Here is a 72,089-nt window from a genome sequence, read left to right as displayed (position 1 = left end):
TCATCTCACCATGGTATAATTCCGATAATATTGCTGCAAGAGGGGAGAGAGCACAGTTGAAACAAAAGGTAAGAGAGTTTCCAGAGCTGGGCGAGTGAAACTACAGACCATCTGTGTTTGCTAATTGGCTTTACACAAAAGAAAAGTAAACTTTCTCTTATCTTCCTGACAGTAGGAAAGGCACCCTCTGGAGTTAAGCTCCTGTTCTCCCACAGATACTGGGATATAGGGGCCATTTCTTCTTGATGATTACTTTCCAAAGGATAGCTCCCAGTACTTGAGGAAGGGTCCTGGGCTGTGAAACTGACAAGAGACTTTTTAACAGGTTTACATCTCAAAGGTGCAAAGAAATATTTTACAATACAGAGTTTTCTGAAGCAATTATTCTAAGAGGATGGAGGACAGGACTTAGAGTCAAGAAGAAGCCTGTGTAAAGTTGAGCCAAGCTGAGGAGAAAATTAAGGCACAATTTATTTTCTTCTTTTCTACCAAATGTTTTTTAAACTATATTTCTCTAACACTGTTTTAGCTGCAAATCATAAGTTTCAATGAATTTTTTTTTTAGTTCAAAATGTTCCTAATTTCCATTGTGATTCCTCCTCTGACCCATGGATTGTTTAAAACCAATAATCAAACTAATAATTTTTGATTGGGGTGTTCCAAATATGTCAAGCCAAATTCAAATTGTTCAAATCCTCTACATTCTACCAACTACCTTCTGCTTGCTCTATCTGTACTAATCACCCTTTTAATTTAGGAGTTGGCAAATGCTTAGAGGGGAGACTGTAGGCAGATTTTGAGGCTTATTTCCCTGTAGTTTCCTTCTTTCTGAGATTTTGTTTCTCAAAGTTTTGGCTGCTTGAGCAATGTGAATTTCACCCTCTGTTTAAGTCTAAGCCCCATGTGATAACCACTTTCTACTTGGATTTCATTTCTCTCTTCTATTAGTTACATCCATGATCACCATACTGGGACACAATAGGTGGCCAATACATGTTTTCTTTCCTTTTCAATAATTGTCATTAGCTTGACCTTTCTGAGACTGGAAAGTAGACTCCTGCCATTTAGAAAGACTTTCAAATGACAGTTTAATGTCTAAGTCTACTTTGCGGCTCAGTAGCCCCACTTGGAGAGGAAGCAAACATTTACAGGCCACCAAACATGTACCAAAGTGGGAAAATGATGGCTTGATGGGGCACCAGTGAGAGGACACAGAGAGCTACCGATGAATACCTATACTAGAAAATAGTAAGTTCCCTGAATTATCTGTTATGTACCCGAGTTGTGTTCCATAGGACTTTTTGTGGCAAGTAAGAGAAATACATTTTAATAAGCCAGGGGGAGCTTAACAGAGGAGTATTCATCCAGAAACTGGAAAATCTTCTTGGCCCAGTGTGGTCCCTGTCTCTTCCTGCTATCTTCTCACTCTATCCATAGTCATTTCTTTCTCCCTCTTAAATAGTTCAGCTTTCTTGCTCTCTGCAGACTGCCTTTTCTGCATTTTTATACATAAGACCAAATACAGTCATGTTCAAAAGCCTGCCAACATGACTCCCTGGAAAATTCTAGTCCAATTACACACTGTCAAGAGTCCAGAAATACAAGCTTGACTGCTGGAGCCCAGGGTCCAGGCTGGGTGTGGAAGAAGAGTGTGGGACTGGGCGGGAAATGAGCTGCAAGTGCTGTTGCAGATTCACAGTTGGTTTAAGCACTTTAAATAATCAGAACAAAGTTAGTCTCCAGTTCCCCTCAGGGAAGCATTCCAATGATGTCAGCTAAATTCCATTTTGAACAAATAATTTACAGACTATGTGTCTCCATACACTCTATCGGCACATTATCTGTCTTCATCCAACACTTCTCTAAAGGGCAACAGGGATGAGACAATTAACTGTTGTGATGACCTTGTAGAGCTCTACTCCTCAGCCTCAACTTTGTTATTAATCCTATGTCATATAGACCCCAGTCCTATTAAGAGACCCACCCTAACCTTGGTCACAGACTAAACCTGTAATGCCCACCCCAAGCAAGTTCCCTAAAGCTAACCACATACACTGAGGGAGGGATGGAAATTGTCAACTTACCACAAATCTATAAATTTGGAAAAGAGAACTTTATTTCTTATGAAGGGCTACAACTTGCAGGCTGAGAAGCACAGGCTCTGGTAGAGACTGAAAGTAGAAACTTTGAGGTAGGGAGGGTGTCACAGGAGTTTTATATTTGGTGGATAAGTTAGATATACATATTTACCAGGTTACAGGAGGGGCTAGGAATGTTCATGAGGGGAAGTCACAAGCATGTGTGGTAAGCAAACAGGTATGTTATATAGTCCCATGTTCATTTTGAGGCACAGATTTAACATCAAAATGCAATAACATTAGGCTGTACATGTGAAAATGTGAAATGGAGGACACAGAGATGCCTCACACAACCTCCACGAATCCACCAGAACCATTCCGTGCTTGATGGTCACTTACCAGGAAGCAATGTTGATCAGTTTTTGTGTCAAAACCACCAAAGGGGAGGGAATCCGGCAAAGGTGCCAAGCTATTGGTTGAAGTCGGTGGAGGAGTGAGTTATTCCTTCTTTTTTCATCCAGGGCTGGTTTCTGTTTAACTCCTAGAAAAAAAAGTCTAATGGCGGTTACGGAAGGAGGAGGTGTAATGAGGCGTGACTGATCACTCCCTCCCAGCCCCAATCGAGGCTAGAAAACTTTGTTGTTAAGGTTTCTCTGGGGTCTCCTTGGCCAAAAGGTGTTTGTTCACTTGGTCAGGGGAATTAAGATTTCACTGTCTTTTCACAAAATGCTTTGTGCCGCGTATTGTACTCTTCAACTTAGGCTCAGCTTCGGTGTTCAACACAAAGCAGCCCTGGAACATGACCTTCTTAACCCTGGATGTTCCTCACTTAAATAAATGAGACTCTCATTTGAAGGCAATGAAACCACATCAGACCATGATTGTCTGGGTAGACATCAACTAACATGGGAAAGTCAAATAATTTTTCACTCACGGTTAAAATTCTGAAGTGCGTAACCAAGTGTTGCCTGTATTTCCAGATGGCATTGTTCTGAGTTTAAGCTGGATATTTTTGAGCTAGCAAAATTTAAGACATGTGAATTATCTAATTAAAAATGTAAAAGCTGATGTACATAAATGAAGGACAGAATTTTTCTCTATCTGAAACAAATAATATTTTTAAATTAGTTAATGAATGACAGATGCTGTGCTTTTTCTTTGTTCTGTGGGCCCCAGAGGCTTCTTTCCCATCCTCCTTGCCCCTTGAATAAAGTAGGTGATAAGAACTGTAGATTTTCTGTTACATTGTAATTATTTTTAATTTTCAAAAGAGTATTTAAAATATAATATATTAAAAAATGAAGAATGATAACTTGAAAAGAGTCATGGTACAATTACAGAACTAGAACTTTAGCAGTACATTTGAATTTTGTTTACTCCTATCCAATCACATTCATTTCCTCCTCCCTTCAAGATACTGTCCTCCTGAATTTAGCATTTATTATTGCCATGCATTTCTTTATACTTTTACTATGTTACATGTATCCCTAGCAACATTTAGTACTGCTTTGTATAAGTTTACACCATATGTAAATATTATATGTTCTTCTGTAACTTGATATTTTTCTTTTAGCATAATTTTGTGAGATTTATCAACATGTATGACATTTTAATTTTTTACTGTAATGTATTTATTCTACTTGTGTGGAAATTTCAGTGTTTTTTTCCCGTTTCTTGCTAGATCATGCTCTTTATACAGTCGTGTGCCTCATAATGTTTTGGTCAACAACAGACCACACATGTGACTGTGGTCCCATGAGATTATAATACTGTATTTTTACTGTACCTTTTCTATGTTTAGCTATATTCTGATACACAAATTTATTTATCATTGTATAATAGTTACCTACAGCATTCAGTACAATAACATACTATACAGGTATATACCCTAGGAACAGTAGGCTATATCACATAGCCAACATATGTAGTAGCCTATGCCATTTAGGTTTGTGTAACTACACTCTATGATGCTCAAACAGTGATGAAATCACCTAACCACACTTTTCTTAGAATGTATCCTTAATATTAAGTCGTGTATGACTCAAATTGCTCTTTACCTTCCATTTTTGGCCTCCCATTTCAAATAGTAGCCTTTGAGGGAAGTAATTAGACAAATGTAGCTTCAAGAAAAAAAGAGATTTCATTCTAGAAGCAATGTGACTGTATATTAAAGCATGAGATATGGTCTATAGGTAAAAATCTTTGTCTCCATTAAAAGACATTTTATTTATTGATGGAAATTATATTCTATACCTCAGTTTCCTCATTTGCCACAAGGGATAATAATGGTACCTACTTGGTAGTTTTGAGGATTAAATGGGTTAATACATGTGAATTGCTTAGGACAATGCTTTGCACATAGTGCATGCTGTTGCCATTTTTATCATTATGATAACTTTATGGGAAATATTTGCTACTTTTACATGTACTATAGGTAACTTTATGGGTATTGTTTTATATATCAGGTATCCTGTTCTTCCTGCTGGATTTAGATGTTACATGTTCAGAGGCATGAATGTAAATTGTTTGTGAAAATTTCCATCCTTTACAAGCTTAATTTCAAAAGATAGCTTGTCATCTCTAGTGTTTATTCAGCTGATATTTCTAAGCACAGCTGTAAAAATGCTGAGAGGGTCTTCAAGTTGCTGTGAATAAAACTATTGGTGGAGGGCAAGCTAGAGTTGTTAAAAGAGGTGACATATGAGTATACAGCAGGGTCTTTCAAGAAACTGCAAGAAGGTGCCTCTAGGTCAAGGCCTTCATCTCTTAAGGAGTCAGTTGACTGGAAAAGACTTGGGAATGTCATCTTATATCATTCCATTTCAGACTACCTTAGATTAATACGGGTTTTGCTGGTTCCTGAGGACCCAGATCCAAAGGGCCTAACCCAGGCTATTGGTCTTTCTCTGGCTAGACACACCCAATTCCCTAAATGGAGTGGAGGTCAGCAAATACGTTTCAGGACACTTTATTATAAATCTTTAGTTCCCAGAGCAAACTTGTAGCCACAGTAATATGATGTTAGTGGCTTCTCTGTATTTCATTGCTAACCTCCAGGGCAGATGCCCAAACTTTCAGGTCAGTCAGTCTCAAGATGTGGCAAAGGTAAAACTCTTTGCCCTGTATATGTGAGCCCCATCTCCTTCAGCTGTCACTGGATCCTGGGCTGCTCTACTTTCCAACTTCAGAGAAATTTGAGTGGTTCACAAAAATGTCTAATATACTTATAAAAGCACAATTATTTCAGAGACACCAGAGGATTATGTTTGGCAGTGTAATCTGAAATGTTGCTTTTTTCCTTTCACTGTTTCTCAGAGAAAATGGTTCTTTTCCTGCAACTTAATAACCTCAAGCAATACTTTGTGAAAGCTCTCTTTGTTCTTTTGAATTTTTCAAGCCCTGCCTGGGGAATAAGGCTCTCATTGCCATTTGGAATTGCCACCACTGAGAAGGAACTATGAATTGGCATGCATTGGGATTCAGGTGCTTTCTTTGAAACATTCACAGTGTACTTCTGAGAAGTTTTTAGTGGCAAAATGACCCCATCTCTGAGTGACTATTGCTTTCTTACCAATATGCCTTTAGACCTTCTGTTCTTCCTATTTCAGGAGACAGCCAGTTGCTAAGGCTCTTTCGCGTAATGGTAGCAATGAATCCTTAGATTAATTGTTCCCACTACTACCTCAGAAATAGCACCAAATGCAGAAACGGGACCCTCTTTAGAATATTTCATCAGAAACTCAAACCTCCTAAGATACTTCCCTTCTTCCTTTTGGGTAGCAGCAACATATCATACCTGTGGGGTGTCCTTTCTCACTGCCCTGAACCATTAAATCTGATTTTGTCCAACCTAAAGCTTGTCACTGGTGGTCTTTAGCTGATTAGGCTTTAACAGCAAGAATACTTTTACAACCACACACTCCCACCAAATCATCCTGACCAGTCTCAGATTTGTCCCACTAACCAAAAGAATTATTAATTGCTACTAGCTTCAGACCAGGAAACCAACACTGTTACACTCACAGAATCAGAATAATGAAAATCAGACATTGTAATACTAGCAGGTCTCTGCAGTGCTTTCCCAGCCCAGGGACCTTAATACATGTATCCCTTCCATCCACTGCTTTTGACACACATACGTGAGTGAGACACAGAGGGATTGTCCTATCATCTGAAAAAGGAGAAAGTTTTGTCATCTCAGAATCCTCCTCACACAAAGCAAGACCCAGCATAGGGAGCTGAATCAATACATATCACTGAATGAAAGTCCTAGACCCTCAAATATAAAAGGTAAATAATAAACTATAAACTTGGGGACAAAAATGCAGAGGTAGGGTGGGAAGTAGGGGATGAACTCAGTTTTTCTGTTTGGCTTTTTTTTTTTAATTTTAATTATTATTATTATTATTATTATTATTATTATTATTATTGAGACAGTCTGACTCTGCTTCCCAGGCTGGAGTGCAGTGGTGCAATCTTGGCTCAATGCAACCTCTGCCTCCTAGGTTCGAACGATTCTCCTGCCTCAGCCTCCTAAGTAGCTGTGATTACAGGCACGAGCCCCCATGCCTGACTTTTTGTATTTTTAGTAGAGACGGGGTTTCACCATGTTGGCCAGGCTGGTCACGAACTCCTGACCTTGTGGTCCACCCGCCTCAGCCTCCCAAAGTGCTGGAATTACAAGCATAAGCCACTGCAGCCAGCCTGAACTCAGTTTTAAGTATCTAGAGTTTGAAATGCATTTCTCTTAGGCCTTTTTAATGGATATGTTAGAATTTGTGGTGCTCAAATATTCTCCTGCCAAGTAGTGATTTTTTACTTCCTCACTCACCCCCAACCTGAAATTGAAAAAAATCAATTTTGCTCCATTTGCAAGTCATGTTGAGGCCTCTTTTACCCATATAAATCAGTGTTGTTTTAACTTTTCCTTCGAACCACTTCTAACTTCTGCCTAGTTCCCTCCTATCATGTGAATCAAATAAAATCTGCATTATGTGTTCAATCAGCATGAGAGTCTGATTTTACCTTTTTCTTAAAATTATCTTTGAACAATATCTATTTTGAACAATTGCCCAGGAGTGCCTTATACTTAATAATTATTCTGCTTCAGTCCATGGGTAAAGCGTTGAATAGCATTAAGAGCTTTGTAGAGATTTCTCCAAAACATTTCAAAATGTTCTGCTTTATACGGCAATTTACTTCACTTCTGTGCAAAGCAAATTTGTTGCACTGTGGGGAGGCTGAAATTCTGCTATCTCAGGGAAGACCTGAAAAGTTTTCTTGTTGAGGTTGCTTAGGGTCAAAAATTTGTGTGATCAGCTGTTTTGTTTTGCAGGATTATTGTTTAGGGATGCATGCTTCTTTATCTCTTCTCAGCATCTCTCATGGTTCTGATTTATATTTGTAGAGCAACAGAATGAAATGGTGCCATCAGCATCCCTCTTTTTCAGATTCCTTCTCATATCCTTGCAAGACTTGCCTCCCTTTAACTGGATCTGTTTTTCTCATTCCCCTGTGATACGAGGCCTTAGGAAAAACTTTAGAGATCATTTCTTCAAAGCTTGAAACATGCTAAGTGCTGAAAATTACACTATTATCTTTTTTTCCAATGCTCTTGAATCCAGAGATCTGCACTTTGTTGAAATAAAGAGCACCCAAATTAGAATAAACAGAGACTATTTATTCAGAGCCTGCTATAGCAAGAAAGTCAGCCACCATCACTTAAATTTGGCAGAGACTCAAAGGCATGAAGGAAAAGCTTTAGAGTGTAACAAAAGTGGTAAAGGGAAGCTGCAGGGAGCTAACAAAAGGTGTAGCATCTTATGTGATTAGTTTGAAGAGTATTTGGCTTTCTCTGGTTGGACCTCAATTGGAAACTGGGGCAAAATATAGAAGCTGCCAGTCATTGAGCAAGTCCTAACTTCTCTGGGCCAATTGCTGCAGAGGTTGTCATTTGGTTTTCAGTGCTTGTTGCTGCTGAGGTTGTGGGTCAGAGTTCTACCATAATGTATGGTGTGTACATTGTCCATTTGTATATTCAATCTGCCTAGCATATTTTTATAATGCTAAATGACAACTATAAATCTAAAGAGATTCAAGAGAACAGGCTATTTGAAGTCCTTGAGAAATTTGAGTTTCATCCTGTTTTATGTTACTATTAATTTTTCTTGATCATCCATGCATCCATGATTACCTAGACTCTGTGCTGTAGGTTTTACTTACGTGATCCTTGTCAGATACCTTTTTTGTTGTGGTTGTTGTTGTTGTTGAGACGGAGTCTCGCTTTGTCGCCAGGCTGGAGTGCAGTGACGCAATCTCAGCTCACTGCAACCTCTGCCTCCTGGGTTCAGGCGATTCTCCTGCCTCAGCCTCCCCAGTAGCTGGGACTACAGGAGCATGCCACCACATCCAGCTAATTTTTGTATTTTTTATAGAGATGGGGCTTCACCATGTTGGCCAGGATTTTTATCTTCTTTTCATACACATGGAGACAGGGATTCAGATATGTTAACAAACCTGATGTAAACTACACAGCTAAGAAAATGAGGGTGCAAAAATGTTCATACAAATCTTAGATCCATTTTCTTTTTTTTCTTTTCTTTAAAGATTGTGTTTCAGGCTCTAATTTTAAATAAAGTTAAACCAGTAAGTACTTCATACTATCTGCTACCATCTCTCAGTTTAATTTGTCCACACGCACTTTCTAATCAGATTGCACTTTGCATATCTCTTATTATTTTTATTTTTTTATTGTTATACTTTAAGTTCTAGGGTACATGTGCATAACGTGCAGGTTTGTTACACATGTATACTTGTGCCATGTTGGTGTGCTGCACCCATCAACTCATCAGCACCCATCAACTCGTCATTTACATCAGGTATAACTCCAAATGCAATCCCTCCCCTCTCCCCACTCCCCATGATAGGCCCTGGTGTGTGATGTTCCCCTTCCCGAGTCCAAGTAGAAGGATACACACCAAATTTTTAACCGTGATAACCTAAATCTTACTAACTCGAGAAAGGTAAAAATACATTTTCCTTTGTGCATTTTTGAATATTTGGTGAAAATAAGCATGAATTGGTTTTATAATAAAAAGAAAATTAATCTAAATAAACAACAAAAATAACATGAAGTTGTATTTTCTCTAGACATTATATTAACTTCCCTCTGGGAATCTAATTCAAAAGCTATTTCATAAACTAAAATCACAAAGAAGATTTATCCAGGATAATAAACCCACATTAGTTATCTGAAGAGTGACTCTCTCTAAGGAAGTTTACACAGTGGCATATTAATTGCAGGTAACAAACCAAAAGGAGCAAAAGAATTGTATATTCTCAAGAGATATTCCCATCAAGTATAGGATTTTAATAAATAGTAATTCTACCACATAGCTCTTTTGCTTTTTGGTTAACTGATGCTACTCATTTATCAATTTATCAAATATTAGTTGAGCTACTAATGTTTTAGGCATAGTGTTGGTACCTGAGAATAAAAATTAACAAACAAGTAAACAAATCAACTATTCATTCTATAAATTTATAGTTTCCTGGCTGTTAAAATGGTATTTTAAGAAAAAAGTAAAATCATGGCTTACAGGACATAAAAAGATTAATGTGTTAAAGATTTTTGTTTAACTCATTCATGAAGAAACTGGTAAGATGTTACAATGAGTGCAAAGGTGAGTGTAAAGACCAGACACATTTTTGTGTCATTGACATTGCAATGAGTTTGCAAATGGAAGCAAACTGACTTTCTCAGAAATAAAATCTGCCAATATACAGAATTCACATGCCTGTCTATAGATGAGAATTATTCTGCATCATTACCCGTTATCTACAATTTACAAAGTTGTAAAATAACTCCAATAGAATCAGAATCAGATAACCAGGAAGGGAGTGCAAAGTTTTCCACTGAAGCAAAAATTTTTCCCTACAGGGCAACAATAGACTATAACATGCATGGCAGACATTGCTATCTGTGTGCTTTGTGTTCTTTCCTGCACCACCCATCTCTGCTAACATAACCTTTGCTTGTTTAAGTAAATGCAAAGTTCCCTATTTTTGTCCCCACAAATAAAACAATGATAACCCAACATTGATATAGTCAGTAATTAGCTCAGGATAAGCTTCAATTTTGCCCAAAAAAGAAAAGTTTTTCTTTTTGTTGTTGTTTTTGTTGTTGTTTTTAATGTGAGACTTCTAGGAAAGCATTTGCTTTCCTTATTAAAAAAACAGTAATTAACAACTGATATAGCCCTTTTTTGGTTCTTTTCTCCCTTTTTATCTGGAATATAGTGTAATTACTAGAATTCAGCAGTCATTTTGTGGCCTTGGACTGACCAGCATAAGGAATATATGAATAATAGTTGCGTTAGTCAGTTTATGCTTCTCTAACAAAATGCCATAGACTAGGTGACTTAAACAACAGGGATTTACTTCTCACAGTTCTGGAGTCTGGGTAGTCCAAGATCAAGGTGCCAGCTGATTCAGTTTTTGGTGAGGGTCCTGTTCCTGGCTTATAGAACTTGGATTCCTGAGTTTAAATGATCCTCCCATCTCAGTCTCCTGAGTAGCTGGGACTACAGGCAGTTGAACAGTTTTTAGTTGTTCTTAAAAGAAAGATTGTGTGACGTACCATATTGGAAATCTAACTCCCTTTTCCCTGTAACCTAAATTTCACCTACCTTGATATCAACACATCTTCAATGCTTCTGCCACCACTTTCTTTAATTCTGTGGGAGAATAGCTCAATTGAGACATAGAGAATGAGACAGAGAGAGAGAGAGAGAGAGAGAGAGAAAGAGATCCCACTCTCTAGTCTCCTCTCATGACAGCACTAATCCCATCATGAAGGTATCAGATTAAGAAAGTATCCTGCCTGTAATCCCAGCACTTTGGGAGGCCAAGGTGGGTGGATCATTTGAGGTCAGGAGTTTGAGACCAGCCTGGCCAATATGGTGAAACCGCACCTCTACTAAAAATACAAAAATCAGCAGGGCTTGGTGGCGGGCACCTGTAGTCTCAGCTACTCTGGAGGCTGAGGCAGGAGAATCACTTGAACCCAGGAGGAATAGGTTGCAGTGAGCCGAGATTGCATCACTGCACTGCAGCCTGGGCAACAGAGCGAGACTCCACCTCAAAAAAAAAAAAAAAAAAAAAAAGAAGAAGAAAAGAAAAGAAAGTATCCTTCGTTTGCTATTCTTTTGCTAGCTATTTTAGCCAAAAAATCAGATAACATAATACAAAAGCAAGCAACTTAAGATCTGAAACAAACTTGTCTATTTACACTTTTGGGGTTCCATAAGGGAAAACAGAGATTTCTCCACAAAAGGGAGTCTGGCACCTGATCCATTTTCTTTAAAGAATTGCAGGCTGTTATAAGTTATTTTAGGTGCCTTATGCAGCAGAGGGTGACAAGAGAAAGGAGAAAACAGCAGAAGTAAACAAAGGAAACAGAATTCATCTAATTGAGAAAAAAACAAAAACAAACAAACAAACAAAAACCCTCTTGTTCAAAAAGGCAAGGTCCCAGGAGAAAACAAACAAAAACAAAACATGAAGGCCTTTTAATACAAACACAGAGGCACATATACACGTACACATCTTGGATGTTACCTTTGCATTAAGCTAATCCATTGAGTTCCTTGAAAAAAAATCTTTTCACATCTCATTACCATATTTTAGCAAAGACAAATTGTCGATATTTTAGAGGTAGTAAGTATCAAACTGAAAGGGCTTGATTTAAAAACCAAACATAGGCTATTGTGGTAAAGAAGAAAAAAAAAAAGATGGCAGAAGCTTAGCTATGAAACTACAAATATGGAGCAAGAGCTATTGCTCTTTCAGTTTGGCTTGGCTAGCTGAAAGATGGCTTTGTTATGTAAATAAAACTTGTAAAGTAATCAAAATAAAACATTTCCCCCCCTTTTTGTGGAAATTTAGCCACTTCACAGGCTTTGTTCCCCTTGAATTGGAGCTTTCCTTCAGATTTCATTAAGTGGATAGAGTTGGTCAAATCCAATGGGAAAAAGACTGAGACAACAAAAACGGAAACAAACAAGCAACAACAAAAACAGTATTTATTAAGCAAAACAAATGATCACACAATTTATACAATTACTGAGCATCTAATGGTAAGGAGAAATTTAGACCAGCTGGTTGTTTAACTTTAGCCAAGACAAAACCCCAATTCAGCTACTTACCTAAAGATGGGTCTCACGCTGAAGACTGCTCTCTACTGTCCTAGAAGCAGGAAAAAACTCAAATTCACCTTCCCTGTTGGAAGTGAGCTCGAACTCCAGAAAGGAGTTACCTGCCTTCCATTGTCGTGGAAGCAGGAAAGCTTGCCTTCCTTGTTGGAAGGAAGTAAAACTCCTTCCAACAGGAGTTGGAAATAAAAATGATTTTTCCTAGCAAAACAATCCTTAATCTCGACCAAATTTTGGGAGATCAGGGATTCTCTGCAGGGTGAGCTTCCAGGCCTCAGCAAATTGTCCTACCGTTCTGAGCCATAAAGATAGCTCAAGCTGGTACCAAACCCCAATAGGAGATTTCTCAAAGGTGAGCAGCTCTTCCACTCAGAATCCCTTCGTGGTTACCAAAATGTGAACCCCAAATATCTGAGATGGGTCTCAGTCCATTTAGATTGTTTATTTTGCCAAGGTTAAGGATGTGCTCATAACATAGTCTCAGGAAGTCCTGAGACATGTACCAAAGGTGGTCAGGGGTACAGTTTGCTTTTATACATTTGAGGGAGACGTGAGACATCAATCAATACGTGTAAGATGTACACTAGTTCAGTCCAGTAAGGTGGGACAACTGGAAGTGGGTGCTTCCAGGTTAGAAGTAGATAAGAGACAAATGATTATATTCTTTTGAGTCCTTGATCAGCCTTCCATTGAATACACAATTTACTCCAGCTCAGTGGATCTGCATTTTTACATAAATGATAGAGCAGAAGAAGCAATGAGACATGCGTTTGTCTCAGGTGAGCCTCAGAGGGATGACTGAATAGAATGGGAAGCAGGTTTGCCCTAAACAGTTCCCAACTTGATTTTCTTCTTTAGCTTGGTGATTTTGGAGTGTCAAGATTTATTTTCCTTTCACAGTACTCTCAGACAGATTTCAAAAAAGATAATTTTCACACAATTTTTTTTTTTTTTTTTTTTTTTTGAGACAGGGTCTCACTCTATCACCCAGGCTAAAGTGAAGTGGTGCTCACAGCAGCCTTGGATTCTTGAGTTCAAGTGATCCTCCTACCTCAGTCTCCCAAGTAGCTGGAACTACAGGCAGTTGCACTTTTTAATTGTTCTTACAATTGTTCTTGTTCTTACAAGAAAGATTGTGTGAATGTACCATATCAGAAACTTAACTCCCTTTTCCCTGTAAGCTAAATTTCAGCTCCCTTGATATTAACACATCTTCAATGCTTCTGTCACCATTTTCTTTAATTGTATGTATGAGAGAATAGCTCAATATTACATCCCTTGTACTAAGTGAGGTTCTTTCAATGTTTCCACACATTTTGGAGGTGGAAAGGCTTATGGTTCCCGTTTCTTTGTTTGTTTGTTTGTTTGCTTTGTCTTTACTAGAGTCTGCATCTCTCTGTCACACGCCCAGCCACTGTTCTCATATGGCTCTAGCCATGAAAGATAATATCTCCATATTTCATCCCCAAAAGGGTCACAAATGCAAAGCTGTGGGTGCAGTTGCTTTTAACAAAGCTTTGAGGTGAAAGAAGAGGGTCCTGAAGCAGAGTAAACAGAGATCAATGTAGATTACCAGTAGATCTGAATGGATTTGAAGTTCTCTAATTCCTTTCTTCCATGTAGAATTTCTCAGTTGACATCTTGTCTTTCTTCTCTACCATCTTCCTCACTACTACTGTCTTCTCTTGCCTTCCCTGCCACCTCCCTCACCTCTCATTTCTTCCCCATCCCCACAGGTAGCCAAGTTGTTGGGACTCTCCTGTTGCTTCCCACAGCTCTGGGGTTGCATGTTTTCTCCTCTTTGAAAGTTGGCAGTCCTCAAATCTCCAAAATCCTGTTCATTTCTAATAAAGAACTGTTTAAATCTCCCTCCAATTTTTGTTTAAAACTAAGCTCAGATCCAAATTAATTAAAAAATAGTGTTCAGAAAATGGCAAAATCATGACTCATATAAATGGAACATGTTCAAGATTTTATTTAATTCATATCAGGGAGCTGGTTCAAAGTAAATGTCAAAAAGCACAAGCATATAGAGTCAAGAAATCGAAGTACAGATGGAGGGAAAAAGACTTTCTCCACAGTGGGGAGGGAAGCCAGTGGAAATGCTGCTGGACAAGACGGAGTTAGCGTATCCATCAGTTACCTGCAGTTGAAAAACAGGTGCAAAATAGCTCAAAGACAATGAACAGGCTCTGGAACCCACTGCCGAAAAGTGTGTATGATAGATAATGCATAGTTTTTAAATAAAACGCAAAAATGTTTTTTGCACATAACATATCCAAAAATTCTTAAGGGACAAGAACAAAAGGTTAACAAGTCTTGAGGTCCTCCTTTTCTTAGTCAAAGCACTAACCACTGCTCTTAAATTATACTTTTGCCTTCATTAACTAGGAGGCAGTATCTGAGCATCAAAGGATAGCAGTTGATGCTTTTAGACTACTTTTTTCCAATGAAGGCCCAAAGGTGTCATTTGTTCTTTCCTGTCTCATCTGAATTGTATAAAATATGCCAGCTGTCGCTTCCCATGCTCACCTGAGGTAGAAGCGGCTGTCACCTCTGCTGACATCCTTAACTGTTGGTGTCTTTCATCCTCTGTGACTCATCTCAACCCATTAAATGTAGGAACAGATGATATTAATAGCCAAGGGTTAAGACATTTAATTTCTTCCCTATTAAAGAAATGCTTCAGCACTTAATAATAATGGGATTGCAGAATATCAGAGCCATACGGTGCCTTTGAAATTATCTAGTTCAATATTGTATTTTACAAATGAGGACACAGAGGTCCCAGAGGGGAAGTGGCCTGTCAACCAAAGTCACGCTGAAGGCTAGTGGCACAACAGAAGCTGCAGCTCAGGAATGCCATGCTGACCTGCTATTTATTTTGCCTTTTGGCAGCTCTTTCTTAATCAGACGTCTATTTCTTTTGTTATGCTTTGGCAAGTCCTTCCTCTCCCCCTTTGCAGATATTTATTTTTTTCTACTCCTAATGTTCCCAATGCTTAATTTTTATGGATTTGTATGCCAATTTCTAGTTATATAAGGAACTGATTCCGAATGAAGCTCTTTTTACTACCAGCAATTATTCTATTTTGGATATAAGACTCTGTAAAATCCCATTAAAGAAATGAGTTTTGCATGATGAAATGAGTCTTTGTGGCAATTTGAAAACATGTCCATAATTATTTGACATTCCAGTTGGGTTAGTCTTCTTTGTGGTGCTATAAGAGAATGCCTGATTTATTTTTAAAAAATATAAATTTATGTCTCATAGTTCTGGAGGCTGGGATGTCCAAGATCAAGGCACCAGCAGGTTCAGTTATTTGGTGAGGGCTGTATCCTACTTCCAAGGTGGTACCTTGATTGTTGCATCCTCTGGAGAAAAGAAATGCTACGTTCTCACGTGGCAGAAGAGCAGAAGAGAGGAAACCCACCTCCACAGGCCCTTTTCATAATGAAATTAGTCGACTCTTGAGGGCAGAGCCCTCATTGCCTAAATATCTTGCATCAGGCACTGCCTGCCAACACCGTTGCACTGAGGATTAGGTGTCCAACACATCAATTTGGGAGTGGCAATAACATTCACACTAGAGCAATAGCCCTCAGAAAGTGGAGTTTAGTTTTTCTCTTTTGAATATGGCATTCAACAACTCAGTTCTTCTAAATAATAGGATGCAATGGAAGCAGCACTGCTGAATTATACGACGTTGGGTCATAGAAGGTTATATGGCTTCTTTGTGGCTCTCTTTCAGGACACACGCTGTGGCAGACTGGAGCTTCCATATAAAAAATAAGCTACCCTGAAGATACCATGCTGAAGAGACCACATGGAGAGATTCTTGAGGTATCCCAGCTGTTCCAGCCTCCAGATATTTGAATCTTCCCAGGACATGAGAGAAAAAGCTTCAAAATGACTCACACCTTCAGCAAGGGCTGTCTAACTAAGCATGGTCAACACCCAGAACGGTGAAAGATAACAATCACAAACAGCTACTGTTCTTTTATGCTCTGAAGTTTGCAGTGGTTTGTTACTCAGCAATAGATAGTTAGAACAGCCCCTTTGAGAGGCAATGAAATATTTGGGCTCTGAAAACCTCAGAGTATAGACATAAACAAGATTGTTAAGGAACAGAGGATTCTCTAGTTAACCAGTCTGCTGTTGCTATTTCTTCAGCTTGACTGCATGCATAAGAGCTCATTACAGTAATTCACTTTTCAACAGGAAAGTCTGAACTGATGATAAAACCCAGTTGTTCACAAAGCATAGGTCCTCATTTCCCCTGGGCAACCTTCATTGACAGTAAAACCATTTCTCCATTGCTTCGGGAAGCTTCTAGTGGGAAAGGGTCAATGAAATAGAGCATACATGCCTATAAAGATCTTTTTCCTGATACGATTCCCTGCAACCTGAAAAGTCAATGATCTAATTTTTGACATAAAGACACATCAATCATTTGAAGATGAAAACTGGTTCAGGGAGAGGAAGTAATTTGTCTGAGATCTCTCAATATATTCCCTGCCCAGGTTTTGAATGCCGAGCCCTTTCTTGTTTTTTTTTTTTTTTTTTCCCATTAGACTTCAAAGCTGTAGTTTTCTGCCTTCCTAACAAGCTGAAAAACCAGTTGAAAGTTTTAAATCCCCTTTTTAAAGCAGCCATTAAATTGCAAAAATAGCAATAGAGTGACGCGTCTGCTGTATACATGCTTTTTAGCTTGTTTGTTCATTCATTTAGCAGATGACTGTGAACTTTATAGACATTAATAAAATAAAGCACTTAAGAACTGGATTCCTCACCCAGAAAGTGCCTAGATCTGTGTTAGGACACAAAGAGTGTCCAGTTCTGAGTCTGAATTCAGCAATCATGGAAAAAAGTTTCTTTATATAATAATGTTTGAATAAGAAAAAAAAAAGAACCTGACCAGTACCTTTAAATATACAAAGAAGCAGAACTCTCTGATTTGGAGCTACAAGGTCAATATATTTAAATGTAATACCTTTTCCATAGTCATGTGAAGATAAATGGGCCTGGTCCTCAGCGACACGGGGAGGTCAATCTTGGTCAGTCCCGGTGTGCTTTTTATTCACCTTTTTGATCTTTTGGCTCTCTTCTCTCACACTTGGAGCTTCTAAACCTTCCTATTCTTCTCCTCTCCTTTCTCACCATTTTGACTCCTGAATATTCATTTATTCATCTTCTTTGTGTAGCAACTTTGATAGGAGTGACGATGATACATCCCCAGCTTCAGGAGGAACTTAAATGAACTAAGTAAGCTACAATAATTAAATTCTCCAGACACAGTGATAAGTTCAGTGTTTGTTGGAAGCAGCCATCCTTTCCCCATAACTGTGAGTGAGGAAGATATAGTACCAATCTCTTTTAGCATTCATCTCATAAAGCCAACTGGAGAATGATGCCAACACACTAAAAAGAGCAGAATCGATAAAATCATAGAGGATAAAGATAGATTCCTGATCAAACTACTCCTGAAGGCCACTCTAATCCCTGCATCCTTCAGCTATTTGATCATTTACTGTGTAAGCTGAGTTGCATTTTCTCTTCTTAGCAACCAAAAATACCCTGAGTGTAGGTGACAGCATCACATCTCCTCCCTTGGAAGGCCCAGTGGAGGTTCTGTTTCTGGCAATGTGTCAAAGTACATTGTCTGGACAAACTCTTTGATGGAAAACAACTGAAAGTGCCAGGTAGTCTATTAAAAACTCTCTAAAGCATCAAACAAATAACAAAATGATAAGAAATTATTATGATAAAATCTAAGTGAATTATGACTAGAATCTCAGCACTACAGCCACTTTTATCCTGGGAATATTTGCAAAACAGGCAAAACTGAGTATTAATTCTGGACATTTCTTTGAGTATGACTATAGACTTCATGAAGGCAGAATATGCAATTCGAAGCCCAGGTTTCACCTAGGTAGTCCAATAGGAGACCACCACCTTTTTAACCTAAAGCTACCCCTTAAGGTAAAGGAGAACCAGAAGTAACCCCCCATTCTCCTTCTACCTTCAAGTAACGACAAAAAAATTTGTCGTGACATCAAAAATAATAAGAATATGAGAGTTTCTGAAAAGTTGCAGCCACAGTTGGCCCTCATTTAAATCTGCAGCCCAAATTACCATTACTTAGGTTATCACTCCAACACACAAAAATTACAGATTTCTAGAATCAAATGACACCAAAGGCAGAGAACTATGTATGAACATTTTTGAAGAAAGTTTCCATCATGGGCCATGAAGAACAAGTGGTGGTTTGGGCCTTTTTAGCAAGAAGTGGCTCCCTGCAGAGCTGGTATGACCAGTCAAGAAATAGATCCAACCTGAGACAAAATCTCTCTTAGTGTGTAAAACTTGCTGGTTTTTCCCCTCTCTGATGACTCCCTGATGATGGGAGAGTCCACCAGAAGAGGCTGAGGAAAACATTAGGACCATGGTGTCTCCAGCAGGACACCAAAGAACTGCCTTGTTTTGCAAGATTTCCCTTTGGAATTTGGATTAGAGGGAAAAATTTGAGTGGCAATGATGTGAAACTTTACCTGAGCCTTGTGGGCTCAGAAACACTTGGATAGTTTAAAAATCCCCCTACCCTTCTGGGAAACAGGTAGCCACCAAGGTCTACTCTGCCCTGTCTGCCCTCACATCTTTCAAGATAAGACCAGTCTCCTTTCTCCCTCTGATTTCCATAGACTTACAGATGATGCAGATGACTCCGTTGCCCACCTGCCTCTGTAAATTTCCAGGCCACTCTCCTTTTCTTTAAAATGTCCATCATGAATGAGAATTTCTCCAATTGCAATAGCCTGAATGAGATCATTTCCTTAATTATCCTGTGCATTTAATATTTACAAGGGGTAAATAGAATGGCTCTGCAATGGATGCAAATGAGTAACATTTAGATTTTTGAAACATATGTCAAGATTCTCTAACAATGGGCTCATGGCTGGGAATGAAGTGCATCTCACCTAGATGGGAAAGGATATGTTTGCTAGAAGTTGACTGATCTAATCACTTGAACAAATTTTTTTCAGCTAAATCTATATTCCTGTTAGTATGGAGGATACCCGGTTTGAAATAAAAGAGAGGAAAAAGAATATAAGAGATACGCTGGAAAGTATATGTACTTGGAATTGGGCTAGGATTTGAATACTGGGCTCTGTGGCTAACTGGCTGTGTGACTTGGGGTAAGTTTGGTGTAATTGCTCTTCTAAGTGGTTAATTCTTTTAGTCTTTGAGCTGAATCTTGGCTGTCAGTCAAGCTACACATCTTCTTTCAGGCTTTTTGTATTAGTGGGTATTTTGGTTTCCATTCAGGACCCTCTTCATTTATCCTTCTCAGTACAGCTGTGAGTAAGCTGCCATAATTTGCCATTGAAACCTAGGCTGTGACTATAAATTAATTAAAATTTAATTTATGATTGCAGAGAAGTGCAAATATGGGTTCATCAGGAAAGAGTAACTTTCTGTTACTCTCGTTTCCTTCTTTGACAGAGACTAGCTGGGTAAATCAGAGACATGTGGTAGAAACACACTCATCAAAATATTTGGTAATGATACTCATGTGGATGTGAAGGACATGCAACGGCTGCATGATAATAAATATTGGTAGTGAATAACCTTAAAAGATATTCATGTAGGCTGGGCATGGTGGCTCATGCTTGTAATTCCAGCACTTTGGGAGGCAGAGGCAGGAAGATTGCTTGAGTCCAGGAATTCAAGACCAGCCTGGGAAACAGCTAAAACACATCTCCACAAATGAAAAACAAAATAAAAAAAAATAAAAAATAAATTGTTAAAAAAGCATGCCAATATAGAAAAATCTCTGTTTCTATAGGAAAGTATACATTGTATATATTTGGCACATCCTTCTTGGTTACAAGATTCTAGCTTTTTATTGTCTTTAAGCTATTTTATGACTCTGGATAGACAGGCAAATTTTGTCCTGTTCAGTAGAGTTTTAATTGACTTTTCTCCCTCTGGTGGAAAAAACAGTTTTGTCTCCACATGCAATTTACTTTGTTTACTCCATACATATTTGTTCTTTTTCCCTTCCTCTTTTGAACTGGTTATAACTCATTAAATGAGTAAAATGCAATCCTTTCACACACGTTTATTCTTATATCAGTGCGAGTCATGATTCTACCTTTTTCTGAAAACTATCTTTTAACACTAATGAGAACGGAAATCAATGATTCACTGTTAAGCAATACTGGGACCAGAAATACTTTCCTGTGTTTGTTGTTAACTAGATGTCTCAGAAAATACACGCACCTGTAAGATGAGACTGTGAGCCAATTAAAACAGCTTATTTATCAGGACTGAACTATTACTCCTTAAGGATCCTTGAAGATTTTCACTAGCGTTATCACCAATCCAAAGCTACTCATATCACGAGTTGCACAACTACATCAGTTCCCTTTCATGCTGGACTTGACTTAAAATCACCCAGTTCAGGCCTAAAAATCCTGTAAACATCTATTAAAATGCCTACCTAGCTGCAGTAAGTTTAAAATCTCTCATTTGCCTGATCAACAGTTTTCTTGGTAGTGTGTGTGTGTGTGTGTGTGTGTGTGTGTTGGGGGGGTGGGGGGTTGGGGGTGGGGGGTTGGTGGGGATACTGGAAATTAATGACGGGAATTATGATCATCCACTGTTTCTCCCAGAAGGCACACACTAGGTGCCCAATTTTAGATTACAGAGTCAAGCTATATTGTGTGTGTGTATGTGTGTGTGTGTGTGTGTGTGTGTGTTTAAGCAGAAGTTTAGTCAGGCCTCCATTCCAGGCTAGGAACCCACGTCAAGATTTGTCAACATGTAGCACAATGTTGCACACTCATGCCCAAATAGTATTTGAAAGTATTTGCAAATAATAAGAGAACTTTTCTTAAAAAGACAGGGATTTGAGGGAACAGCTTAAATAAAAGAAAAAAAAATAGATACAGTTTATATGATTAAAATAAAAGTACATATTAGAATTGCAAATATATTCATTACATTTAAATGTACAGAGAAATATAGTTCATTTTTTTTTCTTTATACCTGGAATGATGTGATTGCCTCTTGAGTGTCCCCTCCCACAGCACACACACAAACACACCCACACACAGTGTGTAAGGGAGAGGTGAGGAGAAGAGGAGAAAAACATTTAACCCAATCTATTAATCTTAGTTCAGGCTTATAAATTGAGTCCCATCTTTAGTTTCTTTTGGGTTGGTGTTGCATGGATGGGAGGAGAGGATATTTTGTTTCTGTGCCAATAGGGGAAGGTCTTCATATCCCCTCTGATCTCTCTTGCAAAGTGTCTACCCTAGTTGGTTGCCAGGAGCCCTGCACCAAGTTACCCCTCCAGATACCTCCTACTGCTGCTGACCACCTGTTCCCATCACCTGGAGCAAGTGAGGACATCAATGTTTCTCCTAGAGGCTCCCAGAGATTCCTATGTGTCCCCCGACCCCCGTATTCCCAAGAGATGATGCAACTTGCCCCTAAATTTTCTTGCCTCCATTACAAATCCCAGTGTCTCTGAAGTCCTCCCTCTCCCGCCTGGGGGAGGAAAAATGAAGCACTGTAGCTTTATCTCTTCAATAGCTTTATTTTCTCCCCACAAATACCAGAGGCTCTGCTTCCACTTCCTGTCTACCTGAAACTTCCCAAATATAAAATCAAAACTGGAATTCAAAACTGAGAGCATATAAATCAATTTCTAGGTCTTACATTTATTTCAAATACTCTTCAAATTTGAGCTTCTTGAGGAGGCATCCATGATTTTAAGTGGATATTTGTTTAAATCTTACGTTTCACACTCTCCCTTCTCATTTTAGTAAAGATAACCATTTATTTCCCTACCAGTAATTGTACTATTGCCTCTGGGTGTGAAACTCTCCAGCAAACTGTACAACTGAGAGCTGAAAACACAGACTATCTTTAAGGAGGGGTTTTAGGGTATTATTCCAATGACAACAGGGGAAACGAAAACAAGGATTCTAGAGGAAATCAAAGCCTATGACACCTACAGCTACACAAATTGAAAATATAGCCTGACTTAGCCAGATAAACACAAAACCACATTCTAACATCCTATCTACCCCAATTCCTATTTTCTCTCTCCCAGGTCTAGACACTAAACTTCTTGAAGGCAGACATTGTTGTTTACTTCTTTAACTCGGGCATATGGCTCCACATTGCAGGCATGGAGTACATGCTTAAAATATTTGATGAAAGGAGGAAAAAAGAAGTTGTTAATTGAATGAACATCTACGTAATAAAATAAAAAATGATTTCTTCCATGATTCAAGAAATTCAACTTAAAGTATTGCAATCCCACAAAAGCCTCCCATGCTTCCTCCAGTTTAGAAATAAAAAAAACTGAAGCTTACAGAACATAAGGCATAAACCTAGAAATTGGTAAGTCTCTGATCCCAGCCAAGCCCATCTCTCCGACAGAGCAGGCTGCCTGCTGCATCTAAGACTTCCGTCACCCTGCCCAAAGGCAGGAAGTGGAAAGACAGAAGCACAGGGGTCCAGTAGAGTCTGAGCTTCCTTTCCTAAGCCAGGTACCAGAATCTTCATGAACTTCTCTCTCTCTCTCTCTCTCTCTCTCTCTCTCTCTCTCTCTCTCTCTCTCTCTCTCTCTCTCTCTTCTGTGTGTGTGTGTATGTATTTTTTTTTAGAGACAGGATCTAGCTATGTTGCCCAGGCTGGTCGTGAACTCTTGGCCTCAAGCAATCCTCCTGCCTCAGCCTCCCAAAGAACTGGGATTATAGGCATGAGCTACTACTGCACGCAGTCTCCTTCATTTCTGTAAGTGCCAGTGAAAAACGAATGTTTGTGAGTTAAGGAGTAGCAACACGGACTCGGAAGAGACTCTCATTTAGGACAGTTTTGACAGTATAAAATGTGTTTCCAGTTTGCTTCCTAATGTTTGCATGGAGAATGGAACACTGGGTTCAGGTATTAAACTACTGTAGCACTACAGGGAGGATCAGAGACTGCCCTCTCAGGCCTGAGCAACATGGTACAAATCACAGATCTTGGAAACTGCTTTAAAGTTTTCAAAAAGTGAATTACCAGAATCTTTCAGAGGTTATGTAGCTTTTGCTAAAGTTCAAAACCTTTTACACTGTTTTTATGGCAATGTTTGATTGATACGTGTTTTCTAATCTTGGGAGAAAATTGGAAAATAAAAGAAAGTTTTCTAAAAGGAAAATAAAATCCTCCATAATTTTACGACCTACAGTTAATCTCTGGTAATATTATGATCTCCTTCTTTCTTTCTATGCAAGGGTATGTGTATGTATGTATAGTACAAAATTGCCACATTTTGAATGATATATTTCATATATGTATTTATACATATGTAAACGCCTTTACTTCCTCCTACTTTGTCCATAAAATTGTACCATGAGCATCCTTCACATTCTAAGAAAACATTATTCTTAATGGCTATGTAATATTTCGCTATATAATTTATATCATAATTTTGATGACCAGTATTCCGTTGCTGAACATTTAAATGTTTCCATTTGTTCAGTGTTATAAATTATAGAAAGAATCAGCACTTTCTAAAGCCTCCACCCTTTTTAAATGGGAAAACAATCTAATTTAAAACTTTGTGAAAATGGAAATGTTTTACTTCGCACCGTCCTAGAGAGTAACCTCTGCCCTCATGTGGCTATTGAGTTCTTGATATGTGGCTGTTGTAACTGAAGAGTTAATTCTTTTTATTTTACCTTCGTTTAATAAATTTAAATTTAAATAGCCATATCTGACTAATGACTACTTTATTTGTTAAACTTGTGAGGTTCAGGTCACTTTAAAGATCTGCTTGTACGCAGGAATACCGCCATCTTGTGGCCTGTTAGAATATGGCCTCGAAAATTGAAACCAACGTGTATTTACAAGTACGCTGGAAGTGGTAAATCCATGATATTCGTGGATCATAAAAGCTCAATTCGTAGTTTATATAAAGTATCTGCAAGTTTAAAAATTGCAGTTGCTAAAACACACCCATGGAGGAAGGCAAACGAATTTTCAGAGGAGGAACAGTGCGTGTCTGGGCTAACGCTGAGAATAAGTCTTTGCCATTTGGGGATAGAGACATCCTTTTGGTGACCCTTTCGTGAACAGCGAAAATCTTTAGGAGCTTTTGGCACCTGAAATTCATCCCTTCTTCCTTTGTTCTGCTATTCAAAAGCGCTCTTTGCTTTAAACTGCTGCTGAAACTCATATCCTTCTAGGAGTTTTCCTATTCATCTTCACATATGTCAATTGATATTGCCTGCTCTGCAGATCCACTCTGCACTTTCGTTAGAATTCATGTTGTAAATTCTAGTATATTTGGCATTTTCTTCGACTGATTCAACTCTTAATCAGCGCTTCCCCCAAATCTAACCCACAATTCTTAAAATTGGCTTTTTATATATATGTATGTGTATATATATATGTAAATATATACTGAATAGATGAGTTCTGAGTGATTCAAAGGGTGGGAAAATTAAAATCTCTTACTACAACTAAGTTTGGAACTAATTAAGAGATTGCTAATGGTGGAAGGCAGATGAAGACAAAAACATCTGCTTTTTCACTGGCAGAACTGTTTACAAGCGTGGCTTTGTGGTGCAGGAATGATAGAAATTCCAATATTGAATCCGAAAGCAGACTTTCTACCACCTCAACAAGCAGCTCTGGGAAACCTCAGGCCTCCTCTGGGGCGAGTCCCTGTAAGAATTACAGGACATAGAGGCAGGCCACAGGAGTGCATGTTGTGGGCAGCTGGCCCCAGTAAGAAGGGCCAGATGGAAGAGGCAGGAAGGGCGATAGAAGATTGTTTACAGTGAGCAGATGGGCGTTGTACATTCTCTACATGACAAGGTATTCCACTTCAGTAGAAAACCTTAAAGGTTGGCCAGATTGTCTAGGGAAAAATCTCTCCTCATAGAAACTGGGAAATTGAGAAAAATGATCCACATTCATAGAAATCCATAAATTATATTCTAGCATGACCTTAGCCAAATTTTTAACTGTTTCACAAAATAATTAAAGCTTCACCTGAGAGCTGTAGGAAAGATAAACAGGTATGTCTTTATCTTTGCAGAACTCTGCGCACATTGTTCATCTTTCCCAATTGGAAGGGATCATAGATGAGGTGATAATAAAAAATACTGAGAAATAAACAAGTAATAAACATTGAGATTGAACTCACGTTTCTCAATATGCTGCTTCAGTGTGTTGGGAGATTTTGTTAACTCAGTAGTGACTTCTAGCACAAAAACCATTATATTATAAAATTGTTAGAAAGCAAGTCAATTACAAAATAAAGGGAAAAATTCAATAATTGTATTACAGCAATAATAAGCTAAAAAAAACCTCAACTTTGTTTTTTTTTTTTGTTTTGTTTTGTTTTTGTTTTTGTTTTGTTTGACACAAGGTCTTGCTGTGTTGCCCAGGCTGGAATGCAGTGGCACAATCACTGCTCACTGCTGCAGACTCGAGTTCCTGGGCTCAGGCGATCTTCCCACCTCAGCCAAGTAGCTGCAACTACAGACCTGCACCTCCATGCCTTCCTATATTATTTTTGTTTTGTTTTGTAGAGATGGGGTCTTGCTATGTTTCCCAGACTTGTCTCAAACTTCTGGCCTCAAGCAATCCTCCCGCCTCGACTTCCCAAAGTCCTGGGATTACAGGCATGAGCCACTGCAGCTATCAAAAATAAAAATTTCTAAGTGTAGGAATTCACCCTAAGGGTATACTTGCAGTTGTGCTTAACAGTTTATTATGGTGATATTCATCACAGAAGTGTTTATAATCATCCTCACAAAATGATAGCCTTAGGAGATATTTTTAATGTGTTAGCTTGGCAATTTTTTTTTTTTTTTTAACCTGACAAGTCTATATTGTCTCCAGTAGCAAAGACTCACTAGCCCATGAAACAAAAAGTCTAAGAATAAATTTATTAGAGCTATTAATATATCCCTCTAAGCCTTGGCATTAGAGATAAATGTTTGTATCTATATGGCTTGTAGGCAGCTCAGTCATAGATAATCTTCTCTAGTGAGAAAAGGTGCCAGGAAATTCACTTTGATTTGAGTTCTTGAATGTGAGAACCTCTTTACCACCAGCCCAGGAGGGTACCTGAGGACACTTGTGGTCATGGAAAATAACAACTTTCCGAAGTGTAGAGGGTATAGGCTGCGTGGCTATATAGTACTACTACTCAAAGAAAGGATTTAATCAGGCCTTTTCTGTGTCAAGAGATTAAATGAAAAAGCTGCCCAGTCCCTGGCATGGATCTCTGCGAAGAGATGGAAATGGTGCCCCATTCCAGGAGAGAGTTCTCAGAACTGGCTGTGTATATCACCTGAAAATCCCAAGTTCAGAGAGCCCCGTAATTGGGAATCAAAGCATGCTGCTTCTCTGATTAGACCCAGCACCCAGCACCAGGGTAAGGATTATAACACAAATGCTTCAAGACACCAGGCAGGCGATATAAAGGCTTCTATGAGGCTGTGTGTAAAACAGAGACAGTAATGTTAGCCATGAAATGTGTGTTGTCAAATACACCACTACTGAGGGTCAGATTTGGCACACAGGTGGCCAGTTTATGACCCTTGACTGAGGGAATGAGTTCATCCTTTTTCAAAGACGGTGTAGGAATCTGGTTCAGACAGGCACTCTATGCAGGGCACACAGGGCTGCTGCTGTGTGGTGCAGGGCCAATGTCAATATCAGCAGTGGTGCCACGTGGCAGTGAGGAGCAGGAGCCAGCTGACCTCATCCAGCTTTCCACAGATACTGGATCTTCTGTTGATAGCACAGGTGGGGGACCTGAGAAGTTAACCAGAAAAATATTACATAGATCTATGCTTGTACATACTTCTACTTGGAGCACTCACATCAGTTTCAAGGGTTACTTTCTCCCTCCCTCATTCCTCCTCCTGCCTTCTTTTCTTCCTGTCTTCTTTTAATTCTCTCTCTCTCTGTTATTGTTATAGATTGAATATTTATGTCTCCCCTGTAATTCATAGGTTGACATCTTAATTCCTAACGTGATGGCATTAGGAGGTGGGGCCTTCGGGAGGTGATCAGATCGGAAGGTGGAGCTCTCTCATGAATGGCATTAGTGCCCTTATGAAAGAGGCCCCAGACCAAACACAGTGGCTCTCATCTGCAATCCCAGAACGTTGGAAGCACAAGGTGAAAGAATTGCTGGATCCAATGTTTGAGGCCAGCCTTGGAAACATAGAGATACCTTGTCTGTAAAAAAAGTTTGTTTGTTTGTTTTTAATTAGCCAGGCATGGTGCAAGTGGTGGAGCACATCTATAGTCCCAGCTACTCGAGAGCTGAGGGAAGAGGACTGCTTGAGCCCAGGAGTTTTAGGTCACAGTGAGCTATGTTTGTGCCATTGCTCTCCAGCCTGGGCAACAGAGTGAGATCCCATCTCTAAACAAATAAATAAATAAATAAATAAATAAATAAATAAATAATACAAGAGGACCCAGAGAGCTCTCTCACTGTCTACTATGTTAAGTCACAACAAGCAGTTGGCAGTCTACATGCAACCCAGAAAAGGGTCCTCACCAAAATCCAACAATGCTGGCACCTGATCTCAAACTTCCAGCCTCCAAAACTGTGAGAAATAAATTTCTATTGTTTATAAGCCACCCAATCTATGTTACTTTGTTATAACATCCTGGAGGGACTAAGACAGTTATTTTTCCTTCTTCAGTTTATGAATTGTCTTAGGGTACATTGTGAACTCTTCCTTCTCAGAATTGGTCTTTAGCAGAGTAGAGACCATGTTTTCCCAGTTAGATCAAGTAGTTACTGAGCATAGTCCAATATCTCTCATCAGTCTATTTTCAGTAGGCACGTGCTATCAGTCACCCATCAGTAAGACAGTACTCCGGGGACAGAACTCTTTCTGCTAATTGCCCCTATATCCACCAATTGTTTCTCTCCTTTCTATTTCCATTCTCCTACTTCCCCACACCCAGGAAAATATAAATGCAACATTATTGACTGGTGAATGACCTAAGCTGACAGTTGGTGGCACTGCTTCTCAACCAAAATCCCTAATGCATAAGCATAGGAAAACATGTCTATCTCCTTATTTACCACAATAAATGGTCTAAGCTCCAAACATGAGAATTGTTAGGAGAACAGATTTCTGGACTCAACCCCTTAGAGATTAATAGAGTGCTTCTTGCAATCTGCAGATTTAATTAATATTGCAAATGATTCTAATTTAGGCGGCCCATTACAGGAACATAATTTTGAACTGAAGACAGAAAAAGGGGACCGACTTTGAAATCAGCAATATGTTGAGATAAAAGCATTCTTCAGTTGCGTATTTCTGATCTGAAAGTTTTGCCAAAGTATTCAATGATAATTGTGCTTCTATCAATTTTTTTTCAAATTTCTAATAGCTTTGAAGATATATATATATATATATATATATTTGTGTGTGTATATCTGTTGGTGCATGAAGGGTTATGTCTGTTGATTATCAGAAGAGCCTCAGATATTTTAATGATTCCTTTCCCATTAATGAGTAAGATCAAAATGAATCTGTTAATTCTACCAAACCAATGAATCACTGAGATGTTTGTATATGTGAGTATTAACCTTATTTTCAACACTTTATCTTTGCAATTTCGATCACATTGAAGACTGAAGGAATTTTACCATGAACATTCAAGTATCTATCACCCAGGCTCCACTATTAACAGTTTACTCTCTTTGTTTCATCAATTACCTATACATCTATGCATCGCTCTATTATCCATCAACCCATCTTAGTTTTTGATAAATTTCAGTGTAAGTTGGAGACATATATACCAATATTTTACTATGCATCTTATTAACTAAATTTCAATATTCGTTTATTATTTTATGTAAAACTTATATGCAATGACATGCATGCATGCATGCATGGTTTGGATATCATTCAATGAGTTCACACAAACATATGTATCCTGCTAGGGACATCTTTAACCTGGAGTTTGACAAATGAGTAACATTTGAGTTATAGAATTAAGTGAGGAATGAGATTGGTTTCCACTGGGAAAATGGACAGAATGAGGTACTACGTGCAGAACAAGCAGAAAGTATGAACAAGCAATCAAAGTGCTTCTGCAAACCTATGTGCAGATTTTTGCAACATTTGTTAAGGCTTTCATTGAATAAGCCTTTTATATGGAATATAACAACACCATTAGATCCCATGCCAACATTTGTTTTGTGGCTGTTTTGTTTTGTTTTGCCACCTTTTTAAAATTAATGTCTCATTTTGAATCTTATACCAGAAAATTTAAACCAATATCTCTCTCTACTAGTAGAGGACTTACTCTATGTGAGAAATCAACTGAATGCCAAAGTCTTACTCATGTTTTCTGTTATTTTGGACTTTGAAGCACCCTGGATAGCTCTCTACACATGTGGAGGCAGCATTCTAAGAAGAGCCTAATTTCATCTTTATTCTTTCAAAACCGAGCCTGAAACTTTATCTCCATCAACTTGCAAGCTTTTTTCCTTGAAAGGTTATGTGATATAGTCATGAAAAATAAACTTCACTGTCAGTCAGACACAAATGAATTTATATGATCTGCCTCTTGAGCAAGTTAATTAGACTCTCTAAACCTTGACTTTCTCATCTATAAAACTGGAATAGCAATAGAACCCACCCCATAGAGATTTTGAGAGTATTGCCCAAGGTCATGTATGTAAAGTACTTAGCACAGTCCCTGGCTCATAATTAGTGCTCAGTTAATGTCAGTTATTTTTTGTTACCCTCTTTGGCCACATTTGCCAGTTCCACCTGATCCCTCACTCTGTTGCTTCCAGATCACAGGTGTTAAAAGTATCAGATATTCGAGCAGAATCAGTGAGCATAGCAGACATTGTGTTCAGGTGCCAGAATTTGCTGATTTTTAAAATATCATTAAATGTGGCTCTATCAATATATTTCTTATTATTTCCCTTTTAAAAAACAATAGTCCATTTATTCTTTGGACTCTTTTACCATGAAGTAAATGAACAAATCCAAATTGCCCTATTACCAGGCTGAAATATGTTCAAAATTCATACCTGAAAGAAGATTGAATGTGAAAATGTGAAATATTGCACCAGGGGATTCTAGGGTCATATGATTATGGTGGCAGAGCTCATGGGGATGTTTCTGAGATACAGGTAACTTCATCTTAGCAACAAGCTCTTGTGCAACATGAATTTGTATCCCAAGGCGCTGCCATGAACTTTGTTTTAGTAGTTGCAAAACCATTCAGCTGCTCAGATGGAGAGCTCTGAGGGACTCTGGGACCAATTTCCTCCAAAAAAAAAAAAAAAAAAATCAAGCCTCCAGCTTTTAGCACACTGCCAGGAGTTGCTGAAAAGTTCTATGTTAAAAATGAAAATATACCTGGGAGGGTTATCACATTCAGCAGTCTCTTGAGCCCTTCATACCTCAGAGTAAACTTATTAATCTCTTGGATTTTCCCTTGAATTTAAGTGCATGCTCTTCACAGGGATTGAAAAAAAGGAAAGGCAACTCCACCAGGTTTGTTCAGACAGGAAAAATGAGTTTTAATTTGGGCATAGAAACATCATGGGTCAACATATGCAATGAACCCGGGGGTAGGACTAGAAGGCAGAAGTAATAAATTTACATTTATTCCATCATTTGATGTCTGTGAAGAATTGGCAAGCCTCCAAAGTTTTGGAACATGTGTGTGCCATTATCTATGCAATGGCAATATTCATTTCTATTCTAACTAGTATTTACAATGTTAGTGAGACTTAAATGAGATAGTATTCATGAAAGCCTTCCCGATAAAAAATAAAATAAAATAAACAATGTTACAAGCATACCTCAGAGATACCGTGAGTTAAATTCCAGACAACCACAATAAAACACATATCAGAGTAAAGTGAGTCACACAATTTTTGGTTTCCCAGTGCATATAAAAGTTTTGTTTACGCTATATCATAGTTTATTAAGTGTGAAATAGCATTATGTCTTAAATAATACATATTTAAATTAAAAATACTCTATTGCTAAAAATGCTAATGATCATCTGAATCTTCAGTGAGTCGTAATCTTTTTTTAAAATTTCAACTTTTATCATAGATTAAAGGATACACACGCAGATTTATTCCATGCGTAAATTACATGACGCTGAGGTTTGGGGTCCCAAAGATCTTATCACCCAGGCTGTAAGCATAGTACCCACCAGGTGGTTCTTCAACCCATGGCCCTCTCCTTTCTAGTGATCCCTCGTATCTATTGTTCCTGTCTTTACAATCACGTACATTCGACGTTTAACTCCCACTTATATTTGTTTTGTCAAAGAACTTATGGCTAAGTCCTCAAAAGCAATTGTAACAAAAATGAAAATTGATAAGTGGAACATAATTCAACTGAAGAGCTTCTGCCCAGCAAAAGAAAGCATCAACAGAGTAAACAGCCTGCAGAATGGGAGAAAATATCTGCAACTATGCATCTGACAAAAGTCTAATATCCAGAATCTACAAGGAACTTAAATCACGAAGCAAAAACAAATAATCCATATGTGAGAATTATATGTGACAACATGCTGTATTTTGTTTTCTGTTTTTGAGTTAGATCATTTAGGCTAATGACCTCCAACTCCATCCATGATGCTGCAAAGGGCATGATTTCTTTTTTGTTTTTAATCGCTACATTGTATTCCATGGTTTATATGTACCACATTTTATTTATCCAGTCCACTGTTGATGGGCACTTAGATTGATTCCATGTCCTTGCTATTGTGAATAGTGCTGCAGTGAACATATAGGTGCATGGGTCTTTATGACAGGATGAATTATTTTCCTTTGGCATATCCTAGTAGTGGAATTGCTGGGTGGAATGGTAGCTCTCTTTTAAGTTCTTTGAGAAACCTCAAAACTGCTTTCCATAATGGCTCAACTAGTTTGCATTCCCACCAACAGTGTAAATGCATTCCCTTCTCTCTGCAGCCTTGCCAACATGTGTTGTTTTTGACTTTTTCATAGTTGCCATTCTGACTGGTGTAAGATGTTATCTCATTGTGGTCTTTATTTGCATTTGTCTGTTGACAAATGATGCTGAGCATTTTTTCATATGTTTGTTGGCCACTTGTGTATCTTCTTTTGAGAAATGTCAGTTCATGACCTTTTGCTCATTTTTTAATTGGATTATTTGTTTTTGCTTTGTGATTTAAGATCCTTGTAGATTCTGGATATTAGACTTTTGTCAGATGCATAGTTGCAGATATTTTCTCCCATTCTGCAGGCTGTCTGTTTCCTCTGTTGATGCTTTCTTTTGCTGGGCAGAAGCTCTTTAGTTGAATTACATTCCACTTATCAATTTTCATTTTTGTTACAATTGCTTTTGAGGACTTAGCCATAAATTCTTTGACAAAACAAATGTAAAGAAAGGTATCTCCTAGGTTTCCTTCTAGAATTTTTTTTTATAGTTTAAGGGGTCTTACATTTAAAGTTTTCATTCATCTTGAGTTAATTTTCATACATGGTAAGAGGTAAAGGACCCTTTTTATTCTTCTGTATATAGCTAGCCAGTTATCTTAGCACAATTTATGGAATAAAGAGTCCTTTTCCCATTGCTTACTTTTGTTAATTTTGTCAAAAGTCAAATGTTTGTAGTCTTGTGTTTATTTCTGGGCTCTCTATTCTGTTCCATTGGTCTATGTGTCGGTTTTTGTATCTGTACCATGCTCTTTGAGTACTGTAAACTTATCGTATGATTTCAAGTTGGGCAATGTGATGTCTCTGGCTTTTTTCTTTTTTCTTGGAATGGCTTTAGCTATTTAGGCTGATATGGTTTGGCTGTGACCCCACCCAAATCTCAACTTGAATTGTATCTCCCAGAATTCCCAAATGTTGTGGGAGAGACCCAGTGGGTGGTAATTGAATCATGAGGGCAGGTCTTTCCCGTGCTATTCTTGTGGTGGTAAGTCTCATGACATCTGATGGGTTTATCAGGGGTTTCTAGTTTTGTTTCCTCCTCATTCACTCTTACTGCCACCATGTAAGAAGTGCCCTCCACCATGATTGTGAGACCTTCCCCAGCCACCTGGAACTGTAAGTCCAATTAAACCTTTCTCTTTTGTAAATTTCCCAGTCTTTGGTATGTCTTTATCAGCAATGTGAAAAAGAACGAATGCAGTAAATTGGTTCCAGTAGAGTGGGGTGTTGCTGAAAAGATACCCTAAAATGTGGAAGTGACTTTGGAACTGGGTAACAGGCAGAGGTTGGAACAGTTTGGAGTGCTCAGGAGAAGAAAGGAAAATGTGGGAAAGTTTGGAATATCCTAGAGACTTGTTGAATGGCTTAGCCCAAAATGCTGACAGCAATGTGGACAATAAAGTCCAGGCTGAGGTGGTCTCAGATAGAAATGAGGAACTTGTTGAGAACTGGAGCAAAGGTGACCCTTGTTGTGTTTTAGCAAACAGACTGGTGGCATTTTGCCCCTGCCCTGGAGATTTGTGGAACTTTGAACTTGAGAGGGATAATTTAGGGTATTTGGCAGAAGAAATTTCTAAACAGCAAAGCACTCAAGATGTGACTTGGGTGCTGTTAAAGCCATTCAGTTTTATAAGGGAAGCAGTGCATAAAAGTTTGGAAAGTTTGCAGCCCGACAATGTGATAAAAATGAAAATCCCTTTTTCTGAGGAGAAATTTAAGCCGGCTGCAGAAATTTGGATAAGTAAGGAGGAGTGGAATGTTAATTCCCAATACAATGGGGAAAATGTCTCCAGGGCATACCAGAGGTTTTCACTAAGGCAGCCCTTCTCATCATGGGCCCAGAGGCATAGGAGGAAGAAACTGTTTTGTTGGCTAGGCCCAGGGTCCCAGTGTTGTGTGTAGCCTAGGGACTTAGTGTCCTGCATCCAAGCCACTCCAGCCATGACTAAAAACGGTCAAGGTACAGCTCTAGCTATGGTTTCAGACGGGGGAAGCCCCAAACCTTGGCAGCCTACACATGGTATTGAGCCTGTGGGTGCACAGAAGTCAAGAACTGAGGTTTGGGAACCTCCACCTAGATTTCAGAAGATTTATGGAAACACCTAGATAACCAGGCAAAAGTTTGCTGCAGGGGTGGGGCCCTCATGGAGAACTTCTGCTATGGCAGTGCAGAAGGGAAATGTGTGATTGAATTCCCCACACACAGTCCACAATGGGGCACCATCTAGTGGAGCTGTGAGAAGAGGGCCACTGTCCTCTGGACCCAGGATGGTACATCTGCTGACAGGTTGTACCATGTGCCTGGAGAAACCACAGACACTCAATGCCAGCCCATGAAAGCAGCTAGGAGGGAGGCTGTACCCTGCAAAGCCACAGGGGCAGAGCTGCCCAAGACTATGGGAACACGCCTCTTGCATCAGCATGACCTGGATGCAAAACATGGAGTCAAATATCATTTTGGAACTTTAATATTTGACTGCCCTGTTGGATTTCAGACTTGCGTGGGGTCTATAGCCCCTTCATTTGGACTAATTTCTCCTATTTGGAATGGCTGTATTTACCGAATGCCTGTACTTACTGAATGCCTGTACCTCCATGGTATCTAGGAAGTAACTAACTTGCTTTTAATTTTACAGGCTCATAGGCAGAAGGGACTTGTCTCACATGAGATGTTGGACTGTGGACTTCTGAGTCAATGCTGAAATGAGTTAAGACTTTGGGGGACTATTGGGAAGGCATGATTGGTTTTGAAATGTGAGGACATGAGATTTGGGAGGGGCCAGGGTGGAATGATATGGTTTGGCTGTGCCCTCACCCAAATCTCAACTTGAATTGTATCTCCTAGAATTCTAACATGTTGTGGGAGGGACCCTGTGGGAGGTAATTGAATCATGGAGGCGGGTCCTTCGTGTGCTATTCTCATGATAGCAAATAAGTCTCATGAGATCTGATGGGTTTATCAGGGGTTTCCACTTTTGCTTCCTCCTCATTTTCTCTTGCTGCTGACATGAAAGAAATGCCTTTTGCCCTTTGCCATGATTGTGAGGCCTTCCCCAGCCACATAGAACTGTAAGTACATTTAAAACTATTTCTTGTGACAATTTCCCAGTCTTGGGTATGTCTTTATCAGCAGTGCGAAAACAGACTAACACACAGGATTTTTTTTTTTGGTCCCAAATGAATTTTAGAATAGATTTCTCTGGTTCTGTGAGTTGTTGGTATTTTGATAGGAAAACCATTGAATATATAAATTGCTTTGGGCAGTATAGCCATTTTAACTCTATAAATCCTTCCAATCCATGAGCATGGAAATATTTTTCCATTTATTTATGTCATCTCTGGTTTCTTTCAGCAATGTATTGTAGTCCTCCTTGAAGAGGCCTTTTACCTCCTTGGTTAGATAGACTCCTAGATATTTCATTTCCTTTGTGGTTGTTATAAATGAGATTAATGAGATTGTGTCTTTGATTTGATTCTCATCTAGAATGTTATTGGTGTATAGAAATTCTATTGCTTTCTATAGATTGATCTTACATCCTAAAACTTTACCAAATTTGTTTATTAGTTCCAGGAGCTTTTGGGTGGTATCTTTGGAGTTTTTTAGGTATAGAATCATATCATCAGCAAAGAAAGATGGATTAACTTGTTGTTCTCCTAGTTGGACGCCTTTTATTTCTTTTTCTTTCCTGATTGCCCTGGGTAGGCCTTCCAGTACTGTGTTGAATATGAGTAGTGAGAGTAGACATCCTTGCCTTGTTCCAATTCTCAAGGGGAATGGTTCAGTTTTTGCTGGTTCAGTATGATGCCAGCTGTGGGTTTGTCATAGATGGCTTTTATTATTTTGAGGCATGTTTCTTCAATGCCTAATTGATTTAGGATTTTTTTCATGAAGGATGATTGATTTTATCTAAGACTTTTTTTTTTTTTTTGCATCTACTGACGTGATCATATGGTGTTTGTCTTTGATTCTGTTTTTGTGCTGAATCACATTTATTGATTTGTGTGTGTTGAACCAACTTTGTATTCCAGAAACAAAGCCTACTTGACCACTGTGAATTAACCTTTTCATGTGCTTCTGGATTCAGTTTGTCGAGTACCTATGTTCATCAGGGATATTGGCCTGAGTTTTCTTTTTTCATTGTGTCTCTGCCATGTTTTGCTATCAGGATGATGCCGTCTTAACAGAATGAATTAGGGGGAAATCCTTCCTTATCAACTTTTAGGAACAGTTTCACTGTGATTGGTATCAGTTCTTCTTTGTACGTCTGGTAGAATTTTACTGTAAATCCATCTAGTTTAGGGCTCTTTTTGGTTGGTAAGATTTTTATTACTGACTCAATTTCCGAATTTACCCATTTTCTCTAGATTTTTTAATTCTTCTGCATGGAGGTGTTCATAAATAATCTCTGAGAATATTTTGTATTTGTGTGGAATTGGTTGTAATGTTGTCTTTGTCATTTCTAATTGCACTTATTTGAATTATTTTTTATTTTGTTAATTCAGCTAACAGTCCTTCAAGCTTATTTATTCTTTTAAAAACCAACTTTTGGTTTTATTGATCATTTGTGTGTATTTTTTGGGTCTCAATTTCTTTTAGTTCTCTGATATTAGTTATTTCTTTTCTTCTACTAGCTTTGAAGCTGGAATGTTGTATTTTTTTTCTTTAGTTTCTCCAGTTATGCTTTTAGATAGTTAATTTGAGAACTTCCTAACCTCTTGATAAAGGTGCTTAGCACATAAACTTTCCTTTTAACGTTGTTTTAGCTGCATCCCAAATGTTTTGGTAAGGTATGTCTCTATATTCATTAATTTCAAATGATGTTTTAAATTTGTCTTAATTTCGTTGATTACCCAAAAGTTCTTCAGAAGCGAGTTGTTTAATTTTCATGTTTTGTGTAGTTTTGAGAGATATTCTTATTATTGATTTCTATTTTTATTGCACTGTGTTCTAAGAGCACACGGCATGCATTCAACTTTTTAAAATTTATTGAGACTTGCTTCATGTCTGAGCATATGGCAGATCTTAGAATACATTCTGCATGCAGATTACAAAAATATATATTCCATACTTGTTGGGTGAAGTACTCTCTAGATATCTATTAGGTCCAGTTGGTCAAGTGTTGAGTTTAAATCCAGAATTTGTTTTAGTTTCCTGCCTCAATAATCTGTCTAATCTGTCTAATGCTGTTAGTGTGGTGTCAAAGTCCCCCACTATTATTGTGTAGCTAAGTTTTTTTATAAGTCAAGAAGACCTTGTTTTATGTCTCTGTTTGCTCCTATGTTGTGCATAAACATATATGTTTAAGATAGTTAAATCTTCTTATTGAAATGAACCCTTTATCATTATGTACAGCCATTCTTTCTTCTTTCTGATTATTGTTGGTTTAAAATCTATTTTATATGGTATAAGAATAACGGTCCTTTTTGCTTTCTCTTTGCTTAGTATATTATTCTCTATTACTTTGAGCCTGTGGGTGTCATTACATGTGAGATGCATCTCATGAAAAGAATAGACTGTTGGATCTTTTTTATCTAGCTTGCCACTCTGTCTTTTAAGTGGGGTGCTTAGATTACATTCAGGATTAGTATTGATATACCAGATTTTGATCCTGTCATCATGTTGTTAGCTAACTTGGTTTTGTAGATTTGATTGTGTAGTTTCTTTTTATTGTCGATGGGCTATGTGCTTGAGTGTATTTTTGAGGTAGAAGGTTTTGGTCTTTTGTTTCCATGTTAATGCTCCTTTCAGGACCTCTTGTAAGAGTGGTCTGTTAATAACAAATCCCTCAGTGCTTGCTTCTCTGAGAAGGATTTTTATTTCTCTTTCACTTATGAAGCTTAGCTTGGTGAGGTATGATATTCTTGGTTGAAATTCTTTTCTTTAAGAATGCTGTAACAAGGCCCCCATTATCTTCTGGCTTGTAGGGTTACTGCTGAGAGATCTGCTGCTAACCTGATGGGGCACTCTTTGTAGGTGACCTGACCTTTCTCTCTAGCTGTCTTTAAGATTTTTTTCTTTTGATTTGACTTTGATGAATTTGATGACTATGTGCCTTGGGGGTGGTCATTTTTTGTAATATCTTGCAGGGGTTCTCTATATTTTTTGAATTTGTATGTTCTCCTCTCTAGCAAGTTTAGGGAACTTTTTATGAACAATATCTTCAATGTGGTTTCCAAGTGACTTACTCCTTCTCTTTCAGGAATGCCAACGAGTTGTAGGTTTAATTCTTTTTACATAATCCTATATTTATTGAAGGTATTGTTCATTTTGTAAACTTCTTTTTTCTTTATATTTGTCTGAGAGAGCTTATTTGAAGAACCAGTCTTTAAGCTCTGAAATTTCTTTCTTCAGCTTGATCTATTCTGCTGTTGATGCTTCCAATTGGGTTGCAGAATTCTTGAAGTAAATTTTTCAGCTCCAGAAGTTCAGATTGGTTCTTTCTTAAAATGGCAATTTCATCTTTCAGCTCCTGGAATGTTTTACTGGATTCCTTGGATTGGGTTTCAAGTTTCTCCTTGATCCCATTGAGCTTCCTTGCCATCCAGATTCTAAATTCTGTGTCCATCACTTCAGTCATCTCAGTCTAGCTAATTACCATTTCTGAGGGGCTAGTGTGTCTGTTTGCAGGTAAGGGGGAGGGGCACACTGGCTTTTGGAGTTTCCAGAATTCTTGCATTGATTCTTTCTCATGTGGAAAAGCTGACATTCTTCTAACTATGATATGGACTGAGCGTACTCAGTTGGCTTTGTTTCTGGGTGTTTTCAGAGGGTCAGCCCTCTGTACAAAATGTTTATTTGTGGCTGGACCTTTGCCTTAGTTTTCACAGGCACTGTATACTGGCAAAATATTTTAGTGTTGTATTTTAGGTTGCAATCCAGTAGGTGGTGCATAACAATGTTAGCTGGCAGATAGGCTCTTATTCTGCTGCATGGCTCTTTTGTATTTTAATGCAGCTGGTAGTAGTGCTCTGTGGTGGGTGGTGAGAGAGATGGCCCCCTCACCTGGTCTGCTCCTGGGCCTTGGAGTTGCCCCTTCTGATCACTGACTCCATGCCCACATTTCTTTTGTTAGGTGCTCTAATTGACAGTGCTCCCTCAGGCAGAGGCCATGGTTGACCTACTGGCCATATCCTTGATGGGCCTGCCCTGCAGAAGGAGGCACACACCACTCCTCCATAGTCCCATGAACCCAAGCATCTCACTTCTATCAGTGATCCGAGAGTAAGGGCTTGCCACTGGTTGGACACTGCCCAAGTCAGCAAGTTCCATTCAGCTAGGAGCTACAGGGGTGGGTGGGCTCATCTAATCTGCTGTATGGGTGCTTCACGAGGAAACATGGGGTTGCAGCTGCCTGCTGAGTTCAGACCGAAGCAGGACAGCTGGGCTGGAAGCTCTAGCAGGTGTGACCCACCTGACTATCAGTGACAGGGATGAGTGGAGTCACCTTCCCTGCTGCCTGGGTGTTTTCTGGGGCAGCAGCAGGCTACCCCACTGGCTGAGTTTAGGCATAAGCAGGACTTATTGGCTGGAAGCTTTAGTAGGTGTGGCCTGCCTGGATCTGAGCAGCAGAGATAGGTGGAGTTGACCAATCTGCCATCCACATGTCTCCCAGGGAAAGAGGAGGATACAGTCACCAGAGGGGTTCAGGCAGAAACAGAAATACTGGTGTGGAATCACTACCACGTGTGGCCTACCTGGTTATGAGAAATGGGGTTTTACCCTGTTGTCCAGGCTGTGGTATAATAGTGCAATCATAGTTCACTGTACCCTCAAACTTCTGGGCTCAAGCAATCCTCCCTGCTCAGCCTCCTGTGTACCTAAGGACTACAGGCATGTGCCACCATGCTTGACTATTCTTTTTAATGTTTTTTAGAGACAGGTCTCACTATATTGCCCAGGCTGGTCTCAAACCCTTATCTCAAGCAATCCTCCTGCCTCAGCCTCCTAAGCTGCTGGGATTGCACACATGAGCCACTGCACCTTTAAATCATAATCATTTTGCTGGCGGAGGGTCTTGTCTCAATGTCGATGGCTACTAACTAATCAGGCAATTTCTTAATGTATGGCTATAATGAAGATTGTCACATGCATTTGATTCTTTCTTTTACAAAAGATTTCTCTGTAGTATTCAATGCTGTCTGATAGCCTTTCACTCATTATAGAACTTGCAAAATTGGAGTCAGCTCTCTCAAACCCTGACACTATTTTATCAGCTAAGTGTTATGGGAAGTCAGGGACCCCGAAAAGAGGGACCAGCTGGAGCTGAGGCAGAGGAACATAAATGGTGAAGATTTCATTTTAATATGGACATTTATCACTTCCCTAATAATAGTCTTATAATTTCTTACACCTGTCTTTACTGCAGTCTCTGAACATAAATTGTGAAGATTTCATGGACATTTATCAGTTCCCAAATAATACTCTTATAATTTCTTACACCTGTCTTACTTTAATCTCTTAATCCTGTTATCTTCGTAAGCTGAGAATGTATGTCACCTCAGGACCCTGTGATGATTGTGTTAACAGTACGAATTGACTGTAAAACATGTGTGTTTGAACAATATGAAGTCTGATTGCATAACATGTGTGTTTGAACAATATGAAATCAGTGCACCTTGAAAAAGAACAGAATAACAGTGATTTTAGGGACAAGGCAAGACAACCATAAAGTCTGACTGCCTGACAGGCTGGGCAGAATAGAGCCATATTTTTCTTCTTGCAGAGAGCCTATAAATGAACGTGCAAGTTGGAGAGATATCACTGAATTCTTTTCCAAGCAAGGAATATTAATAATTAATACCCTGGAGAAGGAATGCATTCCTCAGGGGAGGTCTATAAGTGGCCGCTCTGGGAGTGTCAGTCTTATGCAGTTGAGATAAGGACTGAAATATGCCCTGGTCTCCTGCAGTACCCTCAGGCTCACTAGGGTGGGGAAAAACCCCACCCTGGTGAATTTGAAGTCAGACTGGTTCTCTGTTCTCAAACCCTGTTTTCTGTTGTTTAAGATGTTTATCAAGACAATACATGCACAACTGAACATAGACCCTAGGAAGTAATTCTAATTTTGCTCTTTGCCTTGTGATCTTTGCTTTGCCCTTTGCTTTGTGATCTTTATTCCCCTCGAAGCATGCGATCTTTGTGACCTATTCCCTGTTCGTACATCCCTTCCCCTTTTGAAATCACTAATAAAAACTTGCTGGTTTTGCTGCTCAGGGGACATCATGGTCTTACTCGTATGTAATGTCACCCCCAGAGGCTCAACTGTAAAATTCATCTCTTTGTACTCTTTCTCTTTATTTCTCAGCCAGCTGACATTTAGGGAAAATAGAAAGAACCTACATTGAAATATTGGGGGTGGGTTCCCCCAGTAACTAAGTTTATGTAATATTCTAAATCTTCTGTTGTCATTTCAACAATGTTCACAGCATCTTCATTAGGAGTAGATTCAATTGCAGTAAACCAATTTCTTTGCTTGTCCACAAGAAGCAACTCCACATCTGTTCAGATTTTCTCATGAGATGTAATACTTCAATCACATCTTTGGACTCCATTTTTAATTATAGTTCCCTTGCTACTTCCAGCAAATCTTCAGCTTCTTCCTCCACTGAAATATCAAATTCTCAAGATATCCTTGAGGGCTGGAATCAACTTCTTTCAAATTCCTGTGAATACTGGCATTTTGACATTGGAGCATGACTGAAAAATAGTCTTAATGGCATCTAAAATGCTGAATCTTTTCCAGTAGGCTTTCAATTTAGTGTGCCTAAATCCATCAGAGAAATCACTATCCACAGCAGCTATAGCCTTATGAAATGTATTTTTTAAATAGTCACACCTGAAAGTCAAAATTACCTCTTGATCCATAGACTGTACAATGGACGTTGTGTTAGAAGCTATGAAGCCAACATTAATCATCTTGTACATCTCTTGGGTGAGTTCTTGGGCAGCCAGGTGCATTATCTATATACAGTAATATTTTTAAAGGAATCTTTATTCTGAGTAGAAGGCCTCAACAGTGGTCTTACAATATTTAGTAAACCATGTTGCAAACAGATAGAGTGTCATTCAGGCTGTGTTCATTCATTTATAAAGCACAGGCAGAATAGATTTAGCACAATTCTTAAGGGTCCTGGGATTTTTGAAATGGTGAATGAGCATTGACTTCAACTCAAATTCACTAGCTGCAGTAGCCCTTAACAAACGAGTCAGCTTGTTCTTGGAAACTTTAAAGCTGAACATTGACTTCTCTCTAGCTATGGAATCCTAGATGTCAGCTTCTTCTAATATAAAACTGTTTCATTGTCTACACTGAAAACCTCTTGTTTGTCAATATTTTCTTCAAAGATCTTAGCTTGTTCTTCTGGATAAATTACAGACACTTCTACATCAGTATTTGCTGTTTTACCTTGTACTTTTTTGTTATGAAGATGGCTTTTCCCTTAAACATCGTGTACTAACCTCTTCTAGCTTGAAACTTTCCTTCTGCAGCTTCCTTTCCTCTCTCAGACATCATAAGATTGAAGAGAGTTAGGTCCTTTCTCTGGATTAGGCTTTGGCTTATGGGAATGTTGTGGCTGGTTTGGTCTTCTATTAAGACCACTAAAACTTTCTCCATATCAACAGTAAGACTGTTTCACTTTTTTACCATTTGTTCATTCACTAGAGTAGCACATTTAATTTGCTTTGTGAACTTTTCCTTTGCATTCACAATGCATGGCTAGCTGTTTGGTGCAGGAACCCTAGCTTTCAGCTTATCTTGGCTCTCACCTTGCATTCTTCACAATGCTTAATCATTTTTAGCTTTTGATTTAAGGTGAGAAACCTGTGACTCTTCCTTTGATCTGAAAACTTATAGGTCACTGTAGAGCTATTAATTGCCCTAATTTCAAAATTGTTGTGTCTTAGAGAATAGGGAGGCCAAAAAGGAGAGAGAGAGATGGGGGAACAGCTCATCCATAGGGCAGTTGGAACACGCACAATATTTATCAATTAAGTTCATCATCTTACATGACAGTGATTCATGGCTGTGATTCACTGTAACCTCAACCAAAACAACTACATTGGTAACATGAAAGACTGTTGATCACAGATCACCATAACAGATATAAAAATAATGAAAAAGTTTGAAATATCATATGAATTACCAGAATGTGACACAGAGATAAGAAATGAGCATATGCTCTTGGGAAAAAATGGCACCAATAAACTTGCTTGATTCAGGATTGCCATAAGCATTCAATTTAGATTTTTAAAAAAGTGAAGTACAATAGTGCAATAAATTAAGGTGCAATGAAATGAGGTATGCATGTATTCATTTTTTTCCAGTTATTGCTAATGTAGAATTTTGAGGAGAAAATATATATAAAGGGATTGATAAGCATCAGAAAAAATGTCTATGATGTAATAATTTGACTTACCATTAAAATGTAGTGTTTTAAGATTATGTTGTTCTTTCACAACTGTTATCATATTAGGTCTTTACAAAACCACTGTGACTTAGGCAGGGTAGGCATTTCTGCCCCCACATTACAGATGAGAGGTATTCTTTGCAATATATTTTTCACTATGTACACTGCTAATGGTCAAATAATGTGGGTAGCATCAAGATAAGGCTAAGGCAAAATACAAGAATAAAAGTGCTTTTTCAAAATAATTTTTAATTTTCATTTTAAATTCTGGGGTACATGTACAGGATGTGCAGGTTTGTTACATAGGTAAACATGTGCCATGGTGGTTTGCTACCCCTATCAACCCATCATCCAGGTATTAACCCCAGCGTGCATTAGCTATTATTTTAATGCTCTCCTTTCTCCAACTCCATCCCCCAATATGACCCAGAGCTCATATAGCCAAGACAATTCTAAACAAAAAGAACAAAGCTGGAACCATCACACTTCCAGACTTCAAACTATACTACAAGGCTACAGTAGACAAAACAGCATGGTACTGGTACAAAAACAGATGCATAGACCAATGGAACAGAATAGAGATCTCAGAAATAAGACCACACATCTACAACCATCTGATCTTCAACAAACCTGACAAAAACAAGCGTAGCAAAGGATTTCCTATTTAATAAATGGTACTGGGAGAACTGGCTAGCCATGTGCAGAAAACTGAACTAGGCCTCTTTCTTACGTCTTATACAAAAGTTAACTCAAGATGGATCATGCCCCTGCACTACAGCTTGGGCAACAGAGCAAGACTCCATCTCAAAAAACAACAACAACAAAAATTAACTCAAGATGGATTAAAGACTTAAGTGTAAACCCAAGTCTATAAAAACCCTAGAAGAAAATCTAGGCAATATCATTCAGGACATAGGCACAGGCAAATATTTCATGACAAAATTGCCAAAAGCAATTGCAACAAAAGCAAAAATTGACAACTGGGATCTAATTAAACTAAAGAGTTCTGCACAGCAAAAGAAACTATCATCAGAGTGAACAGGCAACCTATGGAGTGTGAGAAAATTTTTGCAATCTATCCATCTGACAAAGGGCTAATATCCAGAATCTACCAGGAACATAAAATTGCTTTTTAATGTTTAGGGCAAAAGAAAGAGGAAGATTAGTTTGCTAATTGGATCAGTAGAGTAATTTTGATGCAATACTTGACACGATCCATTTAGAAAGTGAAACACTCTAATCCATTGTGCTTCTGTGCCCCCTACAAGGGAGCATTGTGTTGAAGTAAGAAGGATGTGATACTTGAAATGCAGGCTCAGTGAAGAGGCTGTAACTGAGACCCCAGGTTGCCTAAAATACTTAAGACCCATGACTCAGACAAATAATACATTCTGAAACAAAATACCAAAGAGAAATGATAAGAAGAATCAAAATATTACTTTAAGACCGATCAGGTTCATGAAGCGCACTCATATCAAACTAGGTCAGCAGTTTTCTTTTCTTTTTCTTTCTTTTTTTTTTTTTTTGTGATGGAGTTTCACTTTTATTGCCCAGGCTGGAGTGCAACGGTGTGATTGTGGCTCACTGCAACCTCTGCCTCCTGGGTTCAAGCGATTCTACTGCCTCAGCCTCCTGAGTAACTGGGATTACAGGCATGCACCACCATATCCAGGTAATTTTGTATTTCTAGTAGAGACGGGGTTTCTCCATGTTGGTCAGGTGAGTCTCGAAATTCCAGTCTTAAGTGACCCTCCTGCCTCAGCCTCTTAAAGTGCTGGGATTACAGGCATGAGCCACCATGCCTGGCACAGTTTTCTTTTTTCTTTTTAAACTTTTTTTTTTTTTTTTTGAGGCGGAGTCTCGCTCTGTCGCCCGGACTGGAGTGCAGTGGCCAGATCTCAGCTCACTGCAAGCTCCGCCTCCCGAGTTTACGCCATTCTCCTGCCTCAGCCTCCCGAGTAGCTGGGACTACAGGCGCCCGCCACTTCGCCTGGCTAGTTTTTGTATTTTTAGTAGAGACGGGGTTTCACCGTGTTAGCCAGGATGGTCTCGATCTCCTGACCTCGTGATCCGCCCGTCTCGGCCTCCCAAAGTGCTGGGATTACAGGCTTGAGCCACCGCGCCCGGCCTTTTTCTTTTTTTTTCCTTTCTTTTTTTTTTTTTTTTTTTTTTTTTTTTTTGAGACGGAGTCTCGCTCTGTCGCCCAGGCTGGAGTGCAGTGGCCGGATCTCAGCTCACTGCAAGCTCCGCCTCCCGGGTTTACGCCATTCTCCTGCCTCAGCCTCCCGAGTAGCTGGGACTACAGGCGCCAGCCACCTCTCCCGGCTAGCTTTTTGTATTTTTTAGTAGAGACGGGGTTTCACCGTGTTAGCCAGGATGGTCTTGAACTCCTGACCTCGTGATCCGCCCGTCTCGGCCTCCCAAAGTGCTGGGATTACAGGCTTGAGCCACCGCGCCCGGCTCTTTTTAAACTTTTAATTTTATTTTCTGGGATACATGTGCAGACGTTTCTATAGGTAAATTGTGTGTCATGGAGGCTTGGTATACAAACTGCTTCATCATTCAGGTAGTAAGCATAGTACCTGACAGGTAGATTTTTGATCCTTAACTTCCTCCCATCTTCCATCCTCAAGGTAAGACCCAGTGTCTGTTCTTCCCTTCTTTGTGTTCATGTGTACTCAATATTTAGCTCCTACTTATAAGTGAGAACATGAGGTATTTGGTTTTCTATTCCTGTGTTTGCTTAGGATAATGGTCTCCAGCTCCATCCATGTTGCTGTAAAGGACATGATCTCTGAGTTTTTACTTTGTTAATCTACCGTCAGTTGATTGTTTGATCAAAAGAATGATCATAATTTTATAAATATATGATAAAATCTCATTTATCTTAGTGGTCAAGACAGAGACATGAGGTACAGACAATACATAAATAAGGTAGCTTGGTAACTGGCTGGAAGATGATAGCCAAGGAGTGTCAGTTAATGGACTGAGGTTTAGGGACAATGAGGTTTCTGGTGGATTATCGGGGAAAACCTCCACCGCTGATATTTACTGTGGGTTCTTTTCTATTCCCTAAGGGTCTTGGCTGGTTTGAGAAATAAAGGGAAAGAGTACAAGAGAGAGAAATTTTAAAGCTGGGTGTCCGGGGGAGACATCACATGTCTGCAGGTTCCGTGATGCTCCCTGAGCCATAAAACCAGTAAATTTTTATTGATGATTTTCTTTTTTTTTTTTTTAAACATATAGCATTTTATTTTATTTTTTATTTTTATTTTTTTATTATACTTTAAGTTCTAGGGTACATGTGCATAACGTGCAGGTTTGTTACATATGTATACTTATGCCATGTTGGTGTGCTGCACCCATCAACTCGTCAGCACCCATCAATTCATCATTTATATCATGTATAACTCCCCAGTGCAATCCCTCCCTCCTCCCCCCTCCCCATGATAGGCCACAGTGTGTGATGTTCCCCTTCCCGAGTCCAAGTGATCTCATTGTTCAGTTCCCACCTATGAGTGAGAACATGCGGTGTTTGGTTTTCTGTTCTTGTGATAGTTTGCTAAGAATGATGGTTTCCAGCTGCATCCATGTCCCTACAAAGGACGCAAACTCATCCTTTTTTATGGCTGCATAGTATTCCATGGTGTATATGTGCCACATTTTCTTAATCCAGTCTGTCACAGATGGACATTTGGGTTGATTCCAAGTCTTTGCTATTGTGAATAGTGCCGCAATAAACATACGTGTGCATGTGTCTTTGTAGTTATTGATGATTTTCAAAAGGGGAGGGAGTGCACGAATAGGGTGTGGGTCACAGAGATCACATGCTTCACAAGGTAATGAAATATCACAAAGCAAATGGAGGCAGGGTGAGATCACAGGACCACCGAATGGGGCGAAATTAAAATTGCTGATGAAGTTTTGGGCATGCATTGTCATTGATAACATCTTATCAGGAAACAGGGTTTGAGAGCAGACAACCTGTCTGACCAAATTTTATTAGGTGGGAATTTCCTCATCCTAATAAGCCTGGGAGCACTGCAGGAGACCAGGGCTTATTTCGTCCCTTCGCCTTCGACCATAAAAGGTGGATGACTCCAAGGGGGCTGTTCATAGACCTACCCTCAGGGTGCATTCTCTCTCTCAGGGATGTTTCTTGCTGAGGAAAATCAGCGATATTTCTCCTATTTACCTTTGAAAGAAGAGAAATATGGCTCTGTTCCTTCCAGCTCACTGGCGGCCAGAAGTCTTATCTCTCTTGTTCCCTCAACATTGCTGTTATCCTGTTCTTTTTTTCAAGATGCCCAGATTTCATATTGTTCAAACACACATGCTCTACAAATAATTTGTGCATTAATGCAATCATCACATGGTCCTGAGGCAACACATATAGTCCTCAGATTACAAAGAAGATGACGGGATTAAGAGATTAAAGGCAGGCATAGGAAATCACAAGGGTATTGACTGGGGAAGTGATAAGTGTCCATGAAATCTTCACAATTTATGTTCAGAGATTGCAGTAAAGACAGGCATAAGAAATTTTAAAAGTGTTAATTTTAGGAAACCAATAAATGTCCATGAAATCTTCACAATTTACGTTCTTCTGCTGCAGCTTCAGCCAGTCCCTCTGTTCAGAATCCCTGACTTCCCAAAACAGGAGATTGCCAGAGAGAACCATTCTGAGTCTGGGGAAATGTAAAATAACCCAGAAAACACTTAGCAATACAAGAAGATGACACTGTGGGCCTTTACGTTTAGGGATCCCCTGTTCTTTATTTTTCCCCTCTTCATCTTCTTTGGGGACCCTGCCTCTGCTGTCCACCTCCTAGTTTAACCATCCATCTTGAAGCCCTGTTGAGTTTCCTATTTTTTAATTTTCTGAGCTTCACCCAACATCTTCCCTTTTGGTAAGGAATTTTTTGCAGATGGCCAACTTGGTAATAAACCTGTTCCGCATTCTCAACAGTATTTTAAAAGTTTCACACACTATAAACTAATCCATTAGGAAACTCAAATTGATCCATTGTATTTATTATTTATCATAATAGTTATCATTATTGGGCATTTACTAAATAGCAAGCTTTATGTTCAGCTTTTTATAAATAAGTGAATTTTCTTCACAATAGCCCTGAAACAGATACTAATAAACCTCATATGACAATTGAAGAAACCAAAGCAGTGATGAAAATGATATCAGAGGGAAAGTGGCAATGTGAGAATGACATAACGCTAAGGAGATTATGATTAAGCTTGAAAACAGAGTGAGAAATCCAGAAAAGATACTGCAACAGTTAATTCACTAGGCAGAATGCTGTCAAATTGGAGTAGATTCCTGGCAGAAGAATTAAGTTAGTAAAAAGATCTGAAAAACAGTTGATGAGACAAATTTTTAAGAGCTAAGAATAGTGAACCTGGAAGATTTGGGGAGAAAAAATAGTGTCTATTGTTGAGGAATTAATGGGTTGTCATATGAAGGGAAGAATTTCACTTATTGACCGTATTCCGGAATATGGTCCAAGAACTGGAAGTTATAAGGAAGTAGATTTTAATCAAACATTTAAAAAGTTTCTAACCAATTGAATTGTCTGAAGATGGAATATTCTGCTTTATCAGTTCATATTCTTTGTAACTAAAGGTATAGAAAAGATGACGGCTTATGTGGAATTTTTAGAGAGGATTTTTACATAGGGTGGAGAATTAAATTAGTTCATTGTTTTCCAAGATGCAGGGATAAGAGCCCTAACACCTATAAAAACAGCACTGAATCATATTTGGATAATTTCTTTTAAATTTTTCTCCTATCCTTCTTATTCCAGTCTAGAATAAAAACTTCTGATTGGTACTAGCATATCTCAAATACACCTATTTTATATTTATTTGAGATTGCTCCATTTTTCAATTCTCAAAATACTAATTTTTTTGTTTGTTGCATCTAATAACTCTTCTTCATGGAGGTGATTTGGGGAAACCTTCTAATTTGAATTATGTGTCTAAAGTGAGGGCAGTCTTGCGAAGACTATTCCTTCTAACTTTGCAGTTTGCCTAACTCCACATACTCTCGGGAAATAAATTGCCAATATTCTGACACTTCTCTCAACACTTTACCACTCGTCTCTTGCAAACAAGACATTCTTCTCCACCACCACAATAATAAAATAACATCACCTAACATACAACCTATATTCAAATTTCCTCTGTTCCACAAAGGTATTGGAGAGCTATTAGAATTCATTTTTAATATGTTCGTATTTGGCCAAGTGTGGTGGCTCACCCCTGTAATCTCAGCACTTTGGGAGGAGAATATGGGAGGGTTGCTTGAGCCCAGAAATTTGAGACAATCCCAGGCAACATAGGGAGATTCCGTCTCTACAAAAGTAAAAGCATCAGCCAGGCATGATGGTGTGAACCTGTGGCCTCAGCTACTCTGGAGACTGAGGCAGGAGGATTCACTGAGGAGGGAGTATGAGTCTGCAATGAACTATGATAACACCACTGTACTCCAGTCTGAGCAACAAAGTAAGATCCTGTCCCTCTCTCTTTCTCTCTCACTCTCTCTTTCTCTTTCTCTCTCTCTCTCTCTCTCTACATATACATATATATACACACACACGTTAATATTCTTGATAAAAGAGATACAAAGAAATATTATTATGCCTTCTTTCTTATTGTCTACCTTAACCAAAAAGAGAACTCTCAGAGAAGAGAACAGAGATCTAAAATTATTGGGTTGCAGCACAGTTATAAAGAGAAAAACTTATTAAAGCTAAATCCTGTCAGGGAAGCTGACTGTATGTAGGTGGGCTAGGGGTGAAAGAGAAAGAAGTGTACATTAAGGCAGAGGAAATTGTAGTTAAGGGAACTATCCCATCATGGTTAAAGCTTTTCCTTGAGAATTTTCTCAACTTGTAAAAAAGTACTTCTTTCTAAACAGGATGTTTTACTATAGAGGGCTTAGTGTGCAGTCAAGTCAAAGGAAAACTATAGATTTGTTCTTCCAGTGTTACAGAGAGACACTAATTTTCTCCAAAGGGAGGGGTCACAGGATCTGAATGTTTCCTCCCTTTGCTGCTGTGGTGTTGCAAACTCTTGCTCCTTATTTTTTTTTTTTTTTCATTTTTAGCAACAAAGCTTGTTAAGCCCCTTCTACATACTAGGTACTTGCCAGGCATTAGGGTTGTGGTGGTGAAAACACAAATGTTTCCTGAAACATAATGCATGGAAAAATACAGAATAACTAATTCTAACCATAATGCATTGTTTGAAGGAGAAGTACAGAACACTACAGATGTTTTTTACTGGAATCTTACTGAGGGTCAGGAAAAGTCTTCCTATGAAAGTCACCTTTAAACTGAACCCAAAAGTTGAGATTAACTGAGGGTAGGGAGAAGAGGTAAGGAATAGGAAAATGGAATAGGAAACAGAATGTGAGCAAAAGAAAGGAAGCAGGAAAGAACCTTTCCATGCGGGAGGACACATTTTTGCAACAGGAAATTTGTTCTTTGTTTCTGATAGTTCCTTGTTCCGCTTGCCAAGGTAGAGCAGCTGCTTATACCTTTCCTTTCTGTTATGTTTTAGAAGGCAGGGTCTGAGCATGTGGCAAGAGGGTGTAACCCTGGCACCTCCTGGGGCATTAATTTCACTGCTGTTTTATGCCCTCTCCTAGCTCATCCACTTCTCTCTCTGCTCTTCCTCACGTTGGGGAATTACTCATCTATTCTAGGCCTCATCTTCTGTGTGGACTTTGGAAACCGTTCTGCTTTTATATTGTCTGTAGGTGAATTGTTTCCCTCAAACTATCACCCAGAACTTCACCTGCAATTAAATACCACCTCTTCTGGTCTCGATCCATCTCATTGCTGCTGTGTGGACAAAGGCTTCATGTACACATTATAGACAAATGTTTGGTGCAGCATCTGATCCAACACTACACTCTTCCCTTGAATGCTAATCATATACAAACAGACAAATAATTTACTTGGCTTTTATTGTGTTTTTGTTTTTATTATGTTGTTTTGGCTCTTGTTTTGTTTGGCGAGTTTTGTTGAACACAGGCACTAAGTTTGTGTAAATTCATTCTGAGGATGTTTCTACAGCTACCCACATAAGCACTGGGGAGGAAAGGAAGTCCTAGCACAGTAAACATGTAGAAAGACAAGCATGGGCATTCACAGTGTTCGCGCAAACCCATCACTTTCGGTAGACTGGAGACATTTTACATTTAAGCTTCATGATAGCAGAGATTTCACTGAATTTGTTCACTGCTGTCTCTTGCAGCTATAGCAGAGCTCGTTATATCATAGTTTTAAATACATATTTGTTGAATAAATGGATGAATACCTGGCAATAATAGCATTTAGAGATAGCTGTCTGTGAAGAAATCTGACAGGGCACAGTGGCTCACACCTGTAATCCCAGCACTTTGGGAGGCCAAGGCAGGTGGATCACCTGAGGTCAGGAGTTTGAGACCAGCCTGACCAACATGGTGAAACCCCATCTTTACTGAAAATACAAAAATTAGTTGGGCATGGTGGCATGTGCCTGTAATCCCAGCTACTATGGAGGCTGAGGCAGGAGAATTGCTTGAACCCGGGAGGTGGAGTTTGCAGTGAGCCGAGTTCGCACCATTACACTCCAGCCTGGGCAACAAGAGCGAAACTCCATCTCAAGGAAAAAAAAAAAAAGAAAAAAAGGAAAGAAATCAGTGTACAAATTAAATGCGTTAGGGCAGGGTGCAGTGGCTCATGTCTATAATCCCAGCAATTTAGTAGGCAGAGGCGGGCGGATCACCTGAGGTCCAGTGTTCAAGACCAGGCTGGCCACCAGGCTAAATGGCTTCTCTACAAAAAATACAAAAATTAGCCAGGAATGGTGGCACAAGCCTGTAATCCCACCTACTCGGGAGGCTAAGGCAGAATAATAATTTGAACCTGGGAGGCAGAGGTTGCGGTGAGCTGAGATCATGCCACTGCGCTCCAGCCTAGGCGACAGAGCGAGACTCCATCTCCAAAAATTAAGGAATGCATCAGATACCGGCATGCATTATTTTCTTTTTGAGGAATATATATTTTTGAATCTGTGAGTCCTGCACCTTCCCAAGGATGGGCCTGGACCTAGACTCTCCCAGGAAGCTCTACTCTGGGGATCATGCAAGGCCTCATTTTAGCTTTGGTATGGTACATTTCAGTCCAATTAAAATTGTTTTCATCTCTGGAAATAAAATTGTGGCTTACATGTCCTTTCAGTCCCACTGATTTACATCACTGAGAGGATCATGAAAATAACTATGGATTGGACTTACATTCTAAGAGACATTTTGGCACTGGAAAGATGCTCCTGCATTGTCTGGTCCCAGCCCCAAATGTCTTTCCTAATGTTTTGAGCTTCAGGTACAAACCCTGGTCTTGAGACCCTGTCACTGTACCTTCTCTCCACAGTCTGGGATGACAGGGACCTCGTCCCCAAACCCAGGGATTCAGTCAGGGAAAGCCTCAAGGCATTTTAGAGCTCAGGGAGGCCACCAACCCCTGCCTGCTTCTTCATTCTGGTGTTCAGCTTCTAATCCAGGCTGTCTCTTAGCATCCATCAATATGCTGAATATTTTGAATATTGCTTTATGGAGATAAGTGATTTTCTCTAAACTTTAATTTCTCTGGAAGTGGAGTCTGATATTGTGGAAAGAGTTCAAGGTGGGGAAATATGAATCTAGGGCGCTAATCCCAACTTTGTACTTCTTGAATAAGTCTTTTACCATTACTGGGTATCATTTTCTAGACTTACTTGAGGGTATGGACAAGATGGTCTCTCAAGTTTCTTCCAGCCTTTATGACCTATAATTCTATCTGGACACTAGGAAGGTCCAGACCAGGGTATACTGCTTCATTTTTTTATTGCTACAAAATGCCTTTTTATCCCATTAGTATTGTTTAATTTTCTTTCTGTCCTGAGTCCCTTTCATTTTCTGTATTTTACAACTGAGATTGTGTGCCACACATTTTCTGTATATGACAGGTTTAGGTTGTTTTCCCACCGCCTGCCAAACTGTCATACAAGTCCTCAGGAATTAGCTATCAGTATCTTTCTTTCCGCTATTAACACTTCTAGTGCCGGGGTGGGACCTGGAGGCCTTTTTCCTCAAGGACGGGGATGAAAAGGGCAAAAGGAGTGAGGCATAGGGAAGACCCAATAAACATCAAAGTTATGGTTTCAGGTAATAATTGTGGTTCAGGCAGGTTTACATATCAGCACTCTGTTGGTTTCCTTTTATAAAGTTAAGGACCCACACTAAGTGTGATGATGAATAACAATTCTCGTCCTTGAATAGTGAGGAAAGAAATAACAATTGGGCCCATGAGCTCGAAAGAGAGGGAAGTTTTTATGATTTCTTTGGCAACATAGTTGCTAATTTCTGACTACTCAAGCTCTATCTGAGGCAGAAGTAGAGGATGTACAATAACTGAACATCTGAAAGAAGAGAGAGAAGAGTTCATAGTCGGACGTCTTAATTTACAACATCCTGGAGACCAGAAAGCTAGGGCTCTTGGCCTTTGGCTTGCATCATGAATCACTCAGGATATTCAGTAAACCCTGAGTGCTGTTGCAGAAACAGGCAGGCACGGCAACGATGTGGCATGGCATGCTCAGTATCTTGTATTAGGCAGAAACAGCTTTTAAGAAGCACTTGTGGACTTGGGAGGAATTGTAGACCAGGAGTCGTAAGACCCCAGTGTGATCTCCCACTGACTTACACTGGAAAAATTCACACAACTCACTTCATATCGCTAGTTTCTTCCCCGGCCCAACATGCATTACGGAATTCTTTTCCTTACTTTTAACTGTTATTTTGAATAATTTTAGAATTACAGAAGAGCTGTTAGGCTCATGGGATTTTGCAAGTATCAAATGAAATAAACATAAGAAAATATTTTGAAGAGTTTGAAAGTACCACATTTAAGTTGCTGTCGAGGCAGCTCTTATCCCACCATAATGATGTGAATACTTTCATCGGGACACTTATTTTGGAGCTTTGCCATTCATTATTTACATGTTTTCTCCTTTATTAATGAAACAGGACTGTATCCTATTTATTTCTTTGTCTGCAATACCTTCTAGCAGAACACCTCCTCAAATCGTAGTTAATCTTGAAAAAGATTAAGAAGAGGAGAGGACTCTAGAAATACAACCTATGGCTAACCAATAATGTCAGTTACTATCAATAGCAACATTTTTATGGCAAAGAGACATTGCAGATGTGATTAAGTTAAAACCCGATATTGGGAGATTATTCTGGATTTACCAGGTGGGCTCAAAGTAAAGTAAACTTGAGAATAGAAGAAGGTGACTTCACAAAAGCAGAAAGTGATCTGAAGATGCAATGTTGATGGCCTCGAACATGAAGGAAGAAGGCAAGAGCAAAGGAATGCAGTTCTAGAAGCTGAAAAGGCAAGAAAATAAATTCTTCTCTAGAGTCTCTAGAAGGAGCATGGCCCTGTATGTCTACACCTGGACTTTATCCCAAGTGAAAGTAATTTCATAGTTCTGGCTTCCAGAACCATGAAAAAATATATTTGTGTTGTTTTAAGCCTCCAAATTTGTAATAATTTGTTACAGCAGCTATAGGAAATTCACACAGGGTGGCCTACAGGTGTTTGTCAGAAGACTGTATTTATTTCCAACCAGTGGGGCACTAGAAAATCTGTCTCAGAAATACTGTCTCAGAGCCTTGCTTTTACCATTTGTAATTTATAATTATGAATTGACTCACAGTGTTTCTGAGACCTTCAAGGTAATGTCTTGACCAGTGATATTCATTGGTAACATAATGTAGGCCACAAATGTGAGCCACACATGTTATTTTAAATTTTTAGCAGCCATCCAGGTTAAAAACAAAAGTAAAAAGAAACAGGTAAAATTATTTTAAATAATATTTTAATTTGACCTAATATATCAAAAGCATATAATTTCCATATATAATATAAAAGTTATTAATGAGTTTTTTAATATAATTTTTTTCCTATGTCTTTAAAATTTGGTATGTCTTTTTATTTAAAGTACAGCTCAATTTAGACCAGCCACATTTCCAGTGCCGGATGGTCACATGTATCCAGGGGCTACCATATTGAAGAGTGCAGGTCTATAAGTGGTTTGGTAGTGGTCCTGCCGCATAGTCTGTGCTTAATAAATAAATGCCATATCATCTGCATCTCCTGACTGGCTTTCCCAGTCTTCACTAGCCTGGACCTTGGCAGCCGTATGTGAGTCCAGGTGTGCTTCAGGCCTGGGCTTCCTTTTATCCCCCATGAACCCTGACAAAGATACATAGCACTGGATTGACTCATTACGCTTTGTACCAAGCAGGAAAACTTCTTTCTGATTTGCAGTAATATAGCAAGGTTGTATTTGTATGAATGAGACACTTAATCCCAGGCTTTTCCCTTCCCTTCCCTTCTTTTAAATGTTTTCATCTTTCAGTTATTTCAGCACCCTCTCTACAGTTCCCAAATCAGTTTTTCAACACAGAGTCACTTCGCATGCCTTGGGCTAGAGCCAATACAGGGAACCAATTAACTCTCTGCTCTAATGTGGACCTGCTAATTTCATAGGCTTTGGAGTCAGACGATCCTCATTTGAAGTCCCATCTCTTCTAATTCTCTGTGAATCCTTGGAAAAGTTACCTAAATATTCCAGGATTCAACTTCTATAACTGTAAAATGACAATAATAATATATAATGGACAGGATTAAATAGAAATAATACATACAAAACTCCTGACACATAGCTAATTTATGCCTAATAAATGTTAGTTATCATCGTATTTTTAATCAATAAATCTAATATTTTTATTCTCCTATTCTTAATGTTAGTATCAGTCACTATCATCTCCACCATTTCCCCCACATACTATCTAATAGCACTTGAAAGCGTTGTCCCTTGAGCTGGGCTTAGTTATTAGGCTATGAATTTGGAGTCAATTCTCACTGGAGCCAGGAGTGACCTCAGAATGTGTCACATCACCTGGACATTAATCAAATTATATACTCTAATGACTGACTCTTGTAACTCAAATTTTCAGAAAGATTACCAACTTTCACTGGGCTTTTCTTTGGAGCTTCCAAGGTGCAATGGGAACTCCTGAACATACCCTAAGCCTTCCTCAATCCTTAGCCCTTAGGTCCAACAATGCTCCTAACTGTGCTGTTTGACCCTAAACCAATTATTAACTCAAGGCTACTTGAGGCAGTGAGTTGGAGTATTTGTAGACTTTGGAATTGCACAGTCTTTGCATCCCTGTTTAACCTGATTTTACCCTCTTTTCATTTATTCCATACAGAGAATTAGATCTTTTCTTGCATAGTTCCCAATAGCGTTCCCACTTAGATGTTTAGTTCCCTCTCTAGATTAGGAGCTCACATTCACCTTCTAATAGTATGGCTCCCTGATATCCCACTAACTTTTGATATTCCTTTGTTTTTAAAATTGGTGCTTTGTCCCATCCTTGGTCTTCTGATGAGAAATTAACACTTTGGTTAGTATCACTGGGAACTGCATCTGCCTGACTCCTGAGTTTTTCTATCAGCTACATTTCCAGCACTGTCTGTTTTAGCCTCTATGTCACCCTTTGCAATCAAGATTAGGTATGCTTCCACCCTGAGCCCCTGTAAGTCTCTTAGTAGGGCATTATGGGCTGTTTGTAGCCTGTTTAGGCATTTCTATTGTTCAACAAGACTTAAGAGGTCTACAGAAACCCTCAAACAGCAAGCCTTTTCCTAAGATCTGTCTCTATGCTGGGCTCCAGCATATTCACGGTGAGGATCCTGTATGCACACTTGCCTGTGAAGCCACCTGGACTCATTACCATCCTGCTCCACTTCTGTAATTATTGGGTTTACTTGGAAAGGGCTTTATCAGCTGAGGTGCCAGGATCAGAAATAATAGCAATATTTTAAACTTTTATGCAAACAGTCCTAGACTCAGAGGTAGGAGGACTCAGTTCTAGCCACAACTCCCTTTATCCTTGAGCAAGACAGGTAGCTTTTCTGGATTTGCATAACAATGGCCCTATCTCAAAGCCCTGTTGAGAAGTCTCTGGGATATCTGTTAAATATCTGGTTTATGAATTTTATTCTTCCTACTAGGCCTATGGGCTCACATTTTGGCACTGTTTAGACAATATTCAGCTCATGGCCATATTTTATTTGGTATGCACTGTGTTTTGCTTTGTATTAAATTTGAATGCCTTATTTCGGTCTGCCTCTCTGCATCCTCATGATTTCTTCTGCTGTGTTTTCTCTCTCACTTGGCTCAACTCACACTCACTTGGTCCTAAAGACATTTGAATTTTTGGCTTCATATCCAATGTGTGTAGACATTGCTCCTCTGGATTTATGAAGATAAAAATAAGTACCCCAGGCTCATTTTCTAAATGAAAACGAGTTTATTTGGAAAAAAAAGATTTACTATGAGATCAAAGTACTATCTCTCTGCAGCAATGGTTAAAATCCAGCACTTCCTACAGGTTCTGTTTGATGCCATCGGTTTTATTGTGAACAAACCACAGTCCAGTTCAGTTCAGCTCAGCTCTGCTCCTCTGAAATGCCACCAAGGCCCCAGATGCCAATTTTTGGGATGTGGTCAGCAAGAGGAGTGTTGAGATTTTACATAATTGCCTTGTACCTGCACTTCTGAAGCAGGCTGCAGCCAGTTCCAGTTTATGCTCTGTTACTGATCCATGATTGAAAAAAGCCTGCTGTTTCTGCTGCAGGATCTCCCTACTTGCCTGGAGCTGGGGAGTGCACCACGAACCAAGAACAGCATGGAGCAGAGCACTCAGAGGACCACAGCCATTGTGGTTGGCAGCTTCTAAGAGGACCCTACTCATCCTCACCTCCTGGTACGGACACGCATATGTGAACCTTTCCCTTTAAGTATGCGCTGGATTCAGTAACTCACTTCTAACCAGTAGTGTACAGCAGAGTGATGGAATGTCACTTCCAAGATTAGGTTATAGAAGAACATAGGGGCCTCTTTTGCTTTCTTTCTCATTTGGAGTCCTTACTCTCGGGGAAGCCAGCTGTGATTTTGTGATCAATCTTATTCAGAGACCCACATGGTAAAGAACCAATGAAGACCTGAGGTGTGTCTATAGTCCTACTAACAACCACATGAGTCAGCTTTGAACTGACTCCAACTTCCCCAACTTGGGCCTGGACATGACTGCAGCCCTGGCTGACACCTTGGTGGCAGTTTGTAAGAGACCCTGAGCCAGTGGACCCACATAAGCCATGACCTGCTTTCTGATCCACAGAAATAAATTTTTGTTGTTTGAAGCTATTGAGTTGGAGGATAATTTGTTATACAGCAATATATATTAAATAGCCACTGACTGCAGCAATGCCAGGGCATATATCAGAAATATGGAAACTATGATGGAAGTGTCTGGGGCAGGAATGATACACAGTCTCACCTCTCAGTTGGTCAGCTGTCAGAGGCCAGAGAATAGATATCAGGAATTCAATACAGATAAAACACACCAGAAAGGGGCTCTGCACAGGTGGAGATCAGATCTTTACATTCTTCTGTATCCAAATTGACCCTTTACACCTTATCTTTATGCCTGAAATGCATTCAACTTATCAGCTCTGCCAAAATATAGAGCTAAAGATGGGAACATCTTGAGGGATAAAGAGTTTGTTTTAAAAAAAGACTGCTTGACTTCTGATCAAGTTTGAAACATTCCCTCAAGTTAAAAGAGCATGTTTGGAACAGATTTTTTTTTTAATACAGTAGGAAAGTTTCTCTGTAATAAAATATTTCATTTATTTTGTTAATTTGTTTAATAATTTTATGCTTGGATATTTTCCCCATTCAGAGATTGGTAAAATGTTCACCTCTGTTTCTGTGGTTTTTCTATATGGTTTTAACTTTTAATATTAAAAGTATTGATATAACTAGAATTATTTTTAATGTACAATGTATAGATATAATTTGATTTAGGTCTAACTTGATTTTTCCCTTCACTTAGCCAATTTTCCAGGACTACTTCCTGAGTAATTCAAGCTTCATTTGTAAGTTTTTGTGTCATACACACTCAGATATCTTTATATTCATCTAAGATGGGCTACGCATTTTTTTTTTTATTGCATAGAAACTGGCTGTGGATTCCTGAGCCAGCACCACTCTATTTCTCTTATAGTAATATTGTGATAAGTTTGTAATGCATTTTATAACTGGTATATCAACATGCTCCCCCCCCCCCCCATTACTCTCACTTTTGAAAACTGTCTTGGTTATTATTAACTGTTTATTTTTTAATGGACTTTAATTTGGTTGAGACCTGGCAGTGAAATCCACTTCACTCTAATGGAAAACTCATGCTTTTAATCACTGCATAGGCTTAATACCAATTCCTAGTTCTCTTCTCTCAGCATTTAATAAAGAGAAAGTAAGGGTGCAGCATGTTAACAGTAGAGTCATATATGTTATTAAACCTTTCCTTAGTGCCATTGTCATGGAAGCATATTCTCATTTGCTTATTCTGGAGACCCAGGTTCTGGGAGTGTGACTTAGTACAGCCTAACCTCTCTGTCTCAATTTCTCAATCTATGAACAAAGGTCGTTAGTCAGATGAATTGTAAGGTTCCTCGTGTGCCTGATATATGCTCTAATTCTATATCCCCATAAATAGAAGACAGGGAGATGGGATGCTCCTGCTCCTGGGCTTGGCCTGGTCAAAGAGGGTGAGTTATCTGTGTGCATTGTTGGAATATTTGCTGAAGTTAATGAGAAATAAGCTCTGAATACATTGAAAAACATACAGGATTTTTATATATTTATGTAAATTATACTAATTAGCATGGGCAAACAAGAAATAGATGTCCAGGGAAAGGCTACAGTTTGTTTTCTCTCACTGGTGCATGTTAATGATCAAAATAAGATTTGCAAATCAGCCTGTATCTATCTTCCGAGATTAATATTACAATTCGATGAACTTTCAAACAGCTTGACTTATATAACTGTTCTGGTAGGCTGCCAGGAACCCCAAATCAGCTCAACAGTGTCTAGTGATTTCAGGCCTGATAATGGACATTGGTTACCCAAGGGTCTTATTCTGATGGAGGGAAACAGAGGGAGAGCAAGGAAGGAAGCATCTTTCCTTTATGCCGCAGAATTTAACTTCATTTATACTCATTTGTCCAAACTGTTTTAAGGCAAGAGTGATGTCTGCCTTTATTGTTAAGATAATTGACATTTCTGATCATTTTGCTACTTGTTTTACTGGGAATAAAAGAAGAACATGTGTATTTGTCAGTGATAGATTTTATGACTGGAGCCAACAGAGTGTGTTAGCTGTCATCAATGCCTGAATGGCTTGGTTGTCCTGTAAGAAAAACAGCACATGTATAGTTTGTGGCTCCTATGGGAGAATGACTGGGACCAAAGATACAAAAGTTTCAGAAGAAAGCTCATAGATTATCTCAAAGAGGAACTTTCTAATAATTAGAGTTGGCCTCAGATGGAACAGTCTCCTTCAAACTTTTTAAGTAAGATCAAGCACTCGCTGGATAGCCACTTGTTGAAAATGCTCAAGATTTATTTGGGGATCACAATGGTACCTTGCAAACCAGGAAATATTGGATCCTATTACCCTCTGTGGGGCAGAAAGTAAATTGCACTGGGACTAATTCTGTTACTTGTATTTCAGTTTCCAAGATCAAAGAGGAATGTCTGCAAAAGAAATATTGGCAGTGATATGGTTTAGACCTGTGTCCCTCCCAAATCTCATGTCAAACTGTAATATCCAGTGTTGGGGGTGGGGCTGGTGGGAAGAGAGTGTGCCATGGGTGTGGAGTTCCCATAAATGGTTTAGCACCATCCCTTCTTGGTACTGTAGAGTCAGTTCTTATGAGACCTGGTTGTTTCAAAGTGTATAGCATCTCCCTCTACACTCTCTCTCTTCCACCTGTTCCGGCCATGTGAAGGGCTGGCTCCTGCTTTGCTTTCTGCCATCAGTAAAATCTCCCCAAAGCTTCCCCCAAAGCAGATGCAGCCTTGCTTCCTATACAGACTGCAGAACTGTGAGCCAATTAAACCTCTTTTCTTTAAAAATTACACGGTCTCAGGTATTTCTTAATAGCAATGCAAGAATGGACTAATACAGTCAGCAAAAAGACTAGTAAGCAAGCCCATGAATTAGCACCTTATTATAGCTCCAGAAAAATAATGCTGTCATTTACTTACTAAGGTTTTAATCAAAATAGGACTTAATCAAAATAAAATGAAAATAAATGACAACATTGTTTATCTGGATTAAATAAGATATCCTACCTTTATTAAAGTACCTAGTGCCCACAAATAAGAAGGAAATCCTTTGAAATTTCACATTTACTAGAGTTACCAGCCTAGTAGAGTAGGGGCAAGGATGATGCATTAGAGCACTGGCTTCAAAACAGCAGTCTTAAGGCCTTACAAGAACCCGAGAGAAGGGTATTGGAAAATGTATTAGAAATAAACTTCCCAAGTGATTTAATGTGTAACCAGTTTGGGAAATCTCTGTATTAGATGGCCTCAAATTTTCCTCCAGCTCTTAAGATCCTAGATAATTTTAAGTAGAATTATATGTATTTTCTATAAATTTCATTTTACTACAGGATCCCAGTTGATATGTTATTTCCTGTAATCAATGAATAAGATTCAGCTAAGCATCATCATCTATCAAAAACACGATTCTTGTTTGTGACTTTGCTAATTATTCTCTCCAACCATGGAAAGTTGCCATATTTCAGAACAGAGTGAATGTTTGTTTAGATTCCAATTTAGAGCTCCCAAATTTACTAAGTAGAAGGTAAATCATACATGGTACATTACTAGTACTTTGCATGATGAAAATAAGACATCAGCTCTCAATCTTTCAAATAGAGAGCAAAAGTGAAACAAATAAGAGAAGTACAGCATGGCAGAGTTACAACTGAGGCATGTGTATATTGGGTAATGGCACAAAGAAAGGATGGTATCATAGCTGGAGAGGTGGTCATGGAAGAATTAGGGGATTGAGGTATAAAAGACAGGAGCATAGTCAAAGAAGAGTGGTGGAAAGGCTAACTGGCGGAGGGAGTTCCAGAAGGAAGCTGGAATAGCTTGGTGCATTCAGGAATCATACAGTAGCCTAACTGTTGTAATACTGTATGCACAAGTTTATTTAAATTCACCTTGTGTGGCTTAAAATCAGACATACATAAATATCATGGGATTTGACAGTTGATAAGGTTCACCTAATTGAATGAGGAAAGTTTCTTAGCTTTATTCCACATTCTACCAAGGGTTTGGGACCTAACACTCCTCGAAGTCAAGAGCAAATTAATTTTCCAGACAAGTGTGTTGTATCAGCTGAGAAGAAAGGCTCTGGAGACAACCCACTAAGCCTGCAATTCTGGTACCTTAAACTCTGTTCATCGAGTATCATAAGCTGTAAAATGAAGATAAAACTCACAATTATCTTATGGAGTTATTAGGAAGATTAAATAAATAAATACATGGCAAGTGTGAAAACAAGCAAGTACCACGTCAGTTCTTAGTACTATTATTAGTGGGTACTGTGAAGGGAAGGCTACTGTGAAGGGAAGACAAAGGAGATGAATCAGGAGATGAGGGTCCCTGTCACTCACTTCCAAATGTCTGGGAGCCCAAGGATGCTGGGGAAGGAACACACAGATCATCAATTCCCTGAGACTCTTTCCAGCCACCTCAACCCCGGTAACTCCAACTTACAGGTAAGGACATTTCTTTGTGTTCATTGACAAGCAATTAACAAATTTTAAATAAGGATATAACTCAGCCCCTCCTCCAGCTCAGGGGCTGTCCATCATTTATGTTTGAATCTACAGTGCCTGACTCATAGCAGACAGTCACTAATGACTATGAAATGAATAAATGAGTGAATAAATCAAAGAATAAAAACTCGGTGAAGCTCTGTGATTACACCAGATTATGACACCAGCATCAGAGGAGAAAACTAATAAATCACTATTTAATTTCAGCTGAGTACTATGTTTTGAATGCACACATTATGACCCCATTTGATCTGAAAGTAATACTGAAACAAGTTTGTATTGATCTCATCCACTACTTGCTCAAGCAAACATTCCTGTCCGAGTTACTCTCGGGAGTAGAAGGGGCATCGTCTCGTGAGTCAGCACTCTGGATTCTGTAAATGCTTCAGTCACTGCCCAATTCTTCAACCTGGAGTAACCAGTCTCTCTAAGCCCCAGTTTTCTCATTTGTAAAATGAAGATGATGATAATAATAGTTAATTGTTTGAAAGTTTCAAGATTAAATGAGGTAAAATGTTATTGCACAGTGGCTGGCACAGAGAGTGTGCTCAGAAAAGGTTAGTTGATATGATATTATTTTATTTGTAATATATGATTCATATGAAAAGCACACAAACTACAAGAAGATAAACATATTTACTCATGGAATAAGATGAGGTTCTGGATATATTTCGAAGTCATCTGATCTAGGAGGATAAGCAGAGATGACACAAGACTGACCATAATTTAAAGATTGTTTCAGCCACTGATACATGGATGTTCACTTTACTCTCCTTTTTGCCTTTGTATATGTTTGAAAATGTCCATAGTAAAAGTTAAGAAGAATAATCCATGTGACACACATATACACAACCAAAAATAGCATGCTGAAGTTTCTGGCTTCTAAGCAATCCAATGCAACTAGGAGCCACTATGTTCTGCCTATTCCACACCAAGTACTGTGTCCAATCAACACCAGAAAATAGAGAACTGAAACAGAAAACACCTTAAGGAGAACCCAGGTTTTGTTTGCTTGCTTGTTGGTTTATTTTAAGAAAGCAGGGGACAGACAAATAATACTTTAATAGAACTCTGATTGTGATTGTCATAAGATTGATAATTGCCTAAATGGCAAGCAATGGCAAAGGAAGGGAGAAGTAGGTTAAAAAAAACACTTCATAGGGAAAGTGATATTTAAATAAAATATTGAAAAATGAGCAGGATTTCAAAAGAAGTCACAGGAAAAAGAAAAAAAGAGAAGAAAGTGGAACCATACCATTCCAAGAATATATCACAGAGTCTGTATCAAAAGGTAAAATGGGATTTAAGAAGATTAATAGAATATGTAATTGAGAGGAAGAGAAAGAATATGAAGGGATTCAAATTGTTCTGAACTGTCACAGGGAGGCTCCTGTATGATGGCTGTTCAAGTTTCCCAGGGCTGCCATAACAAAGCACCAAAACTGGTTGGCTTAAAAAAAAAAGAAGAAGAAATTTATTATCTCATAGTTGTGGAAAGCTAGAAATCCAAAATCAAGATGTCAGCAGGACAATGCTCCCTCTGAAACATGAAGGCAAATCCTCCTTGCCCCCTCCTAGCTTCTAGTGTTTCTTTGGCAATCTTTGGCATCCCTTGGTTTATAGATGCCTAACTCCAGTTTCTGCCTCTGTCTTCACGTGGCCATCTTCTTACCAGGAAAAGAGTCATTCTGGATGAGGTGCCTACACTACTCCAGTATTAATGCATTTTAACTTAACATCACATCTATAGCAACCCTATTTCCAAATAAGATCACATTCTGAGCTACTGGGGTTAAGACTTCAATACGTCATCATTTGATGAGGGGCAGGGGGTAGATAATTCAACCTATAAAAATGCCAAGCAGAAATTTTTTTCATGGGGAGGAGAGTGAAGCATGAAGCAATTTATAAAACTGGTCTCTTGAAGCAAGTAGAATATTTGGGTTCTATTCTTGGTTTGGTCATTTTGTATCCACGCAACCTTGGGCAGTTCCCCTCAAGTTATGTGAACCTGCTAAACAGAGCTACCTGTTCTATACAACTGGCAGAACTCTTGAAGGATGAAATAAAATGATGGCGTGAAAGCACTTTGAAAATTTTAGAGCTCTGGACCTGAATCTGTAAAGTACTGTTATTACTGATGCTTTTATCTGTATGTCCTTCACCAGACCTGCACAGATAAGACTGGAAATCTCAATGACTGGAACTCCCTTCTATTTGTGAAAGCTTTGTCTCTGAAATATCTTCGATAAAATAGAAAAAAATGTTTTTCAGAGAAAATAGATTGCTCACGGGAGGATGTCAAGTAGTGGCAGACCAGGAGGACGTGGCAGACTAGGAAGAAAAATATAGGACGAAGCTCAATGCTTTTGAAACAAAGGCCAATATTTCTACTCCAAGTCCACCCATTTACACGGAAGAGGAACTTGTGCACCTAGGCCTACCGGGAGGAGGGTCTGGAGTACTCCATGAAGCCTAGCCAAATCCTCTACCAAAAAAAAAAAAAAAAAAAGACAAACGAATCTGATAGCACTGAATGTGGAGCAAGCAGTAAGTTTCAGTTTTCCTAAGTTAAAGATAACTGAGGCCTATATTTTAATCTTTTGTTGTCTCAATTTTGCCAGTTCAAGGTGTGAAACGTATGACCGTAAGAGCTTATTGGCCAATAATAGTCCCCCAGACAACAAAGCTATCTAATCTAACAAGTCCTAAGTTTAAGAAATGGGGAAGTGATCAGACCCCTATTTCTATGAAGTCAGCTATAGCAGGGAGAACAGTATTTTATCAGCTATTTGTACTTGACTAGCCAATAATTAAAACTAATAAATTCATGCCCATATGGCTGTATGCTTTCTGTGCTTATTTTCACTGTTGCTTAGATTTTCTGGGCAGATGAGGGGGCATATCAGCCTACTTTATTTCTCCACCCCCTCCTAGTACACACCTACTTCCTCAACTTCCAAATAACAAAGACTGAACTGAGCTACAAGAATAAAGCTTAAGAATTACAGAACCCGAATCAGCTAGGTGCAGATCCCACCTCGAGAATGAATCAATAGAAAGAACCTATTCAGAGGTGAACAGGAAAAGAGTCTGAGGTGAGTCAGCCAAAAGTCCTAGTATGGGTACAGTCATGTTTACCCTGAATAACCACGAAACTCACTAGCCACTAACTTCCAAGGCACACACAGCTAAGGATGATTGTATTGCCAGGAATGCCCAGGATCCTGCAGGATATAGGGTATAGAACAAGTTTGAGTTGGGGGTCCAGGGGTGAGGTGGAGGGCACAGAGCATGAAGGCAAGGCTGTGAGAAGACTGTGTAGGCTGCCTACCTGCAGCACTTCCCACCCCATTGATTGTCAGAGTGACCCTTTAACCACAGCTACTGTCAGGGCTGTGGTGGCCAACTGAGAAGGAACATGAAGAATGCATGAAAGCACCAAAACACTCTGGGAACAGACTTGGCACACTTGCCACGAGATGGTCTGGGCCCCAGCCTATGCAGAGAGACAAGAGATAATGCTATGTTTAAGTAGCTTTATTTGGTCAGTTTTTTGCAAGAAACTATTACATTAGGGCTAAATGTATTTTCCAAAATGAGCAATAAAGATAGGAGCAGATGCTACCTAGGAGTTTCTCCATTTGCCAATACCTCTGGTAGATTTTTTCCCACTTAGTCATTTCTGACTTAGCTAACATTCCCCAGAATCAACAAGAAAACAAGATGAGCCCTTCACCAGAACCTCTCTTCTGCTTGAAGCTGGCCAGCATGCCATGGCCAGCTTGCCATGTTGGGTAGAAGGTGTTCTAAGTGGGACTGTTGTTGAATCTGGCAACCAAGAAAGGCATCACCCACCTTCCCTCATTACTATCAGCTCAAGGAAGTGTTCTCCTACGGTCTCTATCCCGCTCAATAGCTCCCTCCTTGCTTCCTCCTTGCACAATATGAAGCAAATCTGTGAGTCTTCCGGACATGACCATAACACATGAGCATTTGTAAAATCAATGGTGATGTAATCAAGCAAAGCAAATTCTTCTGACTCTGTTTGCTAGATATGTCTCATCACCTCAGAAGTGTCTGAGGAACCCTGGCTTTTCTGTCTACTTTACGTTTTATTTTCCTAGTCACTTGGGTTTGTTGAACTGAGAGAAGCATCTGAATAGAAATAAAGACTAGAAGTATGATGACATTTAAGTAATCTAAGATAATCCTAGAGCCACAGTGTTGTAAAAGCATTTTTAAACTTTTTTAAAAACTGAACATTATGTTTGTTATCCCCACAGACACCCGGAAAGTTTGCCTTCAGGTTCTCACATTCTCTGAAGGAATTTCTGGTGCCCTGGGTGGTTAGAGTTGAAAGTGCTGAGTTCACTTTCATCATGGGTTACACTAATTAGCAATACTGGCCAGAAATTGATCCTAAACACAATCACAGGCTGACCTCCAACTCTGACTCCCACCACGGTCACAGCTGGGCCTTAATCTTCACTCAAGATTGACCCTTAAGCCAAATGCAGGAAGAAGAGGGCATTCAAGTTATAATGGTAGATATTTTACATAGGCCTAATTCATCCTCCCCCACAATTCCATGTAATGCCTATGAGAGCATGTCAAATGAGCACTGACAGCTCTGATAGTGCCAATTTGTGGAGAAGAATTACCCTAAGCACATGTTGATAGTAGGATTGAGAAAAGTGAGCAATCAGCTAAATATTGAGACCAATCAATGTAGATACAGAAGAGGCAGGAAAAGACTTTAATACAATCTGCGGTATCTCTCAATATCAGAAGCTACCAAAGAGGAAGCCCCTCAACCATCCACCACTCTACAGAAGTAGCACATTAGGGCATTCAGAGATGTTTACTCCTTCCCAACCATACTCCCAGTCTCACCAACCATTATCATTATTCACCAGAAATTCAACAATAGGGAGAAAGGCAACTGGATAATACACACTGAACAATAAAAATGTGAGATTACCAAGAGGCTAAGTGGAGACCCTGGGACACACATCTCACTATAGCAAGTGAGGTGAGTAATAGCTGGAGTGGCAATCTTGAAGCCCCCATCACATATTAAGATGCAAAGTTGGTATATTCAACTGATATATAAAGATATCACAGACTGGGTGACTTAAATAACTATTTTTCATAGTTCTGGAGGCTAGAAGTCCAAGATCAAGGTGCCAGGTGGCTTGGTTTCTGGCGAGACCCCCATCCTCACCTTGCAGATAGCACCTTCACATTGTGTCCACACATGGCCTTGTCTTTGTGCCTGGACACAGAGAGGGGCAAGGAGCTCTGGTGTGTTTTCCTATTCTTATAGGATACTAGATCTTTTGGATTAGGGTCCCATCTTTATGATCTCATTTAATCTTAATTACCTCCTTAAAAGCTCCATCTCCAAATGCAGTCACATCAGGGATTCAGGCTTCAACCTATGCATTTACAAGTAACACAATTCAGTCTATAACAATTAACAAAAGGTGTAAGCAGAGGTAGGGAAAGGTACAAAAACTGTTCAGCTATCTAGTTTTTCACATACTACCTCTGGTAGAAGACAAGTGTTTCAAATTTGTCATTTATGTAGGAAATTCCTAACAATGAAAAAGGGGAGACCATGGGAGTAGGTTATATCCTTGCCTCTGGTTCATGCCTTCTAGACTCAGGAGCATGACTGGGTCTTGACATACTAATTTTTCCTCCTGTCTAAGATTAGCCATAGAGATTTTAACATCGCTCAAGTGGTCAAAGAGAAATCACATTGCCAGTTAGCATCATTGGCCAGAATAAAGAGAGGATTCTTGTTTGAAGGTGAAAACAAAACAAAAACAAAAACAAAGAAAACAACAAAAAACCAAAACAACAACAACAAACATACGGTCCTTAGAAAGGTCCTCCTATATGGAAGAATGCTCTAACCATGCAGGGGAAAGGCATGGTTATGCCATGAAAAGTGTTTTTAAAAACTGTTTAGAAAAGATTTTGTTTTGTCAGTGAAATTCTAGACAGCACTGACTCAAGAAAAATAAGATCAGTAAATAACAAGTTAAAATTTCATTTCAAGTTAAATACTATCAATAATGTGGATCTAAAACCCAAAGATAGAAAAATAGAAAAATAAGATCATTTCAAATCCTAAAAAATATTTCATTTAAATAATCAAGAGCCATAATATTGTATTATTCTTAAAACTGGAAAATAGAGGGAAAAAAAGAACTACACTTGACATTCTGTGAAACTTAGAGATAATCTCTAATTCAGTGGCTCCCAAAGTATGTGTCTTATACCATCACCATCACCATCACCTGGGATCTGGTTTAAAATGCAAACTCTTAGGTCATGCTCTAGACCTATTGAATCAGAAACTTTGGGAGTGGGACCAGGCAATCTGGGCTTAACAAGCCCTCCAGGTGATTCTGATACCTACTGAGATTTGAGAACCACTGCTGTAGTAGAAGGGAAACGTACTGTAAACTTTCATAATCAGCAGGTAAATTTAACTTAAAGAAACATAAGTCACAGTGCAAAAGGCATTTACTACTACTACATTCATTTATTCAGAAAATATTCATGGCTTAACTCTCATATCCTTATCACTATTTTAGGTGCTCAATCTACAATAGTAAACACTTCAAGAGTTAGAGACCAGCCTGGGTAACATAGTGAAACCCTATCTCTCCAAAAACTGCTTCTTACATTTAAAAAAAAATTAAAAAATAGTAAATGCTTCAGTCATAGATTGGTCTATAAGATACAAGGGGCCGGGCGCGGTGGCTCAAGCCTGTAATCCCAGCACTTTGGGAGGCCGAGACGGGCGAATCACGAGGTCAGGAGATCGAGACCATCCTGGCTAACACGGTGAAACCCCGTCTCTACTAAAAATACAAAAACTAGCTGGGCGAGGTGGCGGGCGCCTGTAGTCCCAGCTACTCGGGAGGCTGAGGCAGGAGAATGGCGTAAACCCGGGAGGCGGAGCTTGCAGTGAGCTGAGATCTGGCCACCGCACTCCAGTCCGGGCGACAGAGCGAGACTCCGCCTCAAAAAAAAAAAAAAAAAAAAAAAAAAAAAAAAAAAAAAAAAAAGATACAAGGAAAACTTTGAACAATGAAAGAGCAAGAATGTGTGAAAAACAGGATACATAAAAAAGATAACATCTACAAACAACCCAAGTTACTGTGATTTAAATGTGTCCCTGATATGGTTTAGATATTTTGTCTCTTCCAAATCTCATGTCGAAATGTGACTTCTGGTGTTGGAGATGAGGCCTAGTGGGTGGTATTTGGGTCACCCTCATGAATGGTGTGGTGCTGTCCTCACAATAATAAATGAGTTCTTGCTCTGAAATGAGAGATCTTTTTGTTTAAAAAAGAGTGTAACATCTTCCCTCCCCAACTGTCTTGCTCCCTCTCTGGCCATGTGATATTTCTTCTCCCTTTTGCCCTCAGCCATTATCATAAACTTCCTGAGGCCCTTGCCAGTAGCAGATGCTGGCACCACACTTCTTGTACAGCCTGCAGAACTATGCGCCCAAATAAACCTCTTTTCTTTATAAATCACCCAGCCTCAGATATGTATTTATAGCAATGCAAAAACAGACTAATACCATCTCCCAAAGCTAATATGTAAGAAATTTCATCCCTAATGCAGCGTTGTTGAGAGGTGGAACCTTTAAGAGGCAGAGTTCTCATGAGTAGATTAACTTCATTACCACAAGAGTGGGATTGTTATAAAAGGGAGCTTGGCTCCTTCTTGCTCTCTCACCAACTATCTCACCATGGAATGCCTCCCACCATGTTATGAAGAAGCAGGAAAGGTCTCCCCAGATGCAGCCCGTTGATCTTGAACTTTCAAGCCTCCAGAACTGGAGCCAAATACATTTCTATTGTTTATCACTTACGCAGTCTGTGGTATTCTGTTACAGAAACACAAAATAGGCTAAGAAAAATGCATATAAGGGATCTATACTTTTCAAAATCAGAACATCAAAATGCTCATATTGGATAAAAACAAGAGTCAACATTTTGCCACTTAAGAAAGACACATGCAAATCTTTATTATTGTTGAAGATTAGCCAGGCAAATGTAAAGAAGTGTAAGTGAGTGGAACAATGTTTGTTTCAGAGAAAATACAACTCAGGATGAAAATAATATATCTGGAATGACGGAGAGAAACATAGGTACCACTTGTGAGAGGCAGTGCTGTCCAAACCCGGTTTTAAAAGACTTCCTAGTGTGCTATGTGACAGGGTGAAAAAGCCAGTTGTATATAAACGGCTAAGGGTAGGGTGAGCATAACTAAATTCTCTTTCTTTCATACCACTGGTAGTACAGATGATGATTTAAGCCACACATGTAAAGTACTTTAAAATATGCATTTTCAACAGAAATTATATTGAGCTTAGCAAACCTACAGTTTTAAGGGTATTGTTGTTTAGGACATGGCTAATTTTTTTTATAAAAAGTTAATTTTAATAAATGATTGAGCAAATAATAGTACTTACTCTGTATCTCCTCTTGATCATGAGATGATCAGACTGAAAGAGGCATTTATAAAGAAACTGAAGTT

Source organism: Rhinopithecus roxellana, chromosome 17, assembly GCF_007565055.1.
Source record: "Rhinopithecus roxellana isolate Shanxi Qingling chromosome 17, ASM756505v1, whole genome shotgun sequence".
NCBI lineage: Eukaryota > Metazoa > Chordata > Mammalia > Primates > Cercopithecidae > Rhinopithecus > Rhinopithecus roxellana.
The sequence above is the reverse complement of the archived record's forward strand: the minus strand, read 5'-3'. Positions refer to the sequence as shown.